Here is a 72089-nt window from a genome sequence, read left to right as displayed (position 1 = left end):
ATGTGGTGCTTGAGCTTTGAGTCCATTTCTTTCATTCACCAGTGTGGCTAGCAAAAGCAGGACCAACCAAGCAGCTTCCTTATTATTCTTATTCTGACAAAATTATAGAAAAGTATCAAATATGTAATCAGGCAGAGCCTTGTCTCTCACAAATATTTGATCCAGTGGTAGTAGTATTTTGCGTATTTCTATTGTCACCTCCCACCATGGATTAGCAATAGCCTGTTTACTAATGGAGACAGTCATCAGTGCCTTTAAGACTAGCCAGACTTGAGAATCAATTCAGAAAACTCATCCTTAAGATTTGGTTCCTCTAGAACCACAGTAGGTACCAAATGTCTTAGCCTGGGATCTCTAGAGGTGCAAAACTAGTGAAGAGAATATATATATATATATGGAAACCCTAGTCGCATAATGGTTAATAGCTATAGCTGCTAACCAAAAGGTTAGCAGTTCGAATCCACCAGGCGCTCCTTGGGAACTCTGTGGGGCAGTTCTACTTTGTCCTGTAGGGTCACTATGAGTTGGAACCGACTCGATGGCAATGGGTATATATATATATACACACACACACATACATATATATATGCATACATATGTTAGTTGTGGCTGTTAGATGCCATCGATCCTGTGTAAAACAGAATGAAACACTGCCTGATCCTGAACCATCCTCACAATCATTTGCTATGTTTGAGCCCATTCTTGCAGCCATTGTGTCAGTTCATGTTGTTGAGCGCCTTCCTCTTTTTTTCTGACCCTCAGCTTTTCCAAGCATGATGAGCCTCTCCTGGGACAGGTCCTTCCTGAAAATATGTCCAAGACACGTGAGACGAAGTCTCGCCATCCTTGCTTCTAAGGTGCATTCTTGGTGTACTTCTTCCAAGATGGTTTTGTTTATTCTTCTGGCAGTCCGTGGTATATTCAGTATTCTTTGCCAACACCATATTTTAAATGAATCAGTTCTTCGGTTTTCCGTATTCATTGTCTAACTTGCTCAAGCATGTGAGGTGATAGAAAATATCATGGCTTTGCTCAGGCACACCTTAGTCCTCAAAGTGACATCTTTCTTTCTCAACACTTTAAGGAGGTCTTTTGCAACAGATTTGCCCAATGCAATACATTGTTTGAATTCTTGACTGCTGCTTCTGTGGGCATTGATTACGGATTCAAGTTAAATGAAATGCTTGATGACTTCAGTATTTTCTCTGTTTATCATGGTGTTGCTTACTGGTCCAGTTGTGAGAATTTTTGTTTTCTTTATGTTGAGGTGTAATCCATACTGAAGGCTGTAGTGGTTGCTCTTCATCAGTAACTGCTTCAAGTCCTCTTTACTTTCAGCAAGCAGGGTCGTATCAGCTGCATATCATAGGTTGTTAGTGAATCTTTCTCCAAAACTAATGCCATGTTCTTCTTCTTCGAGACCAGCTTCTGAGAATGTTTGCTCAGCATACAGATTGAGTAAGTATGGTGAAAGATACCACCATGACACATAACTTTCTGATTTTAAACCACACAGCATCTCCTTGCCCTACTCAAATGACTGCCTCTTGGTCTACGTAGATGTTCCGCATGAGTACAGTTAAGTGTTCTGGAATTCCCATTCTTTGCTAAGCTATCCATAATTTGTCATGAGCCACACAGTTGAGTGTGCTTGTATAAAAAAAATAGGAAACAAAAATAGGTAAACATCTTACTGATATTCTCTACTTTCAGCCAAGATCCATCAGACATCAGAAATGATATCCCATGTTTCACGTCTTCCTCTGAATCCAGCTTGAATTTTTGGTAGTTCCCTGTCTGTGTGCTGCTGCAACTGTTTTTAAATTATATTCAGCAAAATTTTTCTTGCGTGTGATGTTAATGACATTGCTCGATAATTTCCGCATTGCGTTGGACCACCTCTCTTTGGAATGAGTACACATATAGATCTCTTTCAGTCATTTGGTCAGGTAGCTGTCTTCCAAATATATTGGAATAGTCAAGTGAGCGCCTCCAGCACTGCGTCCATGTGTTGAAACATCTCATTTGGTACTCCATCAATTCCTGGAGCCGTGTTTTTTGCCAATGCCTTCAGTGCAGCTTGGAGTTCTTCCTTCAGTACCATCAGCTCTTGATCCAATGCTACCTCCTGATATGGTTGAACGTCGACCAATTCTTTTTGGTGTATCTAGTCCGTGTATTCCTTCCATCTTCTTTTGATGTTTCCTGTGTTGTTCGATATTTTGCCCATAGAATCCTTCAGTATTGCACCTAGAGGCTTGAATATTTCCTTCAGTTCTTTCAGCTTGAGAAATGCCAGGTGTTTTCTTCCCTTTTGGTTTTCTAACTCCAGATCTGTTCACATTATTATTATCATACTTTGTCTTCTCCAGCTTCCCTTTCAGGTATTCTATTGAGCTCTTTTACTTTATTTTTCCTTCCATTCTCTTTAGCTACTGTACATTCAAGAGCAAGATTCAGAGTCTCTTGTGACATCCTCTTTGGTCTTTGCTTTCTTTCCTGTCTTTCTAATGACTTTTTGTTTTTTTCATATATGATGTCCTTGCTATCATCCCACAACTAATCTGGCCTTTGATCATTAGTGTGCAGTGCATCAAATCTATTCTTGAGATGGTCTCTAAATTCAGGTTTGATATACTCAAGGGCATACTTTGACTCATGGACTTGTTTTAATTTTCTTCAGCTTCAACTTCAACGTGAATATGAGCAACTGATCATCTGTTCTGCAGTCAGCCCCTGGCCTGATTCTGACTCATGATATTGACCTTCTCCATCATCACCTTCCACAAATTTGATTCCTATCTATTCTGCCTGGAATAGCTCACGAGTATAGTCACCATTTATGTTCCTGACGAAAGGTATGTGCAATGAATAAGTCACTGGTCTTGCCAAATTCTATCATGTAAGCTTCAGTGTCATTTCTATCATCAATACCTTATTTTCCAACTGCTGATTTGTCTGCTTTGTTTTCAACTTCGCAATTATCAGTACATCTTGACTGATGAATGCATCACGTTTGATCAGTTTCAAACTGCGGAACTTGGTAAAAACCTTCAACTTCTTCATCTTTCACATTCATGATTTGTGTGTAAATTTGAATAATAGTCTTATTAACTGGTCTTCCTGGTAGGCCTGTGGATATTATCCTATTGCTCGTAGTGTTGTACTTCAGAAAAGATCTTGAAATGTTCTTTTTATCGATGAATATGATGCCGTTCTCTTCAGTATCTGAATCCTGGCATAGTAGAACATATCATTGTCTAGTTTAAAATGTCCAAAACCAAGCTATTTCAGCTCACTAATGCCTAGGATTACTGACCTTTATGCATTCCATTTCATTTTTGATGACTTCCAATTTCCCTAGATTCATACTTCCTTCATTCCACATTCTGATTATTAAAGGATATTTGCATCAGTTTCTTCTCATTATGAGTTGTGCCCCATCAGGAAACGTCATTAAAGTGGGATCTACTTTGAGGAGGTAGCTCTTCGCCACTCGTATTTTGAGTGCCTTCCAACCTAAGGGGTTATCCTCTGTCATTGAATCAGACAGTGTTCCAGTACTATTTGTAAGATTTCACTGGCCAATTGTTTTTAGAAATAGATCACTAGGTCCTTTTTCCTAGTCTGTCTAAATCCAGAGCTCCACTCAAACCTGTCTACCATGGGGGAACCTGGTGGTATTTGAAATACCGGTGGCATAGCTTCCAACATCACAGCAACATGCAAGCCACCACAGTACAACAAACTGACAGAAGAGTGGTGGGAGTTAAAAATAAGAAGAACCAAAAAGAGTGCTTCTTCCATGTCTGCTGATTTAGAGGAACCATGAAAAATTGTCAAGTGAAGAGTGATTCAGAGAAAAACATGGGTAGAATGTGACCTAATTTCCATAAAAACAAACAAATGAATGTACTTACATGTGTCCCGGCAAAAAGAAGTGTGTAAAAGGGTACATATGTATCTTTGGACACTGGACACTTTGGGGGAGCAGGTACAATATACTTATGTGGGGATGGCTCTTATTATAACTTCTGTATACAAATCTCTGTTGTTAAATGTGTTATAAGAATGTAAAACCTTTTAAAGTTTAATAACATCATACGTGTATGTGTGTGTATTTGAAACTTTTTTTTTTTTGACTATTTTATATATGTGTTTTTTAGTTATCTAGTGTGGCTATAGCAGAGATTCCACAAGTGGATGGCTTTAACAAACAGAAACTTATTCTCTCACAGTTTAAGAAGCAAGAAGTTTGAAGTTAGGGCACCAGCTCTAGGAGAAAGCTTTCTCTCTTCGTGGCTCTGGGGGAAACTCCTTGTCATCCATCTTCCCCTGGCCTAGGAAATTCTCAGCGCGTGGACGCTGGGTCAAAAGGACGTGCTCCACTCCAGGCACTTCTTCCTTGGTGGTATGAGGTCCCTCTCATTTCTGCTCACTTTTCTCTTTGTATCTCAAAAGAGACTGACTCAAGACTCACCCTTATCCTGTAGATTGTGTCCTCCCTCATTAACATAACTGCCTCTAATCCCGCCTCATTAACGTCACAGAGGTTAGAATTTACAACACATAAGTAATCACATCAGATCACAAAATGCAGGACAACCACACAATACTGGGAATCATGGTCTGGCCAGGTTGGCACACATTTTGGGGGACACTATTCAATCCATAACAATAGAGAAAACACTGTCTTCAATGCCAGATTCAGAGACTTTTATCCATCTGTGAAGGGCAAACAAAGAAATTGAACAAAATTCAGACCAGCGAATTATTGCTTGCTCTTGGAACTAATGACTTCTTCTGGTCTCTATGCCTGGAAATGGCCAAAAAGAATTCTGTGAGGATTAATTCAGTTATTGCTAAAACATCTACTGCATTTACATGTCTACAGGTAAGGAAGAATGCTGGACACCGTGTGTGATTCATTAAGTAACACAGGGACCCTTAGACTATTGTTCTCCTTCTCTGATATGCCACTATCACCTTCTCCCCTTGTTGCTCTCCTGAAAAACCCACACTTGTATATTCTAGGCTTTTTTCCAGGATTGAATTTGCAGGAAGTTAAAGATATATCTTTGAAAGATAAAGAAGACTTTGGCTTTAGACAGTCGAACTTCCCAGCCAAACTCTGTGCAGGATGGGAATTCACAATCCCTCCTACTCAGTACCTCTGAGCAGGACGGGATTTCTGTTTCATTATCAGGAGACTGTGGAATTCACCCCTCTTCAGAAAACTTACTTTCCTTTGCCTCAAACTGTCCCTCTCAGAATCTGTCATGGTCACTCTGAGAAATTCACATGGGCAGCCTGTATGGAAGTGCCCATCCTAGAGGCCCTGCCCTCCCTTCCTTGCTCCATAGGGCTTCCTCTGACACTTGGGGTCACATCTCCCAGGGAGTACACACCTCTGGCACTTCTAGGGATTCCCAGGCCCTGGGATACTGTGGATGGGACTTGGAACTCAATCTCTTTCTTCCCATCCTCACCTTTGGTTATCTGTGTTCTGTCTTCACCATATTTAGGAGGCCTTGTCTTCTCTTTGCTCGTTTCATTTCAGTCAGGCTTTTCTATTCCAACTCTCTGATCTCAGAACAGATCAGGTTAGACCACAGAAAAGAGAAAGACCAAGCAAACATCACTGATCTGTGCAGAAGCTGCTGGGAAGGGATTCGATTCTCATTGGTTTAGGGTTTTATGCCCACTGCTCACCGGCAGGCAGGTTCCCCCCAGAGTCTGGCTTCTCTCTGGTACCTTGTACTACAGAGAACTCAGTGCCCAGCCCACCTTCACAATCACACCTCCCTTAGAGCTATCTTTGCAGAAGCTCTTTCTCAGACTTCCATGTCCCACTGAAATCCTATTTCTCTTTCCTTACAAACATTATGCTCATTCTCAGGGCCCTGAGACCTCATCTGCAGATGAGTCTTGTCCTCTTCTCTCCTTGGCGGGGGAAGCTTTTGAGTGGACCTCATGTCTTCGGACAGCTATCCTGGGGCTTCTTCCACCCTGGTGCTGTAGGGCTGCATCTCTCTTTGTACTAGAGGGGGCGTGGAAGGGGCACAAGGCTGGATGGATCTTCCAGGTGAGGTGGGTTTAAGAAGCCTGAATGAAATTCTTCTCTGAAGGGTGCATATTTTGCAGTCCAGACATCCTGCTTCTCTCAGTCTAAGAGTCCTAGCACGTCTTCAGGTGCTTTCTCCATTGACCTTGAGGCCATGCCTGCAACCTCTGCAGCCAGGTCACCCACATGTGTAGCAGCACCAGTAGGTGTGGTAGCTTCTTCAGCCCCTGTCTCCTCCTCCAGATGCTCCTGGAGGTGCCTGGCTCTTCTTGCCAGGACTCCAGGATGCTGACCAGGGACTCAGTGTTGGTTAAAGGATGTCGGCCAGTGACCACGTCTCCTCATTTCCTTTGAAGGCGTAGGCTAGTTGCCTGGGCAGAAGACAGCCAAGGTCAGCCTGAGCCTAGACACCTAGTGACCTGTGACACTGCAGCCAGTGATAGATGTTAATTTCCATGCTCAGATATCCGCAGGTGGCGGATTCAGAGTGGTCGGAGGAGAAGTGTAACTAGAGATCACACACTCATGAGGGCACGGGCCAAAGGTCAGGGAAAATAGCTAAGGTCGTGGAGCTCTAGTGGAGCCAGTCTAGGGCCCAGGCCTCCCTCCTGTACGTGCCAAAGAGGTGCCACCGTCCGCAGAGTATGCCGCCATCCCTAGACTCTGGACTGCTGGGGCCCTGGATGCCCGGATTTCGGCCTTGTCTTTGGAGAAGTGACGTGCATGCAGTGTGCCACCGGGGGCTGTGGCCCAGCAGAAGCAAAATGTTGAAAATGGGGCTTCAGTTGACTTTGCCTGTGCTCTCCTTTGGCTGAGTGCCATCCTGTGTTTCCTAGCAGGAGAAGGCATTCGTGGAGAGAGGCAGATTCCATGTGTGCAGGCAAAGTGTGTGCTGAGATGATGAGACCCTGGAGACCAGGGTGGACTCTTCAGACCCAGGATAGGCCTCTGGCAGGTATGTGTCAATATTTTCTGCCCATGGCACTCACCCGGGTATTTGCATACAATATCATCAGCGGAATTAGTAGTCTCCGGAGAGGCTGCCACATGTCAACAACATTCACCCGGCCAGGGTCCACCCGTGATGTAGCTCCCAAATCAGTCACTACTCTCTAGACCTTCCAGATAGACTAGCAGATCTTCTTTGCCCATGGGCAACCAGTAGAGCCAGAGGCCTTCCCCCTTTGGTCTTTCGTCTCTAGGCACTATGTCAGGCACTCCAAGCTGTGAAGTGACTCGGGGAGAGAAGGAAGAGATTTCAGAGAATGAACACATACAGAGAGAGAGGCAAGATATGCTGAGTGGGGATGTCTTGCGTACTGTTATCCTGAGAAAAGTGGGAAAATTGGACCCTGGCCTGCTCTGCCAATGCCCTGAACCAGTCCGCACCAGGGGCTGCCTTGTGCCTGCGTAGCCTTTCCCAGGGTGTGCTCAAATCCTGTGGCCACTAGGTGTCCTAGGTCACAATGGAGGGCCCTGTGTCATCTGCCTGGTGGGCTGGATCTCTGCCACTGGCTGAGTCTTGTCACCAGGCCCATCGTAAGCTCCGCCCACTCTTCCGGTGGGGGGACTGTCTCCATGGTGATGGCAAAGAAGCCTTAGTTCCGCCCACCTGGCCTTCACTTCAGCTACCTGGCCTGCTCACCCTCACTCAGACCTCTGTGTTGATCAAAATAAATGTCCGCCAGTGGCCAGGTGTCAGCATCTGGGACAAAGGATTCGGGACCTTGCCTGAGGCAGAAGGCAGCCTAGGTCTGTGGGTACCTGGAAGTCTAGTGACTTGTGACGCTGCTGCCAGTGATAGATGGTGGCTCCCACACTCACATATCCCCTGGTGGCAGAATGATAGTGATGGGTGGAGAAACATTGTTCCAGAGCACAAGTTCAGTGGGGCACCGGCCGAATGCCAGGGCCAGGAGTGGATGTCGTGGAGCTGAATGGTGAGCCAGTGAAGGGCCCAAGGATTTCTCCAACGAGGCAAAATGCAGATCAAGCCAAGGAACACAAAGATAAAGCAGCTGAAGAAATTAAAAAGGTTACTCAAGAACATAATTAAAAATTTAATAAGCTGCAAGAAACCATAGAGAGACTGCAATCAGAAATTCAGAAGATTAACAATAAAATTACAGAGTTAGAAAACTCAATAGAAAGTAAGAAGAGCACAGTTGAAGAACTGGAAGGGAGAATTACTGAGAGTGAAGATCAAACTCTTGGGACTAATATATTTGAAGAGAAAGCAGATAAAAGAATTTTAAATGAAGAAATCCAAAGAATCATGTGGGACTTTATCAAGAGAAATAACTATGAGTGATTTCAGTACCAGAACAGGGAGGGCTAACAGAAAATACAAAGGGAACTGTTGAAGATTTGTTGGCAGAAAACTTCCATGATATCATGAAAGATGCTCATCGAATTCCACATAAGGTAGATCTCAAAAGAAAGTGACCGAGAGACATAATAATCAAACTTGCCAAAATCAAATATAAAGAGAATTTTAAGAGAGGCTAGGGATAAAGGTAGTCACCAACAAAGGAGAGTAAATAATAATAAACTTGAACTACTCAGCAGAAATCATGCAGGCAAGAAGGCAATGGGATGACTTATACAAAATATTGAAGGAAAAAAATTGCCAGCCAGGAATCAAACCATAACCCTGGCCCTCTGGCCTTCTGGCCCTCTGACCTTAGCCCTCTAACTCTAGCCCCTAAGCCCTGAGCCCCAAAGCCCCTAAGACCCTAAGCCCTTAGGTCCTAACCCCCAAGGCCCTAAACTCTAACCTCAACCCAAACCGTAAGCCCTATACCTTAAACCCTACAACCTAAACACCTACACCCCAAAACACTACACATCAAAACCCTACACACTAAACCCTATACTCTAAGCCTCAAACCCTAAACCCAAACCTCAAATCCCAAAGCCCAAACCCTAAACCTAACCGTAAACCCTAACACCTAACCCTAACCCCTAACCACCCTAACCCTAACCCTCTAACGCTAACATGAAACCCTAATCCGAAACCCTAACCCTCTAACTCTAACCTCTAACTCTAACACTCTAACCCTAGCCCTAATCCTAACCCCAATCTCCAAACCCAACCCCAAACCTTAGACCTCAAATCCCTAGCCCTAAACCTAAGAATGAGCCTAAGCCTAACCCTATCACTTAACTCTAAACCCTAAACCATAACACTTAAAACCCTAACACGCAAAACCCTAACACCCTTAGCCCTAACACATTTAACCCTAACACCCTAAATGCCAAAACCCTAAACACTAACACCCTTAACCCCAAACCCCTACCTCGTAAGCCCTAAACTTAAACACTAAACCATCTAACCCTCTAACCCTAATACGCTAAACCCTAACCCCAGCCCCCAGCCTTAACGCTCACTCTAAGCCTTAAACCTTAAGCCCTAAACCCTAGGCTCTAAGCCCTAAGCCCTAAACTCTAAGTCCTAAAACCCTAAACTCTAAGCCCTAAGCCTAACCCTCTAATCCTAAACCCTAAAACTTTACCCGAAACCCATCCCAAACCCCTAAACCTGAACCCCTAAGCCCTAGCCCTAACCCCTAACCCTAAACCTCTAAGCCATACCCCTAATCCTCTAAACCTAAACCTCTAACCCTAAACCTCTAACCCTAACCACAACACCAACCCCAACCTCGGAACCCTGAAACCCTAACCCCCTAATCCCAAGCCTCTGAACCCTAAGCCTAAACCCTCTAACCCTAAACCCTAACCTTCACCCCCTCACACCCTCACCTTCTCACTCCCTCACCTTCTCACTCCCTCTATAATCTTCTCAACCTCTAACCCCCTCACCCTCTGACCCCTCACCCTCTAACTCCCTCAATCTCTAACCCCCAACCCTCTAGACCCCAACCCTCTAACACCCACCCTCTAACCGCAAACCACATATCCCAAACAAACCCAACACCAACCCCAACCCTAAACCTAAACCGTAACCCCTAAAACCTAACCCAAACCCTAACGACTAAACCCCAAAACCCTAAACCCCAAACTGCAACCCCTAACACCTAACCTGTAACTCCAAACTCTAACCTCAAACCCTAGACCTAACCCTTACACCTAACCCCAACCGAAAAACCCTAACCCTAAACTCTAACCCCAAACCCTAAGGACCCTAACTCTAACAACCCTAACCCTAACATCCCTAACCCCAAACCCTAACCCTTTTTGTTAGCAGCCGTAGCACTTAACCACTAGCCACCAGGGTTTCCATGAGCAGTCACAGGAATAGACATATGCACACCCGTGTTCACTGCAACATTATTCACAGTAGCAAAAAGATGGAAACAACCTAAGTGCTCGTCCACAGAGGAATGGATAAACAAACTACGGTACACACACACAGTGGAACACTACACGACAATAAAGACCAATGATGAATCTCCGAAACATCTCACACCATGGATGAATCTGGGGCGCAGCACACTGACTAAGTCAATCACAAAACGACATATACAGTAAGAGACCACTATCATAAAAACTCATGAAAACATTTACGCACAGAAACAATCCTTGATGTTCACCAGGGAGACGGAGAGTGGGGAGAGAAAAGCCAACTAAACAATAACCAAAAAAACCAAACCCACTGCCGTCGAGTCAATTCCAGCTCATAGCGACCCTACAGGACAGATTAGAACTGCCCCATAGAGTTTCCAAGGAGTGCCTGGTGGATTCAAACTGCAGACCTTTGGTTAGCACCGGTGGCTCTTAACCACTACACCACCAGAGTTTCCAACCAAACAACAGATATGTGGTAACTCTGGTGAAGGAAGAGACGGTACACAAGACTGGGGAATGAACCTCAGCCTCACTCTAACCCTAACCCTAACCCTAAACCACTTGTGCCCGAGCCTAGTAACCCCAGCCCTAACCCCAACCCCCAACCACCTAAAACCTATACTCCTAAACCTAACTCCCAAACCTCTAACCCCCAAACCTGGACCCCTAACACCAAACCCTAACCCCTAACCCTAACCCTAATCCTCTAACCCTTCTGCATCTCTGGGCCTCTCGACTCTCCGTCTGTTTTCTCCCTCCAAATCCTACTAACACTCAGTGGAATTTTGAACTTTGAGCTGTGCTTTGCTTCTTGTTGTCTCCACCGGTCCCATCAAGGCACTGCATCATTTGCTCTGCTTCACTATTCAGTTCCAAAACCATGGCTTAGAATCGCCTGACACTGAACTTCAGCGATTCGGCGCAAGGCCGTGAGAGGGTGCGCGCACTGCCGGTTCTGTTCTGCCCACCAGGCCCTCTGAGCACGGGAACCTCCTGGACCTAAGCCGGGACGACCTGGTTACCGCTGCAGTGGTGACAGCAGAAGCTTTTCTTCCTGAGGGACCCAAGACCCCAGGGCGCTCTCTCAGTACTCCCATTAATGCTATGATTATCCTAACCCACTCCTTCTGCACGACCTAGTGGGTCCTCGACCAGGCTCAGCCTTCATGACCCGCACCCCACTGCCATGGTCACGTAGAGGAACCTGCAGGGCCGTGCCCTCCCCGCCCAAGCTCTGCCCCTCCATACCCTGATGCCCTGCAGGCCTCTACTAGGTCCCCGCCCAGGGGAGAGTTGTCGCCCCGCATGGGGTGGGGGGACACGAGGGAACATTCGGAAACCACCCCCAGGCACGAAGCCGACTGCCCGATTGCCCGTATTGAGACCATGTGAGCAGGGCTGCCCTGCCGACTGGAGCCTGCAGGGCATCACTCACGTTTGTCAGCTTCTCACCGCCCTCTGGGCTCGGGGTCCCAGAGCAGCCAATCCCCCTGGGGCGGCGGGCGGTCCGTCCGCAGGGGCTGGAAGATCGGGTTGGTGCCCATGGCCGGAGCGCTTAAAACCCTTAGAAACCCTCATAAACCGTCAGCTCCAGACCTTCAAATGTCAGCCCGAGAGACACCTAATCTCCAACCTAAAAAAAAAACAAAACACACCCGTTGCCATCGAGTCAATTCTGACTTATAGCGACGCTATAGGACAGAGTAGAACTGCCCCACAGTTTCCAAGGAGCGCCTGGTGGATTCAAACTGCCAACCTTTTGGCTAGCAGCCTTAGCACGTAACCACTATGCCACCAGGGTAACCCACTAAACCTACTGCCACCAGGGTAGAGGCTCCAAATCCTGCCAGTGTGAGGAACCCTCAAATTCCCTCAGCACCAGAGACCGCGTCCACAGCGACCGGTACACAGTGCCACACAAACGTTTAAGTTAACAAACGACCTGGTTGCTCAGGACCCCTTCCTGCTACCCCCACCCCCGCCACCCAGAGGGGGAGCAGGACCCGGCATCCACACTGTTAACAGACACTTAATCCCTGCTTCCACAAGGAGTGGGATCCCTGTGCTGCTCCACAGATTCCCAGGACATCTTCCTTTCCCAGTGGGGCTGCGCCGACGCCCCAGCCCCGAGAGTAGACCAGCCGGGCGTGGGCGCGGGGTGCCTCAGCCTCCCAGGCACAGTGCCCAAAACAGTAAGGGGCAGCAGGGCCTTGGGCGGGGGATCCCTCTCTCCCCTGTCCCTGGCACCCTACAGAGTCTGGTGAGGGTGGGACGACGAATGGGGGCGAGTGCCCCACCCTCAGTTTGGAATCTCACCCCCCCCAGCGAACTCTGGGCCTTGGTTTCCCCCCGGCACAGGGAGCAGGTGGGGGGTGGGGGGGGCAGGCGCCCATCCCCCAGCTTGGCCCGCAAACCCGCCCCGGGCAGAGTAGGGACCTTGGCGCAGCCCTGGACACGGCCTTTCTCCCCAAGCCCTTCAAGCCCCCAGGCCCGAGGGCACTCCGCAGCTGGATCCCGCGGCTGGACCCCCCCCCACCGCAAATCCATGGGGATGCAAATTTCGGGGACCAGCTGCGTCTCCCGGGCCAGAGGCTCCCTCTCGCAGCCCCTAGAGTGGCTGCGTCCACCCGCCCCCGTGCCGCGTCCACCCCTGGGGATCACTCGGGACGGGGTACGCTGGAGGGGGCAAAAGCTGCTAACCCAACGTCGGGACTCTCCAACCTCTGGAGCCCACAGGGTGCTGGGACTGAGACCCGCCCTCCCGGTTCCTTCCCTCCACACCTTCGAGGAGCCGGGCTTGTTCAGTCTGGGAGTGGGTCCCTCCAGCCAGCTGCCGGAGTTTCATAACTTTCAGAAAACACAGCAGGGAAAGCAGCATGAACACCATCCTCTCTAAGGCGCGCCATCCGGCCCGGGCCCCTCACCACCCGTCCCAGCGCTTCCTGGAGTGACTGGCTGGACGGCGAGGAACATGGCTGCCGGCCCCGCCCAGCGGCCCGGGTGTGGGGCGGGCGTGGGGGGGTTGGGCCTCCAGAGGGGAGGGTGGGGTCTAGAAGCAAGACAACGCCAAGGTGCCTGGGGTGAGGAGACGGGAGACGTCAGGAGAGGGCCCTCTGGCTTGCAGAGTTAAGTGTTGGAGGTGCAACAGTTAAGTGCTTGGCTAACTGAAAGGTGGGCCGTTGGAACCCACCAGCTCAGGGGTTGAAAAGATCTGGAGATGGGCTCCCATAAAGATTCTAACCAAACAAAATCCAAACCAGTTGCTGTTGAATCAATTGCGACTCATAGTGACCCTATAGGGCAGAGCAGAACTGCCCCACAGGGTTTCTAAGACTATAAGTCTTTACAGAAGCAGACTGCCATGTCTTTCTGCCAAGAAGCAACTGGTGGATTCGAACTGTCCACCCTTTGGTAAGCAGCCGAGCTCTTAACCACAGTGCCACCAGGGCTGCGCCATAAAGACTGCAACCTAGGAAACCTTGTGAGGCAGTTCTAAGTTGTCATACAGGGTTGATATGAGTCAGAATCTCTTGATGGCACACAACCATGATTGTCCTAAGAAAATTCCTCCAAGCATCTATCTACATGACCCCTGAAGCACGCATGCATGCACGCTATCAAAGCAGTGCAGCCAAAGACAGGAAATTGGATTAGAGACATTATAGAGTGGACAGTGAAAAGTGATTTCTGAGGGACATGCAGCTCAAGCGGAGGAGGTAGCGTACAACTAAATGCCCTTCTCCTTCTATTGTTCAATGGTCTTGAGAAAGAATGTGTCCCAGGAATTAACTGTAGCCCAGGATAACTTGAAGACAGCAAATACAGAGGACCAGTCAGGATGCTTCTGCAGTGGTCAGGATGAGGAGTGATGGTGGTAGTGCAGGTGGGAGCAGGCTTGAGGTGTACTTTGGAGCTTGAGCTGCCAAGAATTGCTGGTGGATCAGATGTATGGGATGAGGGGAACGGAGAATCAAAGGTGACTTCTAGAATTCAGGCTACCATGAGAGCATGGTCACCAGAGCCATTCTCTACCATGTGGAAAACCATGGAGGAACAAACTTGAGAAAATGACCAAAAGATTTTTTCTGGACATGCTAGATTTGGATGTCTGAGGTCATCCAAGTGTGAAGAACAGTTCCCAGCTGTGGATACCACTCTGAGGTAGAGTAGTTTTCCGGGTTCTAAGAATTTGGAGATCATTAGCCTATAGCTGATTTGAAAGCCACTGGTGGTGCGATGATTATGCATTTGGGTGCTACCAAAAGGTCTGCAGTTTGAATCTACCAGTCGCTCCTTGGAAACCCTGTGGGGAAGCTCTACTCTGTCCTATAGGGTCCCTATGAGTAAGAATCCACTCGATAGCGACTTTTTTTGTTTTGTTTTAATACTAAGCTCAGAAAAGTTGTGTGTCAGGGTTGTATTTTTTCACAATACTTATTCAAGCAGTTCAAATCTACCAGCCACTCCTTGGAAACCCTATGGGTCATTTCTACTCTGTCCTTTAGGGTCACTATGAGATAGAATTGACTCAACAGCAATGAACTTAGTCTTAGAGGAGCCCTTTGTCTGTCAAAGCTGAGAGTTTTACTTCATACTTTTTAAAACTGCCATGTCTCATGTTACGTGGCTACCCTTACAGGAGCATTTTTGGTGCTAACTTGACTTGTTCTTGGTGAAGGGCTCTGTGTTCATTTTCTAGGGCTGCCATAGTAAATTACCAAAAACTCAGTGTCTTTAAAAAAACGTATAATCCAAACAGTCCACGAAGCTGTATTATATGAAGAAGAAGGGGCATCAGGATTAGAGGAAGACTCATTAACAGCCTAGACATGCAGATGACACAACCTTGCTTACTGAAAGTGAAGACGACTTGAAGCACTTGCTGTGAGGATCAAAGACTTCAGCCTTCAGTATGGATTACACTTCAACGTAAAGAAAACAAAAATCCTCACAACTGGAACAATAAAAAAATCACAGTAAACAGGCAAAATACTGAAGTCGTCAAGGATTTCATTTTACTTGGATCCACATCAACACCCATGGAAGCAGCCGTCAAGAAATCAAACGACGTATTTTATTGGACAAATCTGCTACAAAAGACCTCTTTAAAGTGTTAAAAATCGAAGATGTCACTTTGAGGACTAAGGTGTGCCTGAACCAAGCCATGATATTTTCAGTCGCCTCATGTGCAGCTAAAGCTGGACAATGAATAAGGAAGACAAAAGAACTGAAACTTGAATTATGTTGTTGGTGAAGAATAATGAATATGCCATGGACTGCTAGAAGAATGAACACACCTGTCTTGGAAGAAGTACAGCCAGAATGCTCCTTAGAAAGGTGGGTGGCAAGACTTGGTCTCACGTACTCTGGACATATTATCAGGAGGGATCAGTCCCTGGAAAAAGACATCGTGCTTGGTAAAGTAGAGGGTCAGTGAAAAAGACAAAGATCCTCAATGAGACAGATTGAGACGGCGGCTCCAACAGTGGGCTCAGACATAGCAATGAGAAAGGCCCAGGGCTGGGCACTGTTCCGTTCTGTTGTACACAGGGTCGCTATGAGTTGGAACTGACCCAACAGCACCTAACAACAACATCATAAACTCACTGGATCTCCTGGGGATAGAATGTCATATTCAGTGTAGAATAGATAGAGTTTCTTTGTTTGTTTGTTTACCATATTTACTAATACTATGATTTACATTTGATAACTTCCACAATCTGTTGGATTGCTTTTCTTTGGAATGGACACAAACGTGCATCTCTTGCAGCCTGTTGGCCAGGTAGCTAGCTTCCAAATTTCTTTGCATGGTGGAGTGGGCATGTACAGTGCTGCATCTGTTTGTTGAACCAACTCAGTGGGTATTCTGTCAGCTCCTGGAGCCTTGTTTTTCACCAGTGTCTTCAGTGTAGCTTGGACTTCTTGCTTCACTACTACCAGTTCTTCATCATATGCCACCTCATGAAACGACTGAAAGTGGACCATTTCTTTTGGTACTGTGACTCTGTGTATTCTTTCCATCTTTCGTGTGTGTGCTTTAAGTGAAACTTTACAAATCAAGTCAGTCCCTCATACAAAAATTAGTATACAGCTTGCTATGTACTCCCAGTTCCTCTCCCACTAATGAGACAGCACACTCCTTCTCTCAGCCCTGTATTCCCTGTGTCCATTCAGCCACTTCTGTCCCCCTCTGCCTTCTCATCTCCCCTCCAAACGGGAGCTGCCCACATAGTCTCATGTGTCCACTTGAGACCAGAAGGTCACTCCTCACCACTATCATTTTCTATCCTATAATCCAGTCCAATCCCTGTCTGAAGAGTTGGCTTTGGGAATGGGTCCAGTTTTGGGCCAACAGAAGGTCTGGGGACCATGATCTCCAGGGTTCCTCTAGTCTCAGTTAGATCATTAAGTCTGATTTTTTTATGGGACTTTGAGGTCTGCATCTCACTGCTCTCATACTCCGTCAGGGATGCTCTGTTTCGTTCCCTGTTGGGGCAGTCTTCGGTTGTAGACGGGCACCATCTAGTTCTTCTGGTCTCAGGCTGATGTAGTCTTGGATTTACGTGGCCATTTCTGTCTTTTGGACTCGTAATTACCTTGTATCTTTGGTGTTCTTCATTCTCCTTTGCTCCAGGTGGGTTGAGACCAATTGATGCATCTTAGATGGCTGCTTGATAGTGTTTTTAAGACTGCAGATGCCACTCACCAAAGTGGGATGCAGAATGTTTTCTTAATAGATTTTATTATGCCAATTGACCTGAAAACATGGTCCCCCTACTGCTGCCCCTGCTACTCTGGCCTTTGGAACATTTGGTTTATTCAGGAAACTGCTTTTGGTTTAGTGCAGTTATGCTGACTTCTCCTTTGTTGTATGTTGTCTTTCCCTTCACCTAAAATAGTTCTTGCCTACTATCTAATTTGCAAATATCCTTCTCCCTCCCTTTCTCCCCACCCTAATAACCATCAAAGAATATTTTCTTCTCTGTTTAAACTATTTCTTGAGTTCTTATAACAGTGGTCTCATACAATATTCGTCCTTTTGCAACTGACTAATTTCACTCAGCATAATGCCCTCCAGATTCCTCCAAGCTATGAAATATTTCACAGATTCATCATTGTTCTTGATCTGTGTGAAGTATTCCATCGTGTGAATGTACCAAAATGTATTTATCCATTCATCTGTTGATGGGCACCTTGGGTACTTCCATCTTTCTGCTATTGTAAACAGTGCTGCAGTGAACATGGTTGTGCATATATCTGTTCATATAAAGGCTCTTATTTCTCTAAGATATATTCCAAGGAGTAGGATTGCCATATGCTATGGTAGTTCTATTGCTAGCTTTTTAAGGAAGTGCCAGATTGATTTCCAAAGTGGCTGCACCATTTTAAATTCCCACCAGCAGTGAATAAGTGTTCCAGTCTCTCTACAACCTCTCCAACATTTATTATTTTGTGATTTGGGATTAATGGCAGCCTTGTTGGAGTGAGATGGTATCTCATTGTAGTTTTGATTTACATTTCTCTAATGGCTAATGATTATGAGCATTTCCTCATGTATCTGTTACCTGCCTGAATGTCTTCTTCGTTGAAGTGCCTGTTCCTATCCTTTGCCCATTTTTAAAATGGATTATTTGTCTTTTTGTTATTGAGTTTTTGCAATATCATGTAGATTTTAGAGATCAGAGGCTGATCGGAAATGTTATAGCTAAAAACTGTTTCCCAGTCTGTAGGCAATCAGTTTACTCTTCTGGTGAAGACTTTGGATGAGCATAAGTGTTTGATTTTTAGGAGTTATCTAATTTCTCTTTGGATACTTGTACATTGTTAGTAATGTTTTTTGTTACAATCCCACCCTAATCCTCTTTAACATAAAATTACAATCACAAAATGGAGGACAACTACAGAACACTGGGAATCATGGCCTAACCAACTTGATAGACACATTTTGGGGGGGGACATAATACAATCCATGACATCCACCTTTTAGTATATTTTGGGGACTGGCTCTTTTAGTCAGAAATAGGTTGAATAAAAGTGCTTACTTACCAGTAGTTTCCCAGCAGTGTTGGTGATGGATCCCCAGTTGGATACACATAATCACACTGACTGAATTTGCGGTGCCTCAGCAAGTCCCACTTGCCTTCATAACACTGATCTCTAGAACAAAACACAGCTCTGTAAGCAAGTCAATTAAAAATAAAGGCATTGGATATTGAACATCACTAAAGACATAAGTGCATATTGGTTCTGTGTTGGTTGCCGGAATCTAATTCTCTTAATTAATTCATATTTTTTGTAGATATTTTTCTTGCTCCATATACCCAGAGTTCTGTGTACATATAATGAACATTCTACACAGTTTTCTCACAAATATTACCCAATGTCATTCATTTTTTTGACCATTTATGTTCAAGAATAAATTGAAGTATAGGAAATATTCTTATGGTTATTTAACTCTAAGGATGAAGAAATTGCATAGTGGGTCTTGGCTCACTTTAGAAATTCTCTACCTGATGCAGTTCCACACAGCAACACGGACCTTCATCTCAGCACTGGAAGAAAGACAGCTTTGTCTCAATATTTGCCACTGCTCTTCACCTTCTACTAAGGTTAAAATTCTTCAGCCTGCCAAGAGCATTGTTCAAGAATTGGCTCCAAATCTCTCCTTGAAAAGTACAGTGAAAAATCTTATAAAAATGTTAAATTTTATTATTAGGCAAACCACTATTTCGTCAAATCATCGTCTCTATATAAATTTTTCACCACTATGTGGCTTAAGGCAGCAATCAGGTGTGTAATAATGTGTATATCATTACATTTCAAATTATAGTGATGTTCCAATGGTTTAAAGAGTTGGAGGGACTATTGTGGCTAGAGAATATTGAATCAAAAAATATTTTGACATGAAAGTTTCAACAACAAATATGTTCCATAACTGTAGGTGTACTTGTAGGTAAATGTTTAATGTAATAATTCGGATGGTTAAAAAAGACAAAAACAAATAAAAACACATTAAACAGCAGAATAAGTCAATAGATGTCTATTATCATGACAGATACAAACAGAAAACAAAGAATAAAAAATAAGTGCAGCAGAGGTTACCAGCATTATGTAAAAGAGCGGAGCATCTTGACACTGAAATAAAATAGCTAGATGCTTCAAAATGTGCATCCAGCAGCTTTTCCCTTTAGCAGGTATTGCAATTTCTGATTTATTGGAATTAAACTAGTTGTCCATGTCATTCAAGTATTATTTTAATGCAATAAATCATTTTACAAGTCTCATGCTATAGAAAAAATGCTTAAATCATTACATAAACATAGCTTTGCTCACAACTCTTCCCATTCTGAATGCATTACTTTTCCCTTTACCACTTCCTAAATAGCTTTGAAAATCTTCACAGTGCTGTAAACCCAAGTTCTAGTCCCACCACCATTTTATGTGACACTGATCACTCTGTGTCCCTGTGAAGTCTTTTTTTTTTTTTTACATCCTATAGCACTATGGTCACTATTGTCGACTCAACATGTTTACTGCCTTATTGCACTCTTTACCTGTTGTTGAAGCCCTGTTATTTAGTTTTAAATGTCTTTCTTATTTCTCTACCTTAACAGTTAAAACGGTGTTTCATTTTATTTGCTGTTGTTGTTTTCTTTTATTATATTTCTTCTTGTCCACTCAGAGTTCAGGCATGATTAAACATATGGGTAATTACATTTTTGTGGAGACAGAATGGGATTTAGAATCAAGTTTCAATTACCCGGGTTTTACTTCCTTCATTGACTAGCTGTATATCAGCAATACTTACTGACTATAAAACTTAATTTCAACATTTGTAAAACAGGTTACAATCTATGCTTTTTTTAGATATACACATTTTTTTAAATTTCAAAATATAAATTCACCAAAAATGATGTCAACATTTAGATTTTTCTTGTGATAAAAAAACTAAACCAAACCTGTTGTCATCAAGTTGATTCCAACTCATACCGACTCTATAGGACAGAGGAGAGCTGCCCCATAAGGGCTTCCAAGGAGTGGCTAGTGGATTTGAACTGTCGGCCTTTTGGTTAGCAGCCAGGTTGTAATCCGCTACATCACCAGGACTCCTTTCTTGTAATAAGTCAGATAAATTGATAAGCTTATATTCCGGCTATGTGTTTAGTGCATGAAATATGTCAAAGAGAATTATGTAATGTTTAAAATTTTAAAATGTAAATTGATCAAAAATTATAATAAATTCCAAATAAGTAAGATAAAATGATTACCTCCAAATCTCAGTAGGGGTTTAAATGCCTTTGAGACCAGTTGGTGCTCCTGTTTTCACCCATTCTCAATGGCACAAACTCAGCATCAGTCTCTGAATAGTGATTATGATGCTAACCCTGTAGACGGTCAGGAGTGGTTAGGCTACTATTTTCACATGTTTTGCTGGCTAATAGATTTAAATTATCTTTACTGTCTAATATTTTTTATCTTTTACTTTTGGAGAACGAAGTCAATTGTTCATGTCGTATTATGTATGGTACAGCCCAGAGTGTTTGTAGTGTTCAATACTTTAAATTTCTCACCACTTTCATCATTACTTTTTTGTATAGGAAACTCAGGAATCAAATATTTTATACCGTCCAGCAATGCTTACATTGTAAGTATAAAGTGGGAGCCATTATAACGTTAAGGGAAATATCGCTGATACAATGTTGGCTTTTTAATTAGGCAGATTTGTCTTTGTAATCCCACTCTGCCCTTTATTGGCTGATGACTTTAAGTATGCTTCTTTACTTTCTGTAGCCTTGATTTACTCACCCACAAAATGGGACGATGACCTTCATCTGGAAAGAATATACATATATACATATATATACATATATACAGACGTATGAAGCTTACTTCTGACAATACTAACAAATATTGCTATTTCTTTTTTTTTTTTTTGCCTTCTTTACTCGAAGCTTCTAGACGGTTTACTCAGTTACATTTCCTTCCTTCCTTTCTTCTTTCTTTCTATGCTACCTCTTTTTGTTTCCCTTTCAGTTTTATTGTGAATTCATAAACGCTAGGTTGAATTTCAGTGTTTATATGCTATTCGGGGTATGCACATAAGTAAGCAAATTTAGCTTCCTGAAATTGAAATGTAGATAATTCCTGCACTGTCTGCCTCACATGACATGCGAAAGTTATTTAAAATAGTAAGAAAATATAAATATGTTACTTATTACCTATTGAATCCATACATCAGGCTAGATAATTTAACTGTCATGTTGAAGTGATAAATTTATAAATATGTTAATATTTTGTTATTAATGTAAGAAGAGTAAGTTAGAAACCTAATATGAAGAGCAGGTGAGGATTTCAAAAGGATTGGTTCTCAGAAGAGTAGGACTAGAACAGTAATAAACAAAAGGTAAAATATGTTCGTAGCAGGAACATACAGAAGGTTGCTTCTACAATGGTGTTTAAAATAGAATAATGTATATTTGATTAGACAATCATTTATGGGAATAAAAAGATTAAGAAAATTTATCCTTACCTGCAAAATCTTAGAACCGAAAAACCAAACCAAACCCAGTGCCGTCGAGTCGACTCCACTCCTACTCATGGCGACCCTATAGGACAGAGTAGAACTGCCCCACAGAGTTTCCAAGGAGCGCCTGGAGGATTCAAACTGCTGACCCTTTGGTTAGCAGCTGTAGCACTTAACCACTATGCCACCAGGGTTTCCACAAAATCTTAGAAGCAGCAACATATTCATCATATTTCATCCAGAACATTCCTGATGTCCTGCAGTCATGCATTTAAAGTCATTTTTGCAGAAACATTCATTTTTCTAGCTACTTACCTTCCTGGTGATTACATCATTGGCTCATAAAGACGAGAAAAAGAACCAAATGCAATTTGGCTGTCTTGACTGGGTCCCAAAGAAGACTATTAAGTTAAACAAATGAATAGAAACATCTTAAATAAGCAATATCTTCTATGTGCAACTGCTTGTGTGTGGCACCTGGAAAATAATCACTAATCAAGGTAATTTTAATTCCCAGTGAAATGAAACCTCATATGGAAACATGGGGATTTTACTCTCCCTTGATAATTACATCATCTAGAATCATCTCATGTGAGATTTTTATCAAAAAGGAAGGGTCTATGGAAAGGAAATGCCTGACTGGAGCCCGCTGTGGATTATTCTTAATTGCCTCTCCACTCTCGCATTCCCAAAAGGAAGGAGGATATCAGGGGTTAATATGACTCAAGTACAGCATGAAAAAATGGAATATGTTTACAAATGTCAACACAACTATTTGTAAAATAATTAGATATTTATTAAATCATTTTGTGAGAAATGAAGTGGCTCTGATCAGGCTTAAATAAATGGGTTGACTAATTTTTTTTTGTTGTTAATATTTGAATGTACCATGCAACTAGGTTGATGGAAGTTGTATATAAAAGTTATCCAAATCACTCAGTAGGATCATTTCAAAGAATCTGAAAAAATTTAGGAAAATAAATTTGAAATACTGTGGCACTATGAGTCAACCAGAATTACAGAGCATTCAGTAAATTGGAGTAAAAAAGAACTGAAGGTATCATTTTCAAATCGATTGTTGTTGTCAGGTGCCATCAAGTCTGTTCTGACTCATAGCCAAACTATGTATCACAGAACAAAACACTGCCTGCTTCTGTGCCATTCTTACAATCATTACTATGCTTGAGCCCACTGTCCCACCCACTGTGTCAGTCTCTCTCTTTGAGGGTCTTCCTTTTTTCCGCTGATCCTGTACTTTACCAAGCATGATGTCCTTCTCCAGGAACTGATCTTTCCTGACAACATGTCCAAAGTATGTAAGACACAGTCTCGCCATCCTTGCTTCTAAGGAGCATTCAGGTTGTACTTCTTCCAAGACAGATTTGTTCCTTCTTTGGCAGTGCATTCAATATTCTTTGCCAAGGCCACAATTCAAAGGCGTCAATTCTTCTTTGGTCTTCCTTATTCATTGTCCAGCTTTCACATGCGTATAAGGCGATTGAAAACACAATGGCTTGGGTCAGGTACACCTTAGTCTTCAAGGTGACATATTTGCTTTTCAACACTTTAAAGAAGTCCTTTGCAGCAGATTTACCCAATGCAATGCGTCTTTTGATTTGTTTAATTTTTTAAATTTTGTTGTGCTTTAAGTGAAAGTTTACAAATCAAGTCAGTCTCTCACACAAAAACTTATATTCACCTTGTTACATACTCCCAATTGCTCTTCCCCTAATGAGACAGCCTACTCCCTCCCTCCACTCTCTCTTTTCATGTCCATTCCTCCAGCTTCTAACCCTCTCTACCCTCTCCTCTTCCCTCCAGACAGGAGATGCCAGCATAGTCTCAAGTGTCCACCTGATCCAAGAAACTCACTCCTCACCAGCATCCCTCTCCAACCTATTGTCCAGTCCAATCCCTGTCTGAAGAGTTGCTTCCTGTCCTAGGCCAACAGAAGGTCTGGGGGTCATGACCACCAGGGTCCTTCTAGTCTCAGTCAGACCATTAAGTCTGGTCTTTTTACGAGAATTTGGAGTCTGTATCCCACTGCTCTCCTGCTCCCTCAGGGGTTCTCTGTGTTCCCTGTCAGGGAAGTCATCAGTTGTAGCTGGGCACCATCTAGTTCTTCTGGTCTCAGGCTGATGTAGTCTCTGGATTATGTGGCCCTTTCTGTCTCTTGGGCTCGTAATGACCTTGTGTCCTTGGTGTTCTACATTCTCCTTTGATCCAGGTGGACTGAGACCAATTGATGCATCTTAGATGGCCGCTTGCTAGGGCCGAAGACCCCAGATGCCAATCTCCAAAGTGGGATGCAGAAGGTTTTCTTAATAGATTTTATTGTGCCAATTGACTTAGATGTCCCCTGAAACCATGGTCCCCAAACCCCTGCCCCTGCTACTCTGGCTTTCGAAGCGTTCAGTTTATTCAGGAAACTTCTTTGCTTTTGGTTTAGTCCAGTTGTGCTGACCTCCAGTTGTGTATTGTGTGTTGTCTTTCCCATCACCTAAAGTAGTTCTTATCTACTACCTAATTAGTGAATATCCCTCTCCTTCCCTCCCTCCCTCCCATCTCTCTTAACCATCAAAGAATATTTTCTTCTGTTTAAACTATTTCTCAGTTCTTATAGTAGTGGTCTTATACAATACTTATTCTTTTGTAACTAATTTCACTCAGCATAATGCCTTCCAGGTTCCTCCATGTTATGAAATGTTTCACAGATTTATCACTGTTCTTTATCAATGCGTAGTATTCTGTCGTGTGAATACACCAAAGTTTATTTATTCATTCATCCGTTGATGGGCACCTTGGTTGCTTCCATCTTTTTGCTATTTTAAACAGTGCTGCAATGAACATAAGGGTGCATATATCTGTTCCTGTAAAAGTTCTTATTTCTCTAGGATATATTCCAAGGAGTGGGATTGCTGGATCTTATGGTAGTTCTATTTGTAGCTTTTTAAGGAAGCACCAAATTAATTTCCAAAGTGGTTGTACCATTTTACATTCCCACCAACCGTGTATAAGTGTTCCAATCTCTCCACGACTTCCCCAACATTTCTTGTTTTGTGTTTTTTGGATTAATGCCAGCCTTGTTGGAGTGAGATGAAATCTCATTGTAGTTTTGATCTGCATTTCTCTAATGGCTAATGACCATGAACATTTCCTCATGTATCTGTTAGCTACCTGAATGTCTTCTTTAGTGAAGTGTCTGTTCATATCTTTTACCAATTTTTTAATTGGGTTATTTGTCTTTTTGTAGTTGAATTTTTGCAGTATCATGTAGATTTTAGGGATCAGGCACTGATTGGAAATGTTATATCTAAAAACTTTTCCTCAGTCTAGGTAATCTTTTAACTCTTTTGGTGAAGTCTTTGGATGAGCATAGATGTTTGATTTTTAGGAGCTCCCAGTTATCTAATTTTTCTTCTGCATTGTTAATAATGTTTTATATACTGTTTATGCCATGTATTAGGGCTCCGAACAGTGTCCCTATTTTTTCTTCCATGATCTTTATCATTTTAGATTTTATATTTAGGTCTTTGATCCATTTTGAGTTTGTTCTTGTGCATGGAGTGAGGTATGGGTCTTGTTCCATTTTTTTGCAGATGGATATCCAGTTATGCCAGCATCATTTGTTAAAAAAAACTGTCTTTTCCCCGTTTAACTGTTTTGGGGCCTTAGTCAAATATCAACTGCTCATATGTGGATGGATTTATGTCTGGATTCTCAAATCTGTTCCATTGGTCTATGTATCTGTTGTAGGAGTACCAGGCTGTTTTGACTACTGTGGCAGTGTAATATGTTCTAAAATAAGGTAGAGTGAGGCCTCCCACTTTATTCTTCTTTGCCAGGAATGCTTTACTTATCTGGGGCCTCTTTCTCTTCCATATGAAGATGGTGATTTTTTCTCCATCTCATTAAAAAATGTCATTGGACTAATTAGACATGGATTGGACTGGACAATGGATTGGAGAGAGAGATGATGAGGAGTGAGCTACTTGTATCAGGTGGACACTTGAGACTATGTTGGCATCTCCTGTTTGGAGGGAAGATGGGAGGGTTAGAAGCTTACAAAATGGTCACGAAAAGAGAGACTGGAAGGAGGGAGCGGGCTGTCTCATTGTATAGTAAGGTGTATATAAATCTATATGTGAGAGACTGACTTGATTTGTAAACTTTCACTTAAAGCACAATACAAATTATTTTTAAAAAGTTGGAATTTGGCTTGGAATTGCATTAAATCTATTAATCGCTTTTGGTAGAATAGACATTTTTATAATGTTAAGTCTTCCTATCCATGAGCAACATATGTTTTTCCACATAGGTAGGTCTCTTTTGGTTTCTTGCAGTAGCGTCTTCTAGTTTTCTATGTTTAGGTATTTTACATCTCTGGTAAGATGTATTCCTAAGTATTTTATCTTCTTCGGGGCTATTGTAAGTGGTATTGATTTGGGGATTTCCTTTTCGATGTTCTTTTCGTTGGTGTAGAGGAATCCAACTGATTTTTGTATGTTTATCTTGTATCCCGATACTCTGCTGAACTCTTCTATTAGTTTCAGTAGTTTTCTGGAGGATTCCTTAGGGTTTTCTGTGTATAAGATCATGTCATCTGCAAATAGAGATACTTTTATTTTTCCTTGCCAATCTGGATGTCTTTATGTCTTTATCTAGCCTAATTGCTATGGGTAGGACCTCCAGCACAATGTTCAATAAAAGTGTTGATAAAGGGCATCCTTGTCTGGTTCCCTATCTCAAGGGGAATACTTTCAGGCTCTCTGCATTTAGGATGATGTTGGCTATCGGTTTTGTATCAAAGCCCTTTATTATGTTGAGGAATTTTCCTTCTATTCCTATTTTGCTGAGAGTTTTTATCATGACTGGTGTCGAACTTTGTCAGATGCCTTTTCTGCATCAACTGATGAAATCGTGATTCTTGTCTTTTGTTTTATTTATATGATAGATTACATTAATGGTTTTTCCAATGTTGAACTATTCCTGCATACGTGGTATGAATCCCATTTGGTCATGGTGAATTATTTTTTTGATATGTTGTTGAACTCTATTGGCTAGAGTTTTGTTGAGGATTTTGGCATCTAAGTTCATGACAGATATAGGTCTGTAATTTTTTTGTGTGTGTGTGATGTCTTTATGTGGTTTTGGTATCAGGGATATGGTGGCTTCACAGAATGAGTTTGGGAGTATTCTGTCCTTTTCTGTTCTCTGAAATACCTTTAGTAGTAGTGGTGTTAACCCTTCTCTGAAAGTTTGGTAGAACTCTTCAGTGAAACTGTCCGGGCCAGAGTTTTTTTTGGGGGGGACAGAGTTTTTTGATTACCTTTTTCACCTCATCTTTTGTTACGGATCTATTTAGTTGTTCTACCTCTGTTTGTGTTAGTTTAAGTAGGTAATGTGTTTCTAGGAATTCATCCATTTCTTCTAGGTTTTCAAATTGTTAGAGTACCATTTTTCAGAGTAATCTGATATGAGTCTCTTAATTTCAGTTGGGTGTGTTGTGATATGGCCCATCTCATTTCTTATTCGGGTTATTTGGTTCCTCTCCTGTTTTTCTTTTGTCAGTTTGGCCAGTGGTTTATCAATTTTGTTCATTTTTTTCAAAAAAACTAGCTTTTGATCTTGTTAATTCTTTCAATTGTTTTTATGTTTTCTATTTCATTTAGTTCTGCTCTAATTTTTATTATTTGTTTTCTTCTAGTTCCTGTGAGTTTCTTTTGTTGCTCTCTTTCTATTTCTTCAAGTTGTAGAGATAATTCTTTCATTTTGGCCATTTTTTCTTTTTGTATGTGTGCATTTATTGATATAAATTGGCCTCAGAGCACCGCTTTTGCTGTGTCCCAAAGGTTCTGTTAGGAAGTGTTTTCATTCTTATTGGATTCTATCAATTTCTTTATTCCATCCGTATTTTTTTTTTTAATGTCTTCTATAATCCAATCTTTTTGGAGCAGGGTATTGTTCAGTTTCCAAGTGTTTGATTTCTTTTTCCTGCTTTTCCTGTTATTGATTTCCACTTTTATGGCCTCTAGTCAGACAAAATGCTTTGTAATATTTCAATGTTTTGGATTCTGCTAAGGCTTGTTTTATGGCCTAATATGTGGTCTATTCTAGAGAATGTTCCATGTGCACTAGAAAAGAAAGTATAGTTGGTTGCTGTTGGGTGGAGTGTTCTGTATATGTCTATGAGGTCATGTTAGTTGATTGTGGCATTTAGATCTTCTGTGTCTTTATTGAGCTTCTTTCTGGATATCCTGTCCTTCAGTGAAAGTGGTGTGTTGAAATCTCCTAGTATTATTGTGGAGCTATCTATCTCACTTTTCAATGCTGATAGAGTTTGTTTTATGTATCTTGCAGCCCTGTCATTGGGTGTGTAAATATTTAATACGGTTATATCTTCTTGGTGTATTGTCCCTTTAATCATTATATAGTGTCCTTCCTTATCCTTTCTGATGTATTTAACTTTCAAGTCTGTTTTGTCAGAAATTAATATTGCTACTCCTGCTTTTTTTGATTGTTGTTTGCTTGATTTTTTTTTTCCATCCTTTGAGTTTTAGTTTGTGTTTCTAATTCTAATGTATGTTTCTTGTAGGCAGCATATAGACGGATCTTGTTTTTTAATGCATTCTGCCACTCTCTGTCTCTTTATTGGTGCATTTAGTCCACTTACATTAAGAGTAATTATGGATAGGTGTGCATTTAGTGCTATCATTTTGATGTCTTTTTTTGTGTGTTGACAGTTTCTTTTTCCCACTTGATTTTATGTGCTGAGTAGATTTTCTTTATCTATTGTCTTTTCCTCATATTTGTTGTTGTTGATTTTGTTTCTGCTGAGTCTGTATTTTTCCCTTGTATTTTATTTTGATGAGTAGGATAGTTTGTCTCCTTTGTGGTTACCTTATTGTTTACCCCTATTTTTCCAAATTTAAATGTAACTTCTATTTCTTTGTATTGCCATATTTTCCTCTCCATATAGAAGGTGTATGATAACATTTCTTACTCCCTCTTTATTATTCTAATGTTGTCTTCTTTTATATGATAACATTGCTGTTACCCTGTTTTGAGCTTTTTTTTTTTTTTTTAATAATCTTGCTTTGTTTTTTTGGATTTCCCCATCTGGGTTGACTTCTGGTTGCTCTGCCCAGTGTTCTAGTCTTGGGTTAATACCTGATATTATCGATTTTCTAGCCAAAGAACTCCCTTTAGTATTTCTTGTAGTTTTGCTTTGGTTTTTATGAATTCTCTAAACTTCTGTTTATCTGGAAATGTCTTAATTTCACCTTTATATTTGAGAGACATTTTTGCTGGATATATGATTCTTGGTTGGCAATTTTTTTCCTTCAACTTTTTATATGTCATCCCATTGCCTTCTTGCCTGTGTGGTTTCTGCCTAGTAGTCCAAGCTTATTCTTATTGGCTGTCCTTTCTAGGTGACTTTTCCTTTATCCCTAGCTACCCTTAAAATTCTTTCTTTATCTTTGGTTTTGGCAAGTTCAAGTATAATCTGTCTTGGAGACTTTCTTTTGACATCTGCCTCATGTTCAGTTAGATGAGTATCTTGGATAGATATCTTCTCATCTTTCATGACATCAGGGAAGTTTTCTGCTAAAAAATCTTCAACAATTTTCTCTGTATTTTGTGTTATCCCTCCCTGTTCTGATACTCCAATTACTCGTAGGTTATTTCCCTTGATACAGTCTACCATGATTCTTAAGCTTTCTTCATTTTTTAAAAATTCTTGTATCTGATTTTTCTTCGAACATATGAGTGCCAAGTGCTTATCTTCAAGTTCAGAAATTATGCCTTCCATATGCTCAAATCTGCTTCTCTGGCTTTCTATTGGAGTTGTTTATTTCTTTAATTTTATTGTTAATTTTCTGAATTTCTGATTGCTGTCTGTCTATGGATTTTTCCAGCTTATGAAATTTTTCATTATGTTCCTGAATAATCTTTTTAATTTCTTCAATTGCTTTATCTGTATGTTCCTTGGCTTGTTCTGTGCATTGCCTTATTTCCTTCTTGATGTCTTGAAAGGTTCTGCATATTAATGTTTTGTTTTCTGCCTCTGGTAATTCCAGGAATGCACTTTCATCTAGAAGATCCCTTGATTCTTTGTTTGAGAGTTTGTTGAGGTGATTATGGTCTGTTTCTTTATGTGACTTGAAATTGACTGTTTTCTTTGAGCCATCTATAAGTTATTGTATTAGTTTATTTTATGTTTGCTCACTGTGTCATAGCTTCTTGCTTTGGTTTGTTTTGATATGCCCAGATGGGTTGCTTGAGTGAGCTAACTTGATTATTTTCACTTTTGGAGCTCTGATGTCCTCTCACCAGATGGTTAGAGCTGTTATCAGGTAGATCAGTCTAGGAGTGCATTCAGTTTTCTTGTATGAATTCAGCTCAGGTGTCTAGGTAGCTGATCATCAAGTGTGTGGTGCAGACTGTGTCCCACACCCTTAGAGGGGCAGGGGTGATTGGTGCAGGTACCTGTATCTGGTTGTAGCAGGTGGTCATACTCTGAACAAGGCAGGGGGCTGAGAATCATCCCCCAAGTGTCTCTGAGGAAAGTGTGCCCCTATTCCCTAGAGTGTACAGGTGGGTGGGTTCTTTAGACGGACCATGAGCACCCAATATTTTTGGTTGTAAGGACTGAGAAGTACCAGTTATCCTCGGACCCGTTTTGCGGGTGGCTGGGTGACCTGAGTGGAACCATCTGTCCTTAGGCCCCTGATATGGGTAGGTGAGGACCCTGTTTAATAGGCAAAGCAATGTCAAACATCAAACACCCACCTTTCCACTGCACAGCTGAAATAGTTGCTGTCTGCCAACAGGGGCCTATTCTCCTGAAATAGGCCCAGGGCGGTCCATGCAGAGGGGAAAGGTTGTCAAAGTCCATGGACCGCTTATGTCTGATCAGGAGCTGCTTCTGTCCTGAGCTTCCCTGGTTAATGGAGCTGGTAAATTAAGATTTTCCCCAGTTGCAAATTTACTCCTTCTCAAAGCCCGTGAGGATGGGTCTAGGCTCTCAACAGGACCTATCTCAGGCCCAGGGAAGTCAGTCACTGAAGCCATCTTGGGAGTGGGGGGGGGCAGAGTGGGGGGTGCAGTGAAATATATGAAGGTAATTAGCTTTTGCTGAGAGCGCCATTCTTCTCTGGTTCCGGAGGTCTGAGTAGGCTGTATGGCTGGCTGTTTCTCCCTGAGGAAACTGTGGCCGAACGCTAGTACCAACCCACCACTGCAGCTCCTGGGAATGGTGCCTGAGGGCTCCCCATGATTCAGGTCTGGTAACTCCTCTCCACTTCTGAACCATCTCTTCCTCCCCCTCTCCCTCAGTTCTTTTTCTAAGCTTGCTTTTGATACTCAGGGCTCCTAGCTTATCATAAATATACTTGTTTCACTTGTTTTTTTCAGGTGTTTGTTGTAAAGAGAGCTCGCTGGAAGCGCCTGTCTATTCTGCCACTTTGGCTCTGCCTCTGGAAATAGCATCTTTTGATTTCTTGATTGCTGCTGCTATGGGTATTGATTGTGGATCCAAGTAAAATGAAATCCTTGACAACTTCAATCTTTTTTCTGTTTATCATGGTTTGGCTTATTGGTCCAGTAGTGAGGATTTTTGGTTTTTTATGTTGAAGTGTAATCCATAATGAAGGCTGTAGTCTTTGATTTTCCTCAGTAAATGCTTCAAATCCTCTTCACTTTCAGCAAGCAAAGTTGTGTCATCTGCATAATGCAGGCTGTAATGAATCTTCCTCCAATTCTGATACCTCATTCTTCTTCATATAGTCCAGTTCCTCAGATTATTTGCTCAGCATAGAGATTGAATAGGTATGGTGAAAGAACACAACCCTGACACTCACCTTTCTTGTCTGTAAACCACTCAGTCTCCCCATATTCTGTCTGAACAATTGCCTCTTGATCCACGTACAGGTTCCTGATAACACAATTATGTGTTCTGGAATTCCCATTCTTCACAATGTTATCCATAATTTGTTATGATCCACACAGTCAAATGCCTTTGCATAGCCAGTAAAACACAAGTAAACATCCTTCTGGTATTCTCTGCTTTCAGCCAGGATCCGTCTGACATCAGCAATGATATCCCTGGTTCCACTCCCTCTTCTGAATCTGGCTTGAATTTCATGCAGTTCCCTGTTGTTATACTGATATTCAAATCTATTAATGTCCCGTTTATCTTACCATTAATAAGGACCAGTTATAAAAATATATAAATGGTCCCCTAATGGTATTAAAAATATGATATTCAAGTCAGCTATTATAGAGACATCTTTGGTTTAGGGTCTGTCAAAACCAATATGCCTATTGTTCATGGGAGACATCCATGATATCTCACTGGTTTCTAGTCATGCTTGTAGAGCAAGTCAAAATTTCACCCAAGCTCCTGTCAGTATTAATTATATAAAATACATATGGGTTGGGACGGGTGTATATCATCGCCATTATTATCAGCAACAGCACTTTTTTTGCATTATCACTAAATCAGTTAAAATTTGTGTTAACTGGGTTAAAAAAAAAAAACCTGAGTTCAAACTTGTATAATAATTACAGGTGCATGAACCCCTTCTAGAATAAATAAACAACTGACCTAATTAGGCAACATCTGGTTTAATTCATGCTCCAGACATAATCATGACAAATGGGATTACAGTTATTGGTGAAATGGTTAAATTATATCCTTGGAACTGGGCTTGAACTCTATCCTAGTTGATTGACAATCCACAAGCTTCGTTGACTTAAGATGTGGGGATATTTCTCATTTATAATACCTCTTGGATGTGAGTCAAGTGCAGATCTGCTCTGTATTATCATCTTTCCTATTTCATTTCTGGTTAGCAGCTCTTATGTTAGCCACTATCATGGCAAATGCATAGGAATATGGATGGAACCAGATAAATGGCACTTAATTCTTCTGCTTGAATGTGGAATCCTTCACTTCACTCATATTCCATTTGCCCAGCAAGTCATATGGCAAATCCTGACGTGAAAGAGATGAGAAATACCCCGCTACTCAGGATGCACCAAGGATAACCCTCTCCCTTGTTTCTAGGTATAGTGAATTAATCATATATTTCATATACCATTAGGCCTGTATTTGGCTTCCATATCATGTTCTTATATTAGTCGTGGAATCGACTCGAAGGCACTGGGTTGGGATATTAGACAGAATTTACTACAATAATGCATGAAAGACAACCACAGAATCTTAGTGACATATAATAAAAAGTATTTCATGTAACTCTACAGATCAGCTAGGTTTTGAGTTCAGGTTGTTTCCATGCATCTGTTAATTTTCTTGGACAAGTTGAAGGGGCAGCAGACACTTGAGGCATGTTCATCTCACGGTAGAACTTCAAGATTTCAGAGGAGAAGTCTCTTACAGACTAGGCTGGAAAACACCACACTCACACTCATATCCACATTCCATTAACCAAGCACCACGGCCAAGACTAGTGTCAATGGGTCAGGAAATATACTCCTCCCATGGAGACAGTGTAGATCTATGTGTGTGGGGGCAAGCAGGGGAATAATGTCAATATTTGGTGACTAATAGAATAATCTAATCTACACAAGTTGCATTCACTCATCCAAGAAATACTTTCTGGACACAAATATTTTTTTCGGATACCAAAGCAGGATGTCAAAGTATATGCATTCTAGTTGTTGTTAGCTGCCATCAAGTTGGTTCTGAGTTATGGTGACTTTATGCATAATAAAATGAAAGATTGACACGGCCTGTAACATCTTCATGATCTTTGGTATTTTGAGTCCATTGTTGCAGCTATTGGGTTAATCCGTCTCACTGAGGGTTTCCCCCATTTTGGTTGGCTCTCTACTTTACCAAACATGGTACCTTTTTCTAGCAATTGGTTTTTCCTGATGACATGTCCAAAGCAAGCAATTTGAAGTCTCACCATCTGTCATGGATTGAATTGTGTCCCCCCCAAAATATCTGTCAACTTGCCTAGGTCATGATTCCCTTGTACGATTCTATGATTGCCTATCATTTTACAATCTGATGTGGTTTCGCTAAGTGTTGTACACCCTATCACTATGATGTAATAAGATGGATTAGCAGAAGTTATGTTGACGAAATGTATAAGATCAGGTAGTGTCTTAAGTGAATCTCTTTTGAGATACAAAAGAGAGAAGAGAGACATGGGGGCCTCATACCACCAAGAAAGGAGTGCTGGAGCAGAGCATGTCCTTTGGGTCTGCACTGAGATGCTCCCAGACCAAGGGAAGATTGATGACAAGGACATTCCTCCAGAGCAGACAGAGAGAGAAAGCCTTCCCCTGGAGCTCACGACCTGAATTTGGACTTGTAGCCTACTAGACAGTGAGAGAATAAATTTTTCTTTGTTAAAGCCATCCTCCTGTGGTATTTCTGATATAGCAGCATTAGATGACTAAGACAGCATCCTAATTTCTAAGGTATATTTTGGTTGTATTTCTTCTAAGACTGAATGAGTAAACATTCATTCTATTGGGAGTCTATGGTATATTGAATATTCTTCATCAATACTGGAGTTTGCATGCATCGATCCTTTTTCTAGTAGTAGATAGACAGAAATAGATACACATAATTACATATATATAGTTAGATGGTGCCTTGCTATCTGAAGAAAAATTTAAAAAGCAGGGTAAAAGGACAAGATAGTAACTGGTTCAGGGATGAAGTCTCTCTATCATTTCTAGAAGCAGACTGCTCAAAGCAAATGAACTGGCTAAAGTCCTAAAATAAGAGATGAGTTATTATCCAAAGAAGAAACCTCAGCAAAATATAGCTGTAATACAATGAAAGAGCCCAGTGAGGTAATAGGAATTGAGAAGCATACAATAATGGAGGCCATGTGGAGTTGGGCCTTGAGTTTAATTTTAAAAGCTTTCCATTCAACTCAGGTTTTTGTAAAATTGAATAGAACCTTAATAAAATCTAACATACTTTAAATGGATTATTCCATGTGCTTTATGGTACAAAGATGGGCACAGTAAGACCATTTAGGTAGATATTACAAAAGTACAGGTGAGTAAGTATGATGACTTAAACCATCAAGTATGGAAAATAGCAAAAGTAGCAAAGTCCTGAAGACAATGAGGAAATGCTGAATAATGCATTCTTTGAGAGAACAGTGGAGTCAGGGATGCTACTAAAGCTTTGGTTGAATAAAGGCATCATTTAACGATAGGGTGAAGATTGAGCAGGAAAATATCCTGGAGAGCGTAATCAACCTTTAAACTTCAAATATGTCAATTCTGAATACTTAATATATCCTCATGGAGATATTAACTTGGAAGTTGATATTCAACCATGGATTTCAGGGAAGAGATTCTGTTTGGAGATATAAATTTGGTAGTTGTAAACATAGAGATAGAAATTAAACAATGACATAAACTAGATTTAGTCAAATGAGAAGTCTGTTTATTTAAATAAGGACACAGCACTGTTCACTTATTACAAAATGTCAGGTATCTGGTAGGGGCTGTTACTTATTTTTTAGTACTACTCTGGCTACTATTGGGCCTTTACGTACCTACGTAAGTTTTAGAACTAGTTTGTCATTTTCTTTACAAATTTTGTTGTGATTTTTATTAGATTTGCATAGAATATATAAACAGTATTGGTGGAATTTAGTCTTCTTAACCATTAACTTTCTATTTCTCAAGAATTATTGAGATCTACCTTCATGTCAATATTATAATTTTATCCGTGAAATCCTTGAGTGGATATGTGTGTTCATGAGTGTAGGAGTGTGTGCATGCATGTGTGCGTTCATATACACGTGTGTAAGTCTGTTTACAGATATACATTAACAAAATATAATCAATAAAATACCAAAAAAACACTGAATAGAAAATACCTAAACTAGAAAGCTACTGAACCATTAAAATCCAAAGCAAATTGCTGTCATATAATTTTTATGTTACTTTTATCAAAATACCAAGAAAGTTGCAATTCTTATACTTTGTAGTATATTTCAGACACAGGGCATAGTGAGGGTAAGGAGTTTCCAGGGGCAATCTCTAAGTTCAGCCTTTCCCTATCCCAAATTTCAAGATGAATAGATGTTGATGAGTCAGCAGAAATGTCTTCCCCCCTCTTGTCTGGCTTTCATATATGTGGCGCCTAAAAGCATTCTGTACCTTGTCTGCTGCACCCTTGGACTTGGACCCTGGTGCATGTGCCCTCCTCTGCCCCCCTTTTGCTATGCTTCTGTTTAGACAATGGAGAATATAAAATAGAACAAAACCATCTGATTAATAATAACCATACAAATTCTAGTTGCATGACCAAGAACAAGTTACTTAACCTCTCTGAGCCTCAACTTTGTCATCTGTACAATGGCAGTAACAACAGTAACAGATTCAATAGAAGTAATAGGTTTTGACGTTGTGAGGATTAACTAGTTGCCATCCAACTGATTTCATCTCATGGCAAACCCATACTCTGTAGGGCTTTCAATTGCTGTGAACTTTTGGAGGTAGATCACTAGATCTTTCTTCTGAGGTGCCTCTGGGCAGATTGAAACCATAAATATTTTGATTAACAGCAAAGAGCTTAATAATTTGTGCAACTAGGGACTGCCTGTGAAAGTTAAGTGACTTATTATAAACAAAATGTGTAGAACACTGCTTGGTATATTGTAGTTGCTACTTAATTGTTATCAGAAATTGTTATCAATATATCATGAATATTTATGGCATTATTACTGAAACATTTGATAACAAAGAGAACAAAAATATAAAGTTGGACAAGTCTCACTTATCCATATTATTTAATACCATAAATAAAATCCCAGAAAATGAATGCTATCAGTAGATTAAAAAAAAAAATACCGTATTTTAAACATATATTTGTGATTACAAAACTCCTAAGATGGCCCTAAAATAGGACCAGTACAATAATCCATTCATTAAAAAATGTTAAGTAGAGGCGGGGCCAAGATGGCGGACTAGGTGGACGCTACCGCGGATCCCTCTTGCAACAAAGACTCGGAAAAACAAGTGAATCGATCACATACATAACAATCTACGAACCCTGAACAACAAACACAGATTTAGAGATGGAGAACGAACAAATACGGAGAGGCAGCGATTGTTTTCAGAGCCTGGAGCCAGCTTACCAGTCAGTGGATTTTCTGGAAAAACTAGTTTCCCAGTGATGGCTCGGAGACAGCAGTCCATATCAAACCACATAAAGAAGCAGACCATGACAGCTTCTCCAACCCCCCAAACAAAAGAATCAAAATCTTTCCCAAATGAAGATACAATCCTGGAATTATCAGATACAGAATATAAAAAACTAATTTACAGAATGCTTAAAGACATCACAAACGAAATAAGGCAAACTGCAGAAAAAGCCAAGGAACACACCGATAAAACTGTTGAAGTACTCAAAAAGATTATTCAAGAACATAGTGGAAAAAGTAATAAGTTGCAAGAATCCATAGAGAGACAGCATGTAGAAATCCAAAAGATTAACAATAAAATTACAGAATTAGACAACGCAATAGGAAGTCAGAGGAGCAGACTCGAGCAATTAGAAGGCAGACTGGGACATCTGGAGGACCAGGGAATCAACACCAACATAGCTGAAAAAAAATCAGATAAAAGAATTAAAAAAAATGAAGAAACCCTAAGAATCATGTGGGACTCTATCAAGAAGGATAACTTGCGTGTGATTGGAGTCCCAGAACAGGGAGGGGGGACAGAAAACACAGAGAAAATAGTTGAAGAACTCCTGACACAAAACTTCCCTGACATCATGAAAGACGAAAGGATATCTATCCGAGATGCTCATCGAACCCCATTTAAGATTGATCCAAAAAGAAAAACACCAAGACATATTATCATCAAACTCGCCAAAACCAAAGATAAACAGAAGATTTTAAAAGCAGCCAGGGAGAAAAGAAAGGTTTCCTTCAAGGGAGAATCAATAAGAATAAGTTCAGACTACTCAGCAGAAACCATGCAGGCAAGAAGGGAATGGGACGACATATACAGAGCACTGAAGGAGAAAAACTGCCAGCCAACGATCATATATCCAGCAAAACTCTCTCTGAAATATGAAGGCGAAATTAAGATATTTACAGACAAACACAAGTTTAGAGAATTTGCAAAAACCAAACCAAAGCTACAAGAAATACTAAAGGATATTGTTTGGTCAGAAAACCAATAATATCAGATACTAGCACAATACAAGGTCACAAAACAGAATGTCCTGATATCAACTCAAATAGGGAAATCACAAAAACAAACAAATTAAGATTAATTAAAAAAAATAACAATACACATAACAGGGAATCATGGAAGTCAATAGGTAAAAGATCACAATAATCAAAAAGAGGGACTAAATACAGGAGGCATTGAACTGCCAGATGGAGAGTGATACAAGGCGATACAGAATGATACAAGTTAGGTTTTTACGTAGAAAAATAGGGGTAAATAATAAGGTAACCACAAAAAGGTATAACAAATCCATAGCTCAAGATAAAAGCCAAGAAAAACGTAACGACTCAACTAACATTAAGTCAAACACTATGAAAATGAGGATCTCACAATTTACTAAGAAAAACGTCTCAGCACAAAAAAGTATGTGGAAAAATGAAATTGCCAACAACACACATGAAAAGGCATCAAAATGACAGCACTAAAAACTTATTTATCTATAATTACGCTGAATGTAAATGGACTAAATGCACCAATAAAGAGACAGAGAGTCACAGACTGGATAAAGAAACACGATCCATCTATATGCTGCCTACAAGAGACACAACTTAGACTTAGAGACACAAACAAACTAAAACTCAAAGGATGGAAAAAAATATATCAAGCAAACAATAAGCAAAAAAGAAGAGGAGTAGCAATATTAATTTCTGACAAAATAGACTTTAGACTTAAATCCACCACAAAGGATAAAGAAGGACACTACATAATGATAAAAGGGACAATTGATCAGGAAGACATAACCATATTAAATATTTATGCACCCAATGACAGGGCTGCAAGATACATAAATCAAATTTTAACAGAATTGAAAAGTGAGATAGACACCTCCACAATTATAGTAGGAGACTTCAACACACCACTTTCGGAGAAGGACAGGACATCCAGTAAGAAGCTCAGTAGAGACAAGGAAGACCTACTTACAACAATCAACCAACTTGACCTCATTGACTTGTACAGAACTCTCCACCCAACTGCTGCAAAGTATACTTTTTTTTCTAGTGCACATGGAACATTCTCCAGAATAGACCACATATTAGGTCATAAAACAAACCTTTGCAGAGTCCAAAATATCGAAATATTACAAAGCATCTTCTCAGACCACAAGGCAATAAAACTAGAAATCAATAACAGAAAAACTAGGGAAAAGAACTCAAATACTTGGAAAATGAACAATACCCTCCTGAAAAAAGACTGGGTTATAGAAGACATTAAGGAGGGAATAAGGAAATTCATAGAAAGCAACGAGAATGAAAATACTTCCTCTCAAAACCTCTGGGACACAGCAAAAGCAGTGCTCAGAGGCCAATTTATATCAATAAATGCACACATACAAAAAGAAGAAAGAGCCAAAATCAGAGAACTGTCCCTACAACTTGAACAAATAGAAAGTGAGCAACAAAAGAACCCATCAGGCACCAGAAGAAAACAAATAATAAAAATTAGAGCTGAACTAAATGAATTAGAGAACAGAAAAACAGTTGAAAGAATTAACAAAGTCAGAAGCTGGTTCTTCGAAAAAATTAACAAAATTGATAACCCATTGGCTAGACTGACTAAAGAAATGCAGGAAAGGAAACAAATAACCGAATAAGAAACGAGAAGGACCACATCACAACAGAACCAAATGAAATTAAAAGAATCATTTCAGATTACTACGAAAAATTGTACTGTAACAAATTTGAAAACCTAGAAGAAATGGGTGAATTCTTGGAAAAGCACTACCTAAACTAACACATTCAGAAGTAGAACAACTGAACAGACCCATAACAAAAAAAGAGATTGAAAAGGTAATCAAAAAACTTCCAACAAAAAAAAAAAAGCCCTGGCCCGTACGGCTTCACTGCAGAGTTCTACCAAACTTTCAGAGAAGAGTTAACACCACTACTACTGAAGGTATTTCAAAGCATAGAAAAGGACGGAATACTACCCAACTCATTCTATGAAGCCACCATCTCCCTGATCCCAAAACCAGGTAAAGACATTACAAAAAAAGAAAATTACAGACCTATATCCCTCATGAACATAGATGCAAAAATCCTCAGCAAAAATCCTCAACAAAATTCTAGACAATAGAATCCAACAACACATCAAAAAAATAATTCACCATGATCAAGTGGGATTTATACCAGGTATGCAAGGCTGGTTTAATATCAGAAAAACCATTAATGTAATCCATCACATAAATAAAACAAAAGACAAAAACCACATGATCTTATCAATTGATGCAGAAAAGGCATTTGACAAAGTCCAACACCCATTCATGATAAAAACTCTTACCAAAATAGGAATTGAAGGAAAATTCCTCAACATAATAAAGGGCATCTATGCAAAGCCAACAGCCAATATCACTCTAAATGGAGAGAACCTGAAAGCATTTCCCTTGAGAACGGGAACCAGACAAGGATGCCCTTTATCACCGCTCTTATTCAACATCGTACTTGAAGTCCTAGCCAGGGCAGTTAGGCTAGACAAAGAAATAAAGGGTATCCGGATTGGCAAGGAGGAAGTACAGTTATCACTATTTGCAGATGACATGATCTTATACACAGAAAACCCTAAGGAATCCTCCAGAAAACTACTGAAACTAATAGAAGAGTTTGGCAGAGTCTCAGGTTATAAAATAAACATACAAAAATCACTTGGATTCCTCTACATCAACAAAAAGAACACCGAAGAGGAAATGACCAAATCAATACCATTCACAGTAGCCCCCAAGAAGATAAAATACTTAGGAATAAATCTTACCAAGGATGTAAAAGACCTATACAAAGAAAACTACAAAGCTCTACTACAAGAAATTCTAAAGGACATACTTAAGTGGAAAAACATACCTTGCTCATGGATAGGAAGACTTAACATAGTAAAAATGTCTATTCCACCAAAAGCCATCTATACATATAACGCACTTCCGATCCAAATTCCAATGTCATATTTTAAGGGGATAGAGAAACAAATCACCAATTTCATATGGAAGGGAAAGAAGCCCCGGATAAGCAAAGCATTACTGAAAAAGAAGAAGAAAGTGGGAGGCCTCACTCTACCTGATTTCAGAAGCTATTATACAGCCACAGTAGTCAAAACAGCCTGGTACTGGTACAACAACAGGCACATAGACCAAGGGAACAGAATTGAGAACCCAGATATAAGTCCATCCACGTATGAGCAGCTGATATTTGACAAAGGACCAGTGTTAATAAATTGGGGAAAAGATAGTCTTTTTAACAAATGGTGCTGGCATAACTGGATATCCATTTGCAAAAGAATGAAACAGGACCCATGCCTCACACCATGCACAAAAACTAACTCCAAGTGGATCAAAGACCTAAACATAAAGACTAAAACGATAAAGATCATGGAAGAAAAAATAGGGACAACCCTAGGAGCCCTAATACAAGGCATAAACAGAATACAAAACATTACCAAAAATGATGAAGAGAAACCTGATAACTGGGAGCTCCTAAAAATCAAACATCTGTGCTCATCTAAAAAAAAAAAAAAAGACTTCGCCAAAAGAGTAAAAAGACCACCTACAGACTGGGAAAGAATTTTCAGCTATGACATGTCAGACCAGCGCCTGATCTCTAAAATCTACATGATTCTGTCAAAAGTCAACCACAAAAAGACAAACAACCCAATCAAGAAGTGGGCAAAGGATATGAACACACATTTCACTAAAGAAGATATTCAGGCAGCCAACAGATACATGAGAAAATGCTCTCGATCATTAGCCATTAGAGAAATGCAAATTAAAACTACGATGAGGTTCCATCTCACACCAACAAGGCTGGCATTAATCCAAAAAACAAAATAATAAATGTTGCAGAGGCTTCGGAGAGATTGGAACTCTTATACACTGCTGGTGGGAATGTAAAATGGTACAACCACTTTGGACATCTATCTGGCATTATCTTAAACAGTTAGAAATAGAACTACCATACAACCCAGAAATCCCACTCCTCGGAATATACCCTAGAGATACAAGAGCCTTCACACAAACAGATATATGCACACCCATGTTTATTGCAGCTCTGTTTACAATAGCAAAAAGCTGGAAGCAACCAAGGTGTCCGTCAACGGACGAATGGGTAAATAAATTGTGGTATATTCACACAATGGAATACTACGCATCGATAAAGAACAGTGACGAGTCTCTGAAACATTTCATAACATGGAGGAACCTGGAAGGCATTATGCTGAGCGAAATGAGTCAGAGGCAAAAGGACAAATATTGTATAAGACCACTATTATAAGATCTTGAGAAATAGTAAAAACTGAGAAGAACACATACTTTTGTGGTTACGAAGGGGGGAGGGAGGGAGGGAGGGAGGGAGAGGGTTTTTTATTGATTAATCAGTAGATAAGAACTGCTTTGGGTGAAGGGAAAGACAACACTCAATACATGGAAGGTCAGCTCAATTGGACTGGACCAAAAGCAAAGAAGTTTCTGGGATAAAATGAATGCTTCAAAGGTCAGCAGAGCAGGGGCGGGGGTCTGGGGAAAATGGTTTGAGGGGACTTCTATGTCAATTGGCAAAATAATTCTATTATGAAAACATTCTGCATCCCACTTTGAAATGTGGCATCTGGGGTCTTAAATGCTAACAAGCGGCCATCTAAGATGCATCAATTGGTCTCAACCCACCTGGAGCAAAGGAAAATGAAGAACACCAAGGTCACATGACAACTAGGAGCCCAAGAGACAGAAAGGGCCACATGAACCAGAGACCTACATCATCCTGAGACCAGAAGAACTAGTTGGTGCCTGGCCACAATCGATGACTGCCCTGACGGGGAGCACAACAGACAACTCCTGAGGGAACAGGAGATCAGTGGGATGCAGACCCCAAATTCTCATAAAAAGACCATACTTAATGGTCTGACTGCGACTAGAGGAATCCCGGCGGCCATGGTCCCCAGACCTTCTGTCGGCACAGGACAGGAACCATCCCTGAAGACAACTCATCAGACATGAAAGGGACTGGTCAGTGGGTGGGAGAGAGATGCTGATGAAGAGTGAGCTAATTATATCAGGTGGACACTTGAGAGTGTGTTGGCAACTCTTGTCTGGAGGGGGAATGGGAGGATAGAGAGAGAGGGTAGCTGGCAAAATTGGCACGAAAGGAGAGACTGAACGGGCTGACTCAATAGGGGAAGAGCAGGTGGGAGTACGGAGTAAGATGTATGTAAACTTATATGTGACGGACTGATTGGATTTGTAAACGTTCACTTCAAGCTTAATAAAAGTTAATAAAAAAAATACAAAAAAAATGTTAAGTAAGTGCATATTGTTTGTCAACTGCTGTTTCAGGTCCCATAGAAACAGAAGTAAACCATCAGACAAATTCTCTGCCCATCAGAAACTTACAGTCCAATGTAGAAATACACAAAAAATGCATATACAAATAGAGATACAGTAAAAATCAAAGTGATGCTAATGCTTACAAAATGAGCAAGGCATTGAAGTAGAATGTTAATTTATAGGTTAAATTAGTTGGTTAGCAAAGTCCTTTCTTAACAGTGATATCTCAGCAGAGATCTGAATGAAAGGGGAGAGCCAAACAACAGGAAAATATGCAAAAAAAAAAAAAAATACTAGGAGAGAGAACCAACCCCAGTCCAAAGGCCTAGAGAAAATGAAACAAAACGAGCAGGATGCACAGCAGAAATCAAGGGAGAGAGGGGTGCTCTGTAGTGAGGAGAGAGATATGTCCAAAAGATTATCATGGCAGCCTATAGGACTTGGATTTATTTCAAATCTTTGAAAAGATTTGATCAGAGAGACATGTCACCTGAGTAATGTTTTAAGAACTTCCCCCTGGTTGTTGTCTGATTAGACTCTAGAGGGAAAAATTGAAGGCTGGGAGAGCAGCTAGGAGGCCCTTACAGTGTCTGAGCAAGCTGTAGTGGCAGCCAGGCCCAGGGTGTTGGCAAGGGAGTAATTTAGAAGGGGGCAGATATGGAATCTATTCTGAAGATACAACCAAGAGAAAGTGTTGTGTATAAGATGTTAGAGAAAGAGAGAAGTCAATGATGAGTCCAAATTAGAGGAAAACCCTGACATCACATCAGTGGGGGATAAACCTTTTTGGTAAAAAATAATACAAATTCCCATAGAACACTAAATACAAACATACTAATTTTTTTTTGATAGTCTAGAAGAGGCAGAAAAAAAATCTGTAATATGATAAAATGCGTACATAGTTTAAATGGAAAATAAAACACTGTTAATGTTTTCCATCAATGTTACAATCAAACATTAAGGATCAAATACTCAACATTTTTCTTGGAAATCGTAGACCTGGATATCATGGCAAACAACACTGGAACCAAAAATATCTTACCTTTGAAAAGCTAGCAAAAACGAATGGTATTTACGTATGATATAATCAACCTGAAACACTATTAGACTCAACTGAAAAATCATATGAACTAAAAAGAATGCTCAGAAAGTATAATTGGCACCCCATTAATATAGATAAAGTATAACCCTGAAGAGTTATAAATTTTATTTTCTCATAAATAAAAAATGCAACAAAATTTATACATTTCCTAAATCTAAATTATCAATTTAGATTTAGGAAATGTATTTTGTGATATTTATATAAAACATTTTTTCCTTGAACTCCACTTAAACCAAATGAAACCCATTGTTACTGAGTTGATTCCAACTTACAGCAACCCTATAAGAGAGATGTAACTGCTCAGTAGGATATTCTTGCTGTACTTCTTCCAAGACAGATTTTTTTCTCCTTTTGGCAGTCCACGGTACATTAAATATTCTTCACTAAAACCATTATTCAAAGGCACCAACTCTTCTCTGGTCTTCCTTACTCCTTGTCTAGCTTTCACACACGTATAAGGCAGTTGAAAACACCATGGCTTGGATCAGGCACTCCGTGGTCCTTAAAGTGACATCTTTGCTTTTTAACACTTTAAGGAAGTCTTTTGCAGCAGATTTGCCTAAAGTAACACGTCATTTGATTTCTTGAATGCTGCTTCGATTGTCAGTCCAAGTAAAACGAAATCCTTGACAAGTTCAATATTTTCTCCTTTTATCATGACGTTTCTTAGTGGTCTGGTTGTGAGGATTTCTGTTTTCTTTATGTTGAGGGGTAGTCTATAATGAAGGCTGTGGTTTTTGATCTTTATCACTAAGTACTTCAAGTCCTCTTCACTTTCAGTAAGCATGGTCTTGTCATCTGCATATCACAGGTTGTTAACGAGTCTTCCTCTAATCCTGATGCCAAATTCTTCTATACAGTCTGGCTTCTCAGGTTACTTGGTCAGCGTACAGATTGAATAAGTATGGTGAAAAGATACAAACCTGATGCACATCTTTCTTAACTTTAAACCATGAAGTATCCCCTTGTTCTGTTGGAACGATTGCCTCTTGATCTATGTCCAAGTTTCTTATGAGCAAAATTAAGTGCTCTAAATTCCCATTCTTTGCTATGTTATCCATAATTGGTTATGATCCACACAGTCGAATGTCTTTGCATAGTCCATAAAACACAGGTAAACGTCTTTCTGGTATTCTCTGCTTTCAGCCAGGATCCATCTGACATCAGCAATGATATCCCTCATTCCATATCCTCTCCTGAATTCATCTTGAACTTCTGGCAGTTCCCTGTCAATACACTGCTACAGCCACTTTTGAATGATCTTCAGGAAAATTTTGCTTGTATGTGATATTAATGATATTGTTCAAGAATTTCTGCATTTGATTGGACCTCCTTTCTTGGGAATAGGCATATATATTGGCTCTCTTCCAGTTGGTTGGCCAGGTAGCTGTCTTCCAAATTTCTTGGCATAGACAAGTGAGCACTTCCAGTGCTGCATTTGTTTGTTGAAACATCTCAATTGGTACTCTGTCAGTTCCTGGACCCTTGTTTTTTGCCATTCCTTTCAGCATAGCATGGACTTCCTGCAGTACCGTTGGATCTTGATCATATGCTACATCCTGAAATGTTGAACATTGACCAATTAGTTTTGGTATAATGACTCTGTGTATTCCTCCCATCTTTCTCTTGATATTTCGTTCAATATTTTGCCCATAGAATCCTTCAATATTGCGACTTGCAGCTTGAATTTTTCTTCAGTTCTTTTGACTTGAGAAATACTGAGAGTTTTCTTCCCTTTTGATTTTCTAGCTCCAGATCTTTGCACAGTTCATTACAATATTTTATTTTGTCTTTCAAGCTGCCCTTTGAATCTTCTGTTCAGCTCTTCTACTTCTTAATTTCTTCTATTCCCATAGCTACCGGATATTTTAGAGCAAGTTTCGAAGTCTCTTTTGACATCCGTTTTGGTCTCTTCTTTCTTTCCTGTCTTTATGATACATATAAACCAAAACCTATTGTCATTGAGTCAATTTTGACAGAGTAGAACTGTCCCATAGGGTTTCCAAAGAGCACCTGGTGGATTCAAACTGCCGACCTTCTGACTGGCAGTCATAGCTCTTAACCACTATGCCACCAGACCAGGGTTTCCTATTTCCTATAGCACTCCTCAAATCAACATGAAAGTATAAAAATTAGCAAAATATATGTCAGGAGAGTCCAGTAGAAGATAAGAAGACACTACTATATTCATGGAAATTTATCTAATTTCACTAAAAAATAAATTTAAATTAAAATGGCAGTTGGAATTCATCATTTTTCCAAATGGTTTACCAGATATTGGAAGATTTAAAAATAGTAATGGTCCAAGGGAAAGCAGGTGCCCTCAACCATCGTTGCAAATATGGATTGTGAAACTTTGTGATGATATATTTGCAGTTTTTTCAATATTTATATTTATGCTAGAAATAATCCAAGTTAGGAATTCATAAAATGCAAATAGACAACTTTACATACTTTTCTTCATTACATTTTATAAGAGGATTTTTTGAATCAAAAAAAAAAAAAAAAAAAAAGGAAAGAATTCCCATGACTGTGAATTTCCATCAGTCAGGCATGAGAACATAATGTCTACTTTGAAAGCATGAGGAAAACTTATATTCTAACCTAGAAAAATATCTATCAAATATAGCTAGACAAGAATGCATCAGATGCAGGCAGGGCCAAGACAGTGGAGTAGTCAGATGCTTCTGATAGTCCCTCTTACAACAAAGACCTGAAAAAACAAGTAAATTGATTATATATATGACAAGCTAGGAGCCCTGAACATCAAAGGCAAAGTTAAGAAATTGGACTTAGCAACAGAGGGAGGGAGATATGGTTCAGAAGCAGCAAGAAGTTGCCGGACCTAACTCAGTGGGAACCAGCGCCCCTCATCCCTGATCTGCTGGAGTGACTGCAGAGGGGCTGGCAGTAGCTTTCTGTACACGGTTTCCCCAGCCACAGAGAGCCAGTGGCAGAGTCTACTCACACCTCCAGAATCAGAGAAGAACAGCGCTCTCTGCATAAGTGCTAGCATTTAATTCACTGCACAGATCAAATACCTCCCCTTTCAAAAAAACTCTCCCCCATTTAACTGATCCATCACCCCTCTGTCCCAGGCCCCCGAGCTGGCTTCAGTGACATTCGATTTCCCTGGGCCTGAGATAGGTCCTGGCATGCAACCAGAGCCACTGGAGAAGGAGTAAATTAACAAACAGGGAAAAAATAATCTGATGGCTCCTCTAAGCTGGAAACTCAGGGCAGAAGCATCTCCTGTCCAGGCACAAGTGGTCCATAGACTTTGAATGGCTTTCACCCCTGCATAGAACTGTGTGGCCCATTTCAGGAGCTGGGTTCTTGTTACAGTGCATGGGCGTGTGGCCTAAGGTCTGACTTTAACGGTTTCAGCTGTGCAGTGGCGAGGTGGGTTCTTGATGCTTGACACTGCTCTATTAAGCAGGGTCCTCAACTACCCACATCAGGGGCCTGAGGACTGGTGGCTCCACCTATGCCACCTAGCCACCCATATCAGGGATACAAGGATAAGTGGTGTCTCCCAGTCCTTACAGTTAAAAGTATCGGGTGTCAATGGTATGGCTGCAGAGCCCACCCACTTGTGCACTCTAGAGAACAGGGGCGTGTCTTCCTCACAAACACTCAGGGAAAGGTTGTCAGCCCCCTACCTTGCTCAGAGTGTGACCACCTGATGCAACAAGAGACCTGTGCATACACCAATCACCACTGCTCCTCAAAGACAGTAGGTGAGAGCCTACACCACACACTTGGTGACCAACTACCTGGAAATATGAGCTGAATCCTTACAAGAAAACTGAATGGACTTCTAGGCTCATATATCTGATAACAGCTCTAGCCATCTGGTGACAGGACATTAGAGCTTCAAAGGCTCCATTAATCAAGCCAACTAATTTGAGCAGCCTATTAAGTATTTCAAAACAAAACAAAGCAAGAAGCTAGGACACAGTATGCAAACATACAGAGACAACAGTCAATATAAAATCACATAAAGAAGCAGACAATGATCATGTCAGCAAGCTTCCAAAGCAAAGAATTGAGGAATCTTCCAGAGGAAGATATATTCCTAGAATTACCAGAGATAGAATACAAAATATTAATATACAGAACTCTTCAAGATATCAGGAAAGAAAAAAAATAAAAAAGAGATCAGGCAAAATGCAGAACAAGGCAAGGAACACACAGATAAAGCAGTTGAGGGAATTAAGAAGGTTATTCAAGAGAATAACAAAAAATTTAATAGGCTTCAAGAATCCTTAGAGAGACAGCAGTCAGAAACTCAGAAGATCAACAATAAAATTTCAGAATTAGACAACTCAGTAGAAAGTCAAAGGAGCAGAATTCAAGAAAGTGAAGTCAGAATTAGTGAGACTGAAAACAAAATACTTGGCACCAATATATTCAAAGAAAAATCAGATAAAAGAATTTTAAGAAATGAAGAAATCCTAAGAATCATGTGGGACCCTATCAAGAGAAATAGCCTACGAGTAATCAGAGTACCAGAACAGGGAGGAAAAACAGAAAATACAGAGAAAATTGTTGAAAATTTGTTGGCAGAAAACCTCCCTGATATCATGAAAGATGAGATATCCATCCAAGATGCTCATCTAACCCCACAGAAGGTAGATCTCAAAAGAAAGATATCAAGACATATTATAGTCAATCTTGCCAAAACCAAAGATAAAAGAGAATTTTAAGAGCAGCTAGGGATAAACAAAAAGTCACCTGCGAAGGACAGTCAGTAAGACTAATCTCGGACTACTCAGCAGAAACTATGCAGGCAAGAAGACAATGGGAGGACATATATAAAGACTTAAAGGGAAAATAATTGCCAGCCAAGAATTATCTATCCAGCAAAACTGTCTCAAATATGAAGGTGAATTATGGCATTTCCAGACAAACAGAAGTTGAGGGATATTGCCAAAACCAAACCAAAATTACAAGAAATTCTAAAGGAAATCCTCCAGTTAGAAACTCAATAACATCAGATAACAATCCAAGACAAGAACAGAGAACAGGGAAACCAGATATCATCCAAGACAGAGAAATCACAAAACTAAATCAAAGCTAAAATGCTCAGAACAGGGAAACAGACATCAGGAAGTAAAAGATGACAACATTAACTCAAAAAAGAAGGACTAAAAGATGTAGTCATAGATCTTTCATATGGAGTATGAAAATAGGGGTAAATATCAAGGTAATCACAAAGGAAAATAACAATGCTGCACATCAAAATAATAATAAAAAAAGAAAAACATGAAGACAGCAAAAACAAAAGCAAAAGCAATAGAAAAGAGGAAAAGACAATACATAAAGAAAAATTACTCAGCACAGAAAATTCAGTGGAAAAAAGAAACTGTCAATAACCCCAAAAAAGGCATCAAAATGACAGCACTAAACTCATACCTAGACATAATTACGCTGAATGTAAATGTACTAAATGCACCAATAAAGAGACAGAGAGTGGCAGAATGGATTAAAAAAATGATCTGCCTATATGTTGCCTACAAGAGACACACCTTAGACATAAAGATACAAACAAACTAAAACTCAAAGGATGGAAAAGAGACACCAAACAAACAACAACCAAAAAAGAAGAGTGGCAATATTAATTTCTAACAAAATAGACTTTAAAGTAAAATCTACCACAAAGGATAAGGAAGGAGCCTTTTGTGCACCCAATGACAGGGCTCCAAAATACATAAAATGAACTCTAAAAGCACTGAAAACAGAGATGGGCAGCTCTACAATAATAGTAGGAGGCTGGATCCAACACACCATTTTGGTGAAGGACAGAATATCCAGAAAGAAGCTAAATAAAGACAGTGAAAATCTAAATGCCACAATCAACCAACCTGATCTCATAGGCACATACAGAACACCCCACCCAACGGCAGACAAGCATATTTTCTTTTCCAGTGCACATGGAACATTCTCCAGAATAGACCACATATTAGGTCATAAGCAAGTCTTAACAGAATCCAAAACATCAAAATATCTCGAAGCACCTTTTCTGACCGTAAAGCCATAAAAGTAGAAACCAATAACATAAAGCAAGTGAAAAAAAAATCGAACACACAGAAACTGAACAACACCTTGCTGAAATACTACTGGGTTATAGAAGAAATTAAGGATGGAATAAAGAAATTCATAGAATCAAATGAGAATGAAAACACTTCCTACCAAGACCTGTGGGACACAGCAAAAGCAGTGCTCAGAGGTCAATTTATAGCAATAAATGCACACATCCAAAAGAGGAAAAGGTCAAAATCAAAGAATTATCCCTACAACTCAAAGAAATAGAAAGAAAGCAGCAAAAGAAGTCCTAGGGTACCAGTAGAAACAAAATAATAAAAATTAGAGCAGAATTAAATGAAATAGAAAAAAGAAAAACAATTGAAAGAGTTAACAAGACCAACAGCTGGTTCTATGAAAAGATCAACAAAATCGATAAACCATTGGCCAAATGGAAAAAAGAAAAATAGGAGAGAAAGCAAATAACCCAGATAAGAAATGAGATCGGCAATATTACAACAGACCCAACTGAAATTAAAAGAATCCTAACAGAATATTATGAAAAATTGTACTCCAACAAATTTGAAAACCTAGAAGAATTGGATAAATTTCTAGAAACGCACTACCTACCTAATCTAACACAAACAGATGTAGAACAACTAAATAAACCTATAACAAAAGAAGAAAAGATAATTAAAAATTCCCAATAAATAAAAGCCCTGGCCCTGATGACTTCACTGGAGAATTCTACCAAACTTTCAGAGAAGTGTTAACACCACTACTATTAAAGGTATTTCAGAACTATCCAAAGGATGGAATACTCCCAATCTCATTCTAAAAAAAAAAAAGACACCACAAAAAAAAAATTACAGACCAATATTCCTCATGAACTTAGACACAAAAACCCTCAGCAAAATTCTAGCCAAGAACATATTGAAAAAGTAATTCACCATGACCAAGTAGGATTCATACTAGGTATGCTGAGATGGTTTAACATTTAAAAAACAATCAGTGTAATCCATCATATAAATAAAAGACAAGAACCACATGATCTTATGGATTAATGCAGAAAAGGCATTTGACAAAGTCCAACACCCATTCATGATAAAGACTCTCAGCAAAATAGGAATAGAAGGAAAATTCCTCCACATAATAAAGGGCATTTATGTAAAGCCAACAGCCAACAGCACCCTAAATAGAGCAAGTCTGAAATCATTCCCCTTGAGAACGGGAACCAGACAAGGATGCCCTTTATCATCACTTTTATTCAACATTGTTCTGGAGGTCCTAGCCAGAGCTGTTAGTCTAGGGAAAAAAAAAAAAAAAGCATCCAAATTGGTAAGGAAGAAATAAACTATCTCTATTTGCAGATGATATGATTTTATACACAGAAAACCCTAAAGAATCCACAAGAAAACTACTGGAACTAATAGAAAATTTCAGCAAAGTATCGGGACACAAGATAAACATACAAAAACCAGTTGGATTCCTCTATATGAGCAAAGAAAAAGTCGAAGAGGAAATCATGAAATGAATACCATTTACAATAGCCCCAAGAAGATTAAATACTTAGGAACAAATCTAACCAGAGACATAAAAGACCTATACAAAGAAAACTATGAGACACTGCTGCAAGAAACCGAAAGAGACCTACATAAGTGAAAAAACATACCTTGTTCTTCAATGGGAAGACTCAAGATTGTGAAAATGTTTATTCTACTCCAAGCAATCTATAGATAAATGCAAGCCTGATCCAAACTCCAATGGCATTTTTTAATGAGATGGAGAAACAAATCACCAAGTTCATATGGAAAGGGAATAGGCCCTAGATAAGTAAAACAGTACTGAAAAATTAGAACAAAGTGGGAGGCCTCACAGTACCTGATTTTAGTACATATCATAACACCAGGGTAGTCAAAACAGCCTGGTACTGGCACAACAACAGGTACATAGACCAATGGAACAGAATTGAGAATTCAGACATAAATTCATCCATGTATGAGCAGCTTGTATTTAACAAAGGCCCAAAGTCCATTAAATGGAGAAAAGACAGTCTCTTTAACAAATGGTGCTGGAATAACTGGATATCCATCTGCAAAAAAATGAAACAAGACCCATACCTCTCACACCATGCAGAAAAACTAACTCAAAATGGATCAAAGACCTAAATATAAAATCTAAAATGATAAAGATCATGGAAGAAAAAATAAGAAGAACTCTAGTAGCCCTCAAACATAGCATAAACAGTATACAAAACATTGCCAACAATGCACAAACACTGGAAGGTAAAGTCGATAACTGGGAGCTTCTAAAAATAAAACACTTATCCTCATCCAAAGGCCTCACCAAAAGAGTAAAAAGACTACCTATAGACTGGGAAAAAAATTTTGGCTACAACAAATCCGATCAGTGTCTAAATCTTTGAAATCTACAAGATACTGCCAAACTTCAACAACAAAAAGACAAATAAACCAATTAAAAAATGGGCAAAGGGTATGAACAGAAACTTCACCAAATAAGACGTTCAGGCGGCTAACAGCTACGTTAGGAAACGCTCATGATCAATAGCCTTTAGAGAAATGCAGATCAAAACTACAATCAGATACCATCTTACCACAACGAAGCTGGCTCTAATCTAAAAAACACAAAATAACATATGTTGGAGAGGTTGTGGAGAGACTGGAACACTTATACACTGCCGGTGGGAATGTAAAATGGTACAACCACTTAGGAAATCGATTTGGCGTTTCCTTAAAAAGATAGGAGTACCATATGATCCAGCAATCCCACTCCTTGGAATATAGTGTAGAGAAATAAGAGCCCTACAAGAATAGATATATGCACACCCATGTTCACTGCAGCACTGTTACAATAGCAAAGAGATGGAAACAATCAAGGTGCCCACCAATGGATAATGGATAAACAAATTATGGTATATTCACACAATGGAATACGATGCAACAATAGAGAAAAACAATGAATCCATGAAACATCTCATAACATGTAGGAATCTGGAAGGCATTATGCTGATTGAAATTAGTCAGTCGCAGGACAAATATTGCATGACACCACTATTATAAGAACTCAGGAAAAGGTTTAAACACAGAAGAAAACATTCTATGATGATTATGAGAATGGGGAAGGAGGAAGAGGGATATTCACTAATTACCGAGTAAAAAAAAAAAAAATTTTTTTAAAAAAAAAATTACGGAGTAGACAAGAATTATTTTAGGTGAAGGGAAGGACAACACCATACAGGGGAAGTCAGCACAACTGGATTAATCCAAAAGCTAAGCAGTTTCCTGAATACAACGAAACACTTTGAGGGACAGAGTAGCAAGGGTGGGGGTCTGGGGACCGTGGTTCAGGGGACATCTAGGTCAACTGACATAACAAATTGTGTTAAGAAAGTATTCCACATCCCACTTTGATGAGTGGTGTCCGGGGTCTTGAAAGTTAGCAAGCGGCCATATAAGGTGCATCAATTGATCTCAATCCGCCTGGAGCAAAGGAGAATGAAGAACACCAAAGACTCAAGGAAAGAACTAGATGGTGCCCGGTTACCACCAATGACTGCACTGAAAGGGAACACGACAGAGAATCTCTGATGGAGCAGGAGAAGAGTGGAATGCAGACCTCAAATTCTAGTAAAAAAGACCAGGCTAAACGGTCTGACTGAACACTGGAAGGGCTCCAGAGGTCATGGCCCTTGGACTCTCTGTTAGCCCAAAACTAAAACCATTCCGAAGCCACTTCTGCAGACAAAGATTAGACTGGACTATAAGACATAAAATGGAACTGGTGAGGATTGTGCTTCTTACTTCAAGTAGACACATTGTGGCTGTGTGGGTAGAGCCTGTCTGGAGGCAAGATGAGAAGGCAGAGGGGGACAGGAACTGGATGAATGGACACAGGAAATACAAAGGGGAGAAAGAAGGAGAGTGCTGTCACATTGTAGGGAGAGCAACTGGGATCACATTAACCATGTCTGTATAAGTTTTTTGTATGAGAAACTTACTCAAACTGTAAACTTTCACTTAAAGCACAATAAAAAGAATACTTAATATTAAAAAAAAGAATTGTTATCCATACACATTTGCTAAATATTTACTTCTGAAAAACTTCCATATACCATAACTTCCCCATTACCCTCACTCTGTTTATGATTTTTAAACTAAGCTTAAAAATTTCAAATTAGAACAATTTTATATCTTGCTATTATTATTTCACTTAAAGTAAATTTATTGCCAATCATAGCTTTTATAACAAAATATTAATTCTTTTTCCCTTGCAAATAATTCATTTGATTGGACTATATATATATACATTTTTTCTCAATGAGTCCATTTTATAATTTCTTGTTTATAATTTCTTTTCTTATCCACTCCAAGCCTGTAAATACAATTTACAGAATGTAGTAGCAAGTTTTGATATAAGACCCTGGATTCACTTTGGAAACCCTGGTAACATAGCAGTTAAGAGCTACAGCTACAAACCAAAAGGTTAGCAGTTCAAATCCACCAGGTACTCCTTGGAAACCCTATGGAGCAGCTCTACTCTGTCGTGTAGGGTTGGTAGGAGTCAGAACCCACTCGATGGCAACGGGTTTTAGGGAACTTACTTTATGCTACATAAAAAAGAAAATATAGCCACCAATTTACATATTATTTAGATCAACAGTTAGGTTATCAAACACTTATCATTTATTAGTCACTGTGCAGGTCATGGTGCCACGAATAGTGATGTTTATGGTCTCCAGATACCAAAAGAAAAATGAGTAGTGATGGTGAACATTTAGAAATTTATTTCATCTAATAAAAAGTAAATACTTTTTTTCAGATTTTTGATGCTCTATCTGATGCCTATAACCACGTTTTCTTAGCATTAGAAATATTTGTTTTTCTGTGACAGTAATTTACAAGTGAGAGCACCTTTCGTGAGGAAAGGGATCATGTGCATCCTCTGAGGGAGGCTGAGGAATATACTCAGCATTGCATAATCCAGTATATTGGCTGATGCCTTGTTGTTTTCCTTGGCAATTTTATTGCATACTGACAGAAATAAAACAAATTAAGAGAACAGTTTATTGTGATACACTCAGTGACTATTTTTGAAAGCTGGAAGGATATATTTATTTTTACCTTTCAAATATTTTTGATATGAAAATAAAATGGCAGAAATCTTAATGAAAAGTATAATTTCTGGGATTATATCCTTCTCTTTGGGACTCCTAATTAATTCTATAAAACATGAGAAGAACAAAAGAATTTATTTTGTATTCTCCTGTGTAATTTCCATCTATCCTATATCAGTATTTTTGAAGATTGGGTTACTTCAGAGTTTATGTCTTATTTTGTTAGAAAAAATTTAAAAAACTACCAAATTGTTTTAACATTGGTCTTTACCACTTACACAAATCTAATTCCCCTTCAACATTGAAATTTTACCCTCTTTGTACTTAGCTACATTCCCAAATTTCTCACTGGAATGACAAGATTTTATTAATTTTAGATGAGTGGAATCACAAACATGAATTTTTGTCTAGAATGTGGGCAATTAGTTATAATATTCTAGTTTATGCTGTAGTATAACACCAGTGATTTAAAAAAATCTCTGTCATAAAACCACAATAGTGGATTTCTGGATCACGCTGCATGTTATCTTGGGATTTGTCCTCCCTCAGGGACACAGGCTGATGGTGCTTCCCTCATTGTGAAGCAACAGCAATTTATGGAAGATGTAAAACCCAAAACCCAGTGCCGTCGAGTCGATTCCGACTCATAGCGACCCTATAGGACAGAGTAGAACTGCCCCATAGAGTTTCCGAGACGTAAAGAACATGGAATTTCACTCACTGGCTCTTAATTCTTGCCATGGGTTACACACGTCACTTGCACTGATGTTTCACAGTCCACACCTAACTTCAAAGAAAAGGGAAGTGCAATCTAAACTTGAGCCAGGAAGGATGAAGATCAGATGACTAACCCACATTCCTAATCAAGTAGTTCACCCTTCTGGGTCCCAACTCCTCTCCAAAGGAGACAACCAAATGTCCCATTCAGTCATGGAATAAGCTCAAAGCCCAGGATCTCTTGGTGATAAGCAGTCACCAATAAGGTCCATCTTTTATCTGATGACCTGTGAATTATCTAAATTTCCCAGTTATCCAAATATCCAGCATGTCTTGGTTGGACAGGGACAGGATAACAGAAATAAACACTGGTATTAGGAAAGAATGAGATATCCACAGGAATCATGGGCCCCCAGAAGTTCTGAAATTCCATTAGGCAGACATTTAAAGGCCTACTATATTTCAGATGAGGAATAGTCACTGATAAGGCCACTTTTCTGCCTCCTTGGAGTAGTTTTCTCATTTATTTTTTATAGCATTGCCCCGGGTCTTCTCTCTGAGATATGCTTTTTAAAAGATTCATATTACCTTATCTGCCGTGACGAAAAACCCAACAAAAAACCCACTGCCATTGAGTCGATTCTGACTCATAGTCACCCTATAGGACAGAGTAGAACTGCCCCATAAAGTTTCCAAGGAGCGCCTGGTAGACTCGAACTGCCAAGCTTTTGGTTAGCAGCCGTAGCACTTAACCACCACACCACCAGGGTTTCCTATCTACCATGATAATTGTGGAATATACTCTTATGGTTGCTAAAGAGTTTTTTCAACTAACTTTCTGCCCATGGTGATTGGAGTCTGTGATAAAGAGACTACCATTTGAAAAATAATTACTGCCTTCTGCTGATCACATGAGGAGCACACTTCTTCACTCCATCACGCATTAACCTAGTGATGTGATAAAGTTTGCTCAATAGCATGTGGCTGAAAGTGTCTGTATACCACTTCCAAGCCTAGAGTTTCAGTGATATTATATTTTCACTTTTCTCTATTCATCATCATGAGAAGAAAATGTCTCCAGTAGGTTGTCTCTTTCAAAAACTTATTTAAGTTTTCTAAGCCTAATTTCCTCATCTAAAAACCAGTTATCAGGAGAAAGATCACTAGCTATTTCAAAAGAGAGAACGAAATTCAGATAAGTACTTCAATAGGGGATGAAGGAATCAAGGAACCAAACAAGGGAAGCTGAATCAACCTAGAGACTCCCATCAGTATGTTGCTCCCAACACCCAGGAAAACGTCAAACATCAGGACAAGATGGCTTCCAGGACCCCATGGGTGGGGCCCTCATGCAGAACCCAGAACCAAGGTGAGGACCAGCAGACAATATTTGAAACCATGGAGAGTGTGGCTATCTCATTGGAAGTGAAATCATGGCAAGCCATGGTTACTTCCAGGAACTATAGTTGAAGTGGGGAAAGAGAGAAGGAGAAATTTGCTGACTTCTGTCTTATAGCCTTTCTAATCTTCTGACAGTCTTACATTGTGATTTCCTACAAGAAATATGCTGGCAAAGGATCTTGGGAAATGTAGTTCTCCTTGGTATAGAGTCAAATAAAGTCAGTGAAAGTATCTGAAAACCAAGGAGCATTACAAAACATGCTGGCTAGTATGAAAAAATAAAAACCAATCATGTTGAGTCAATTACAACTCATAGGAACCCTATAGGGCAAAGTAGAACTGCCTTGTAGGGTTTTCAAGGAGCAGCTGGTGGATTTGAACTGCCAACCTTTTGGTAAGTGTCAGCTTTTAACCACTGCACCACCAGGACTCCAAGGTAATAATCCAAAAAATAGATCCTGTCTTATATGGTGTGTGTGAGCATCTTCATATGTAGAGATTTTTTTTCTTTAAAATCTGCTTTGTTTAATATTTTATAGCTAAACCATCTTTCCTTTTAATTAATATTTGTCTTATGTATCTTTTTGACCTTTTAAATTTCATATATTCTTTGTCTTTATATTTAAATATGCCTCCTTAAAATTTCACTCAAGTAAAATTTTGCTGAAGATAAAAAATGGCTGCAGCAGTACATCAACAGGAAACTTCCAGAAATTCAAACTGATTCAGAAAAGGATGTGGAAACTAATGGGCTGCGCAGCTACCACAGCCTCCACCAGACTGAGTCCAGCACAACTAGATGGTGCCCAGCTACCAACACCGACTGCTCTGACAAGGATCACAATAGAGGGTCCAGGACAGAACTGGAGAAAAATGCAGAACAAAACTATAACTTACAAAAAAAGACCATACTTACTGGTCTGACAGAGACTGGAGAAACCTCAAGAGTATGCCCCCTAAGCATCCTTTTAAATCAGTACTGAAGTCACTCCTGAGGTTCACCCTTCAGCCAAAGGTTAGACAGACCCATAAAACCAATCAAGACTAAATGGGCACACCAACCCAGGGGCAAGGATGAGAAGGCTGGAGGGAACAGGAAAGCTGATAATGGGGAACCCAAGGTTGACAAGGGTAGAATGTTGACATGCTGTAGGGTTGGCAACCAATGTCACAAAACAATATGTGTATTTATTGCTTAATGAGATATTAATTTGCTCTGTAAATCTTCATCTAAAGCATAATTTAAAAAAAAGAGAGAAAAATCAAAATATCCACCTGATAGCATTTGGGAATTACTGTTATTTCCATCATTGCTATCACATAATAACAAAGACCTGTGCATTGTTAATTATAATTACAACGTTTATTGTGCACTGTCAGGAACAGTATCAAGTACTTTTCATACTTTGTTCATTCCATGCCCATATTAACCCCATGAAGTAGGTGCTATTATCACATCCAGAGTCCTGTGGATAGTAATGGGTAGGAATGTAAACCTAGGTTGAAATTCTTAACCACTGTTACATTAACTTCAGTTCTACTTCTGGCCACGGTGGTTCTGTTTTTGTATATTAATTGATTAAATGTATTGAGGAAGACTGAAACTATAAACCCAGAGAGATAAATTTGAATATGTAAGTATATAGCCAATGGAAGGATTTCAAAGGATGATGGAATCGGGGTATTATAATGAAGAAAGATCTGGATCATTAGGATGGCAGACCAAAGAGTAAGAAACACCAACTCTTCAGATGAACTATGTGAGCACTACACAGCTGGCACAACGGTAAGTTCCATCCCTTGTCTTGTCAAAGAAGATATGACATACTGAAGCCATATACAGCTGTATTTCTGTATGACTTGATTCTGATCCATTGGGCAGACAACCATGTATAATGACTCTGATCTACAAGAAATATGTGCTGTGTGTACTAGGCTTTGGGTACACAGATATATGTTCCCTTTCTTTTCTTTTCTTTTTTAAATAAGTTGTGGTTAAATAAATATTAAAATAAAAAAAATTCTGATTTAAAAGAAAAAAAATAAAGAAAATGACATGGAAGGAGGGATATGATTGCTGATGTCCAGTGGATCTTGGTGAAAAGCTGAGAATACCAGAAAGATGTTTATTGTTGTTGTTATTAGGTGCAGTGGAGTCGCTTCCAACTCGTAGTGATCCTATGTACCACAGAAAGAAACACTGTCCGGCCCCGTGCCATACTTACACTCGTTGTTATGCTTGAGCCCATTGTTGCAGACACTGTGTCAATCCATCTCATTGAGGGCCTTCCTCTTTTAAGCTGACCGTGTACTTTACCAGGCATGATGTCCTTCTCCAGGGACTGATCTCTTCTGACAACACGGCCAAAGTATGTAAGATGCAGTATCACCATCCTGGCTTCTAAGGAGCATTCTGGCTGTACTACTTCCAAGACAGATTTGTTTGTTCTTTTGGTATACTAAATATTCTTTGCCAACACCACAATTCAAAGACATCAATTCTTCTTCAGTCTTCCTTATTCGTTGTCCATATTTCACATGCATATGAGGCAATTGAAAATACCACTAATGCTTGGAACCTGAAATATATGAAGTATGAATCTAGGAAAAACGGAAATCTTCAAAAACAAAATGGAACACATAAGCATCGATATCGTAGGCATTAGTGAGCTGAAATGGACTGATATTGGCCATTTTGAATTGGATAACACATAGCCTACTATGCCAGAAATGACAACTTGAAGAGGAATGGTGTTACATTTATCGTCAAAAAGAACATTTCAAGGTCTATCCTGAAGTACAGTGCTGTCAGTGATAGGATAATATCCATAGGCCTATAAGGAAGACCAGTTAATACGACTATCATTCAAATTTAGGCAGTAACCACTAAGAACAAAGTTGAAGAAATTGAAGATTTTTTTCAGCTTCTGTAGTCTGAAATTGAGTGAACGTACAATCAGGATGCATTGGTAATTACTGGTGATTGGAATGTGAAAGTTGGAAACAAAGAAGAACAATTGGTAGTTGGAAAATATGGCCTTCTAATAGAAACAATGCCGGAGATTGAATGATAGAGTTTTGTGAGACCAATGACTTCTTCATTAAAAATACCTTTTTTCACCAACATAAACGGCGACTATGCACATGGACCTCGCCAGATGGAATACACAGTAACCAAAACGACTACATCTACGGAAAGAGACAAAAGAAAAGCTCAATATCATCAGTCAGAACAAGGCCAGGGGCTGACTGTGGAACAGAAAGATTTTTATGTGTTAATTATTGACTATTCAAAGGCATTTGACTGAGTGGATCATAAGAAATTTTGGATAACATTGCAAAGAGTGGGAATTCCAGGACAGTTAATTTTGCTCATGCGGATTCTCTACATAGACCAAGAGGCAGTAATTGGAACACAACAATGGGACACTGCTTAGTTTGAAATCAGAAAAGATGTGCGTCAGGACTGTATCCTTTCACCACACTTATTCAATCTGTATGCTGAGCAAATGATCTGAGATGGACTATATGAAGAAGGCAGCATCAGCATTAGAGAAAAACTCATTAACAACCTGCAATATGCAGAACACACAGCCTTGCCTGTTGAAAGTGAAGAGGACTTGAAGCACTTGCTGATGAAGATCAAAGACTACAGCCTTCAGTATGAATTACACCTCAAGATAAAGAAAACAAAAATCCTCACAACTGGGCCAGTAACCAACCTCATGATAAACTGAGAAAATACTGACGTTGTCAAGGATTTAATTTTACTTTGATCTACAATTAACTCCAATGGAAGCAGCAGTCAAAAAATCAAAGGATGTGTTGAATTTGGCAAATTGGCTGCAAAAGCCCTCTTTAAAGTGTTAAAAAGCTAAAATGTCGCTTTGAGGACTAAGGTGCACCTGACCCAAGCTATTGTATTTTCAGTTGCCTCTTATGCATGTGAAAGATGGACAATGAGTAAGGAAGACCAAAGAAGAATCGATGCCTTAGAATCACGGTGCTGGTGGAAAATATTGAATATAAAATGGACTGTCAAAAGAATGATCAAATTTGTCTTGGAAGAAGTACAGCAAGAATGCTCCTTAGAAGCGAGGATGGCGAGATTTTGTCCCATGTAATTTGGACATATTATAAGGAGGAACCAGTCCCTGGAGAAGGACATCATGCTTGGTGAAGTAGAGGGTCAGCAAAAAATGATGGATTAACACAGTGGCCGCAATAATGGACTCAAACATAGAAATGATAGTTAGGTTGGGCGAAATGGGGCAGTGTTTCATTACGATACACATAGGGTCGCTCTGAGTAGGAACCGACATGAAGGAACCTAAGAACAACAATTTAAAATACTAAAAGGTTTTCTCCAGTCTAGATTCTTTGCTTGGAACATTTCTATTTACATTTGCTGAAAAACTTGTGTTTTTCAGCTTATTAGTGTTTTTATTTTAAATTAAAAAAATCTTTATATTATTCAATGTAGTGATTTTTAGTTACCTATCTTCTCCGTGTCCCCCCTTCATCTCATTCTTGTCTTCTTTGGATTGATTATTTTTTGCATTTCACAATTTCTTTGTATCATTTAAGGCAATATGCACTTTACTTTTTTATGTTCAGTGATAATCTAGGATAATGTACCATACACTTAATTAATCAAAAACTAATTTTATTACAACTTCATCTACTCAAACAATAAAAGGTATTATATATTTTAACTCGTATCTTCACAGGTATTGCTGTCTAAGAAACCACCACGAAACCTGGCAGTTTAAAACAATAAGTTATTATCTCCCCAGGATTCTGGGTTGAGTGGTTTGGTTCTTTGCTGGAATGTCCATTTTGAAGTTGCAATCAGATACTGGCTGGAGTCATCTGAAAACCTATTGGGCTGGATGTCCAAGAATACTTCTTCACTCCCATGTCTAGTGCCGCAATGCTGCTCCATGGGACCTCTCTCTCCAGCAGACAATTATGGGCTTTTTACGTGACCTACAAGTTCTTGACTGAGTTCTCAGCCACTCTACTTGGTGCCATTCACTGAGAAAGAATTTTCTGCAGATTTCCTGGACCTACTTGAGGAGCTGGGAGGTTAATTTCTAGCTAACTCAGACAGAATTGTGTTGTCCCTTACATTCCCTGGTTTATTCAGAGTTCTTCTGAATCCTCACCTTTAGGGGCCTTGTAGTTTATCTCCTGTTGTCCATGAAACACAGAGCCATGAAAGTTGATACAGCATTGTTTTTTTTATTTCCTTTGACTAATATTCTGGTAAAGAAGCTACTTCCTTCTGCCTTATTTTTCTAATTACTGTTTTTATTTGTGTATGTGTGTGTCTGTGGTATATATGTGCAGTTCTTTAATGCATGAAAGAAAAACTTAGATCCACATGCCTGTAATCTGTTTCCAAGTCTGTCTATCTATCTGTTCAACTAGCTCTGTGTGTTGGTTATGATACCTCATCTGCCATGTTTCCAGGCACTGAAGTCTCTGTCATGTTATTTTCACATTACTAACTTAAATTTAATCTTGATTATATACATATTTTTAATTTTAGGAATGCTGTTTTTACAGACAGAATAGCTGTATATCAGAGAAGCTAACTTACCCAAGGTACCTGTTCTTAGTTGACTGATCCCAGACGGCAACCCCGGCCTTCTCACAGAAAAATCTAAGTGGTTTTTCCTCAACCACATTGTTTTTGATTTTTCACTTCTAGAACATCTTAAAACTTTAATCAAAGCCAAAGTGGTAAGACTTCTCTGTAATATAAAAGAATTCTAAACAGATAATAATATTATTTTCAGAACAATGGTTCCAGATTATATGAAGTAGGGAAAGGGAATTATAACCCCTTTTATTCAAATGTAGTTGATATCTTTATTATGGGTTTTAGGTAACACATATATTCACCTAAGCACTATTCCAGTGTGTGTGTGTGTGTGTGTGTGTGTGTGTATCCACAAAGCACAGCAGTTTAAAACAACAATTATTTATTTTGCAAATGAATTTGCAATTTCAGCAGGTTTCATCAGGGACAGCTCATCTCTACTCCATGCAACATCAGTGGAAGTGGTTCAACTGGAAGCTGAAAGATACACTTGCATGATGTGCCACCAAGGACTGAAAAAAATGGCTTTGAGTTTGGCTGGGCTCTCAGCTGGGGATGTGCACTAGAAGTCTTGGTTTCTCTCTTTGTCACAGCATGGGGATTCTATAATTGCACCAACACAATTACTCTTCAGACACTTCTTAGAACAGGGAATGGGGCGGCATACAGTCACTTGCAATTCTGCAATTCTGGTAGAAGTTGTTGCCAGCTCCTTAACTAAGATTCAGTGTGATTCTCTGGGAATTATTCTACATGATTTTTGCCTCTGCTTTCTGAGTCACCCTTGCTCTACCATGAGAAAACTGAGTAGTCACCTCAATCAGCTTACTCCTTAGACCAAACTAGTGATACCTCTGTCAGAAAAACATGCTTACAAACATTGTGAGTTTTCCATGAAGCTTACTGGAATTTACTCCATTAGACAAAACCCACAACTACCAACCTTGGGCTTCCTGTGACTCTGCTGCACTACAGTGCCCTAAAACATTTCAGTAGTCCTATATATTTTTAATTAAAGAGAACCTACAAGACTCTCAAGATTTATAGAAGGTCTTTTGTCTCTTTGGATGTTTATTTAAGGCACTGTGTCTTAAATCGTCCTGAAGCCTTAATAAATGATTTTAGAGTCACAACTTGTGTTGGATCTTTGGCCTGAGGCCCTTTCTTAATTTGAGACTTCTTCGCTGAAAGTTTTATTTTTGAATCCACTGTGTACTGACTCCTTTGTACACAATATATTTTTTTCTTCAGCTCATCTCTCTGCTCTTACGTTTTAACACAGGTCATGAAAAGCCCATTAGCATTTTCATATTCTGTCTGGAAGTTTCTTTAACAAATCTTCCCACAGCAACATTTTGCAAATATTTCTTGATATCTTCTTACGTATTTTATGTTTGATGGTCACATTGGGCCCTTATTTCATGTAAATTTATTTTATCTTTATTATGTGATCTAGGATCTACGTTTTGTTTTCAAAAGGTATTATCCCCATCAAAATTAATGATTTCCATTATTTATCAAAAAATACAAATTATACACGTATCATATGCTATTTATAAACTCAATCAATCATACTTATTGTCAGAGCCCTAATTTCAGAGTAAAAACACCACCGCAAGTTATGACAGGAGGACAAATATAATTTTTAATTAATTTACCATATATAAAAAATAATCATATAGGAACAATGCAGCCAGATTGGCAAAGTAAGAGCAAAATAACTTGATACAACACAAAAGAAGAATTTAAATGGGATGAACAAAATAACAAAACAATATTTTAGAAACGTAACCTGTAACCAGTTTGGTTGCTGCCATTTTGGCAAATTATGCTCAGCATTGATATCACATAAAATGTTTTTCCAGCCGCCTCCTCAAGGCCCCCTTGACTTCTTTGTTTCTCACACTGTATATAAGGGGGTTCAAGACAGGTGTGAAGATGGTATAAAAAGCTGAGACCACCTTATCATGGTCCTCTGAACCGTTAGATTTGGGCCTCATGTAGATGAACATGATGGTGCCGTAGAAGAGTCCCACAACCGCCAGGTGAGAGGAGCAGGTCTTAAAGGCTTTTTTCTGCGCTCCAGCTGACTGCATGCGGAGCACTGCAGCCAGGATAAGGCTGTATGAGGCCAAAATGAGAGACAAAGGGATCAAGAGCATCAGAATGCAGCAGACATACATGAAAAACTCAAAAATTGTGGTGTCAGCACAGGCAAGGCATACCAGTGATGGTGCTTCACAAAAAAAGTGATTGATTTCCCGTGAGTGACAGTAAGGGAAGCTCAAGGTGGCACCAGCCTGCATCAGCCCATCGATCCCTCCCAGGAGCCAGGAACCTGATGTCATGAGTAAACAGAGCTTCTGACTCATGAGAATGGGGTAGCGCAGTGGGTGACATATGGCCACATAGTGGTCATAGGACATGGCCGTTAAGAGGAAGAATTCACTCCCTCCCAGAGTGAGAAGAAGGAAGATCTGGACTCCATAGCCAGTGGGAGAGATAGACCTAGTGTCTATCAGGTAGTTGGCTGCCATTTTGGGAACGATGGTGGAGACCAGCGGCATGTCCATGAAAGAAAGCTGGCTAAGCAGGAAGTACATGGGCATATGGAGTTGAGGGTCCACATGAATGAGAATGATCATAAGGGTGTTGCCCATCAGTGAGGTGATGAAGATCATAAGCACCATGGCAAACAGGAATAGGTGGATCTGTGTGTGGTTAAAGAGCCCTAGAAGAATGAAGTTTATTCCTGTGGTGCCCTTGGCATTGACCATGGCTCTACTGGTGCCTGAAAGATGTAAGAATGATGCAGAAATGAGATTTGTTTAAAAGGAAGCTTGTACATACCTTTATGAAAACTTGATCAAATGACTTGGGAAATCTCAGACTTGGAGGACTAATTACTACTTTAATCTTCCACTTACAAACAAGATTTTTGCCATAGCATACTACTATCCATCTCTGCTGTTACTATACATTATTTTTTATTCACACAAAATTAGATAACATACATATACAGTGGTACAAATTATACCTCTATTGTTTTTTAATAATTTGTCAGTATGCCACACATAATTTACTCATGGCGTTACGAAATGTTACTTATGCAATCCGAGTTCTTTACACTTTTGGTATTTCTATATTGAAGGAAATTCAGGTTTATGCACTTTAGTAGGTATTGAGGAGATATGCCTATAGTTATTACTTTTGCATGTGTTTTAGATATTTGCTTAATGTATTCTCACATGATTTTCTTCAATATCAAGACAAATTAAAATTTCAAAAGTTTCAAAAAAATTACAACCAATAAAACTAAGTTTGATGGGGAAAAAACAAAAGCAAAAATTCTCTATTCCACACTTACATGCAGCCTGTGCTCTAAACACACTAGGCTTTCAGCCACCACAGATACTGCTGTACCCATCACCACATCATTTATATTATCATGACTTGCATTCCGGATCATGGTGCCTACATCTCGTTAAGTTTAGAGCCCCCTCAACATTTAAACTTTTATGTATTATGTTCTTAAACAATGCTGCTGGTTTTAATTTATATATCCATTCTAAGGGAGCCCTGGTGGCACAGTGGTTAAGCTTTCCGCAGCTAACCAAAAGGTTGGCAGTTCAAACTCACCACCCACTCCTTGGAAACTCAATGGGGCAGGTCTACTCTGTCCTATAGGGTCAGAATTGACTTGACAGCACAGGTGTTTTGGTTTTATCCACTCAAAAAAAGTTAATAATTTCATAAATGAACATAATTCATATTGCATGCAATTTTCATGTAAATTTGGACATCAATAATCTTATGCTTTTAAAAGTAGAAGACAAAAACTAATCCATTAATTATGACTTATCCAAATGATATTCTCATATAATGAACCTGAGGTCCAACATCTCCCACAGGTAAAATACACAGGTACTCATTCACTTTCAGAATAGCTTCTCTTTTCACTAGAATCTATAACTTCCATTTCTTTTACGTCTAAGTATTTTTGGTGGTAGGAATGGATGCACATGTAAATGGATTCACCTATTATACTTAGGTAAGTGGTGTCTTTTGCTCACAAATTCAAATTGTCAAAGAGAGCTGTGAATTCAGGATTACCAACAGTATTATGTTTGGACTTCATTCATAATCTGTGGTGTAAATCCTTTTTTAGTTTTTCTGTAACTTATTTGGAAAACTTTGCAAATTTTGTGAATGGTCTATGATCTTCAGACCTTTAATACGTATTAAAATTTTTTGATTCTTAGTATATACCAACAATGACTTTCATATCATTAAAATATGTAGACGTTCCATTTTTCAAAATTGATATAAATATGCTATAATAGTGAACATATTCTTTTATGCTTTGTTCCCTCAAATATATATATTTTGAGTGAAACATATATGTATTCAGTTTAATATATTGTTAACTACTGCCAAATTTTATTACATCATATATATGCAATTTATATATATAAATATTCATGTATATATATGCAATGTTTATTTAAGAATACTTAGCTTCTTTCCAGTCTTTTGTTAGTATAACCCATATCCTTGTGCATGTGGCGATATTTTCTCAAGTAAATATTTTACTAGAATATTTTGGGTTTAAGATAATTGCATCTCCACCTTTTACACTCCAGTCAACTGTCAATTTGTATGATAATTCCTCCACATATTTTACTGTTAGATGCGATAATTAACAGCAATCAAATAAGTGTGAAAATAAATTTAAATTGCATGTCATTTAAGTTACATGGCAGAAACTCTTTTAATCTATTCATCGACCTCTTGGATTTCTTCTGCAAATTCTCTGTGAATATCTCTTATTCATGGTTTCTAGATTGTTTGGCTTTTTCTTAATAATTTAAAGAATTTCCCATGTATTTTGTAATTTATGTATTTAATTATATATATAATTTATGTATCTTTATAACTTGTTATTTATATGCATTGTGAATATCTTCTCCAGTTGATTTTATATATTTGACATTTTTGTTATTTTGGACTGTAGTTTTGTATTTTACATTACATATATTTGGGATACTTATATGATATTAATAATTTAATATTAATGTTCTGCGTTTCATTAATAGGCTACCATTTTAAACAATTTCAATGTTATTTGGATCAACTTGTTATTGGTATATAAGTTGTTTGAATCTATGTTCATTGTTGATTTAATATTACATTGTACTGTCTTTGCATGCATGAATATTAAACATATTAAACTCACAAAATGTATTGCTATAGTTCATCTTTTAATGTGTAGTCTCTGATTTTTTTTTTTAAATAAAATAAAGGCCTTAAAGGCCACTAAAACATAGGTGTAAAGTAGTCTGTGTCTGTAGATTTTTTTTTTTTTAAATAATGTATTCACTTTCCTATTAGTTTCAGGTAAGCTGTGTTTTCCTATTACTTTTTAAATTCATATGACTTTCTATTTTTAAGGAAACATTTTCCTTTCCTAATCTATTTTCTTTGTTAGCGTTTCTTACTGCATTGGGTGGATGGACAGGTCTGTGTCTCTGGCTGCTGCTGAACTGGAGGTCATGACATGCAAAGTTCATTCACTTAAGCTGGCCCTGGGTCAGGGCACACTGGGTATAGACATATGAGTTACGAGTTGCTTAAATAACACGAAGACTAGGAGTCAGAACTCTAAAGACCTGTCCATATTTTGTTCACAAATACGTGTGAGATTTGGGGAAGGTCACTTACTTTGCTATGAGCCACTCTCCTTGTTTCTAGACTGGAAAATTCGCAGACTGTGGTAGACAGCTGTACTGGAGCACTGGTTTCATTTGTTTCCAGCGGGGCTCATTCTCTGCTTCGGCCATTTGATAACCACCTGCTAAGGCCCTGAGCTTAAGGGCAGCTTTCCAATGTTTCTCAGATGCCAAGATTCAATGAATATGATTTTGAACGTCTTCTGTAGATTTAAATTTAAGATGAAATTATTTTAAACTAAGAGTATTTGAAATATTATCATATCAGGCATTTTATTTGCTGGACAGTTCATATAATGTGAAATAAATGTATATTTCACATTTAGTCGGCATGAATTACGAAGTTCAGAAAAGTTACATGACTGATCTAATAGTAAACATTTAAACTGGTAGCTGCATTCATCTGAAGATTGTCTGAATATAAAAGTACATATTTAATGGCCAGGTTTCTTGAGTTTGAATACCTATGCCACTGTTTAGTAGTTGGATAAATTTGAGCAATATGCTTAAACCTCAGTTTCATTATGTACAAAATGAGGTGACATAATAGTATCTACTATAGGATTATTTGATAATTACAAAATAAAATGCATATAAGTACACTGGAGAATGCATGCACAAGAAGGTAGCTCTATAAAGTTATTGATTATTATCATTATTATATTATTATTGGTCATCTATAGATGTTTCCTACCAAAATATTTTGAAAGTAAAATTAGTATTTTCCCATAACTCACATGTAATGTAATGTTACTTATTTCATATCAAAGAACAAAAATATCATTATGTATCAGTCTTCATTTTTCAGCATAAGTGACATGTTTTCTCTGTTCCTTTAGATTTTTCTGTCTGTCCTCTGTCTACCGTCTATGAATTTATTTTGAACATAGAGGAAACACTCATGACCATGGTAAATTTAATTATTCCAAGGCTATTAGGTTATTTGATTACTAATTTTGCAATGTGTTCTCATGCCTTTAATATTCAATGTGTTATAAGAATTGTAACAGATATCATGAAACTTGTCACAAATTCAATAATGTCTCAAAATTCAATCAAAAAATTTTAAAATAGCAGGTAAAAAGAGAAAATATTATCTGTATTTCACATCAAAAAGGCAGTTGTTCCCAAGTGAATTCAATTCTTTGTAATTCCACACTACCAAAGTAGAAGAGGGATATGCAGGTCAGATAAACTTCTAGTTGTCTATAATATCTCTGTACAATTTAAAATAGGATAAAAAATTGTTCCCATTTATTTTCTAGTTGTATAAAGTGGGTAATTGCAGAGAGCTCAGAGTACTTTTAGATCCATTGTCACGTTTTTCTGTCTACCTTCAATGTGGTGTTCCCAGAATTAGCAAAGCTTCCCCTTTCTCAAAGGTACACTCTGTGTTACATACCCACCTGTCCAATATTCTGGCCTGGCACTAGTATGTTCATTTCTTCAATTCAATCCAAAACAATTCCAAGCCAAAATGACTCTTACTTCACATCTGCATGATATAGATGGAGTAACTCAGACATAACAAGGATTTTTACAACTGTAGCAAACAATGTCCTAAGTACTATGTTAACCTTGGATGTGCATTGCCTCATGGAATGTCACAGCAATTAAATGAGGTAAACTGTCACTGTTTCAGATTTGCAGATGAAGGAATGGAGGGTTAGATTAATTTATTTTTCCCTGGTCTCAAAAGTAGGAAGCATGGGTCCAAAATCCTAGTCATGAAAGTAAACTCCCCACAGTTATTTTGGGCTTGCCAGCCAGTTTTTTGTTCCAATTATTATCTTAATAGTGACAAAACTTTTTGAATAAAGCAAACAGCATAAAGAATGGGCTCTCAAACACATCGTTGTTGTTAGATGCCATTAAGTCACCTAACACACGGCTACACCGGGCAAAATGCTGCCCAGTCCTGCGCCATTCCCATAATCGGTTGTTGATTGGACTATTGCCATCCATTGGGTTCACTTTGGCTGACTTTTCAGAAGTAGATCGCTCGCCTTTTCTTCCTAGTGCATCTCAGTCTGGGAAATCTGCTGGAGCTCACTGGAGCAACTGTGAGTTCTGTGAAGTTAGGCAGCTCTCTTATAAACTGTGCGTCTCAGGTTAGTGTATTTAAAATGGGTAACTGTCTTACTTTGTAAAAATGAAAAAAGATAGTGCATGTAGAATGTTTAATTAAATTATTTATATTTAGTATGTTATCAATAAAAGATAGCCAACCTAAATTTTATCTCTACACAAACTTTTCCCCAAAGAGAAATTCATGAATAGAGAATTTAATAGAATCAGATATATGCATCCATTTACCTTAGAGTCAGAGTGTTAACTAAGACTCAACTTTCCTAAAAAGCTTAGTACAGATTGTCCCCGACTTAAGACATATTTGAGTTACAACGAACTGCCCTATGACTGTCCTTTTTTATCTTTGTACATCTTATTGTTAGTAATATGTACTACGTATAACGTTGTAGCACGTAATTTGTTGATGTTATCATTCTCATGCCAATCCCAAAGATAAATAAAGATTGGATTTATAAAGATATTGATAATAGGAGGCAAAAATAATGAATATTTTTTTAAAAATAGATATTCTACTTATATCAGAACTGACATGACAGAGTCTTCAGAATGGAACCCTGTCTTACACTGGGAAATACCTGTAATATTATTTTCATAATTATAATTTGATAAAGATACGTTAGTGCAATATAAGTATGAAAGGATGTTCTTTCTCACTGGAAATTAATACATAGCTTAAACTAAATTTTTATAATTTTTATGCATTCAAACATTATACACTCAATGTTTCTTTATGATATGCATTACTGGTAGGAATGCAATGAAAATTAATCTCAGGGTAAAAGTGAAAAATCCTTTATTAGTCAATTTGGCAATTCGGAGTGAGAGCCAGAGAGC

Source organism: Loxodonta africana, chromosome 13, assembly GCF_030014295.1.
Source record: "Loxodonta africana isolate mLoxAfr1 chromosome 13, mLoxAfr1.hap2, whole genome shotgun sequence".
In the NCBI taxonomy this organism is placed as follows: Eukaryota; Metazoa; Chordata; class Mammalia; order Proboscidea; family Elephantidae; genus Loxodonta; species Loxodonta africana.
The sequence above is the reverse complement of the archived record's forward strand: the minus strand, read 5'-3'. Positions refer to the sequence as shown.